The sequence below is a fragment of the Nipponia nippon genome, unplaced genomic scaffold, assembly GCF_047370975.1.
Source record: "Nipponia nippon isolate SJK-2023a ecotype South Korea unplaced genomic scaffold, ASM4737097v1 scaffold_4, whole genome shotgun sequence".
Classification (NCBI taxonomy): domain Eukaryota; kingdom Metazoa; phylum Chordata; class Aves; order Pelecaniformes; family Threskiornithidae; genus Nipponia; species Nipponia nippon.
In genome coordinates, this window is record NW_028262358.1 from 46,463,380 (window position 1) to 46,533,683 (window position 70,304).

The window sequence follows — 70,304 nt, forward strand, 5'->3', positions numbered from 1 at the left end:
TGAGGTTTCGGGCTGGAGGTAGCCCAAACACACCGTCAGCCTAGAAACTCTCAATCTCGGCACAGAGGTCACATAAAGGAAAAAGATACCTAGGCAGAAGGCAGGCAGGTTTATGTGGGTCAGGACTGTTTCTTTTATGCACCGGAGGACAAACCTGCCCCTTTCCACCTTGAACTGGGGAACTACAAAGCTTTAAACCCCTCAGGACTTTTTTCCCCTCAGCTTGTCATGAGAGCAGCTAAGCAAAATACAAGAAGGAAACTGCAGAGGGGAAAGACTGAAAAAACTGGAAGCTTTAATATATTCCTACTCTCTGTCCCCATTCTTCCTTTTCCACCGTCAACAGTTTTAATCATCCGGCAAAAGCAAAACCTGAAACTAGAAAATCCTTCCTACCCAGTGTCACAAAATGCTCATGTACTAAGAAACATTATGATGAGAGGCGACACATTTGATACGTTCTCCCTTTTCTTTTTTCCATTTGACACCGGTTAGTTCTGCATTTTTTAAATAGCTGCTCTGAAACAACCAGCTCGCATTTTAAAACCAACAAAAAATTAGGATCTGCTTGTGGAACTGAAGTTAATACAGAAGTGGCTTTTAAACAAGATAGACCAATAAAAAAAGAAAAAGCAGTGAAATCACTCTTATGTATAATCTCTTCGCTATGAAAATAAACCACTGCTACGTCCACGCTTAGCATATGTAGAGTAAATAAAGCAGATGGGGGATTTCCCGCTGCTGGTTTCTTTCTTCTAAGGCTGGTTATTCTCAGTTCATCAACTCTCGGCTGTCATCCCTGATTTATCTTCGCGGCGCACGGCTGCGGGGGTTGCACCGGCAGAGCTGGGGCGAGGCGGCACGTCCCCCTCCTCCCTACGCTCTTCCGCCCCTTCCAGCCACGGCGCTGGTACCCGGGGTTCGCGCGCCTCTTTTAACCCCTTTCCCGCTCTCCCCTCGCGCGCTGCCTGACACAGGGAGCGTCTCGGCTGCGCTCCCGCACGGTGAGACCTGTACGCAGGAGAAGCGCGCTCCGAGTTTGCTGGAGAGCGAGCGTCCTCCTGTCCTCGGGGAGGGGAGAAAGGGCTACTGCGATAACGAAACCCCGTTCGACCCGCTACCCCAGCAGTGGCTTTATTTAAGCATATAAAGACGTCGCTGTAGAGAGATCCTTCAGAAAATGTTTTCGCCGTCCCCAGCCGTAGAGAGAGCGATCACTTATTTGCTGGAAAGGGCTCCTCCCGCCCCTTCCTACTCCTGCCCGCCCCCCGCCCCCCGCCTCCCCTCCCCATATATTATTACTCTATGCCACCAACGTTAAAACAGCCCCGCCGCGCTGCCTGCCCAGCCGCGGCCGTGAGCCAGCCTCTCCCTCGCCCCCGGCAGCCGCCGCCCGCCGCCCGGCTCCCCCGGCCCCGGCCCCGGCCCCGGCCCCGCCGGCCCCGGCCGGGCCCCGCGGCGCGGAGCTGTCTACCGCCGGCGGGTGCTGAACCGCCCGGCGCGGCGGCGGCGGCCGGAGCCCGGCCGGGCTCGCCCCGGCGGCCGGCGGGGAGGGAGGCGGCGAAGGGCGCCGCGGGGGATGGGGGGAGCCGGCGGCGGCGACCCCGCGCCGCCCGCCTGAGCCCGCCGCGCCCCGCACACAAAGCGGCGCCGCGGCCATGGAAGAGGAGCTGAAGTGCCCGGTGTGCGGCTCGCTCTTCCGGGAGCCCATCATCCTGCCCTGCTCGCACAACGTCTGCCTGCCCTGCGCCCGCACCATCGCCGTGCAGACCCCGGAGAGCGAGCAGCACCTGCCGCCCCTGCTCCACCCCCGGGGCCCCCCGCCGCCCGCCGCCGGGGCCGCGCCGGGGCCGGCAGCGGCCGCGGGCTCCGCCGCCTGCCTGGACTCGGAGTGCGCGGCGGGCGGCGGCGGCGGCGGCGGCGGCGGCGGGGACCACGCGGACAAGCTGAGCCTGCACAGCGAGACCGACAGCGGCTACGGCTCCTACACCCCCAGCCTGAAGTCCCCCAACGGCGTGCGGGTGCTGCCGCTGGTGCCGGCGCCCCCGGGAGCGGCGGCGGCGGCTCCGCGGGGCGCCGGTGCCGCCAGCTCCTCCCTCACCTGCCCGCAGTGCCACCGGAGCGCCTCCCTGGACCAGCGCGGCCTCCGCGGCTTCCAGCGCAACCGGCTGCTGGAGGCCATCGTGCAGCGCTACCAGCAGGGCCGCGCCGCCGCCGCCGCCGCCGCCAAGTGCCAGCTCTGCGACCGCAGCCCGCCCGAGCCGGCCGCCGTGCTCTGCGAGCAGTGCGAGGTGCTGTACTGCGCCGCCTGCCAGCTCCGCTGCCACCCGGCCCGCGGGCCCTTCGCCAAGCACCGCCTGGCCCCGCCGCCCGGGCAGCCGGGCGCCCCCGGCGGCGGCGGCGGCGGCGAGGGCGGCGGGAAGGGGGCGGGCGGCGGCCGCAAGCCGCCGACGTGCGCCGAGCACGACCTGGAGAACTACAGCATGTACTGCGTGAGCTGCCGCGGCCCCGTCTGCTACCGGTGCCTGGAGGAGGGCAAGCACGGCAAGCACGACCTGAAGGCCCTGGGCGCCGTGTGGAAGCAGCACAAGGTGAGTCCCGGTGGCTGACCGGGCGGCAGCGCTCGGCGCTGGGACTTGCTCGTCCCGGCGCCCTGACTCCATCGGGTTGGAGTTTGTGGGACACGAGGACGTTTCACGTCCGTCATGCTGCCAGACTTTTTTCCCCTTGGCACGGTGCGCTTAGGTCTCCGGTCCGTCCTGACTGCCCAGCGACTCCGCAGCCTCTGATCAGGGTTAGAAAACCCACAGACTCCCTCCCATATTGGCCTCGCCTTATCTCAGCCAGCAAATCTCAGGCTAAACTGGGCCCCCAGAGACAGCTGGGATTAGCGAGTCTGCCTCACTAACTTGTTTGCCTTTCAGACAAGGTCTTTGGCCATCCCGTCCTCTTGCGGGCAGCAGCAGCCGCCTGTGAGGAGCAGGAGCAGAGAGGTTGGCCATTCCTCCCTTTCACCTGGGGCTCGGTGGGAGCTGCCGCAACCGTTTCCCGCCAGGCCTTCCTCCCTGCCATTGTGTCAATGGGGGAGAGTGGCCCGGAGCCACCCAAATGTTTTAGGGAGGAAAGTGTGATAGGGAGGATCACGGGACATCATGTTGTCTCCTGGGCCTCAAAGAGGCCTCCCCTCCCTCTCAGTTCCCAAAAAGGCCAGAAGGAATGGCTGGAGGGACCTTCATGACACAAAAACGAGTAGGGAAGAGTAGGATGGATGGGGTCTGGGGACAAGTAAAGCTTTTTCTCAGTCACATAATGTCGCGGTCTGATTCATGCTTCCCTGCAAGCGATGCTCTTCGCCCCTCCCTGGAGCCCCCACGGGAAGAGTTCAGAGCCAGGCACTTTGCAGCACAGGCAGTCTGCCGAGCTCTAGTAGAGCTGCTGGGTCACTTGGCTACGCTCTCCTTGTTAAAAATAAGACTTTGCATCCATTTGAATAAAGAGCATGACATGACCTTAGAAGTTGAAAAAGTGTGTGACATTACTTCATTCTTGCTAAGAACGGTGGACTCTGGAAAAACGATCAGTAAATACATGTGAATGTACAGAGAGGACTTCAATGCCCGAGTGCTGAGAGCAGTCCTTCGGAGCTTCCCGCCGCACTGGGGGGAAAGGACTTCTCCCACAGGGGTGCAAAGGGCACTCGGCCAGCTCTGCTGGCTGCAGGATTCCCTTCTCGCTCTCTGCTGCAGTTAGCAGTAAAGGAAGCACAGGGAGATCCTTTCAGGCACTGCAGGAGAGAACAAAATCAGGACTGGTCTCACCATCGCTCAGCCATGGAGGGGTTGAGTACAAGCTAGGCTAAGACATTTGGCAAGGAAAAAAATTGACTTTCGATGTTAAGACTCAAAAAAGATGCTCCTTGGGGTGGTCTGCATAGTTCGTCCATCTGAGAAAGACAAACTTCTTTAGTACGTGTTTCAGCATGAATACTCTCTGCCAAGGGCTCAGCCATCTCCTCCCTGATGTGGCGGGTGTTTGGGCAGAGGAGACGTTCTCTTGGCTCAGAAGGAGCAGATTACAAATTAGCGGCTATTGCTACTTGTGCTGATGGCAGGATCCACTTCTGAGCAGAATTATTTTAATGAGCAGGGACTGAGTTCACTGTGCAAGTGTGGCTGATGTTTTAGAGTGTGAGAGACCAGCTTGTGCTGTATTATGGTCTGCCTTGAGTTACAACTGTTTGATGCCTTTTGAACAATGTGATAAACTCCAGTGTAATCGAAGTGCACAGTCAGTCATTTTCTTTCCTTCCTGCTGTCAAATATTGTCAAAAGAAAGAACGGTACCCTGGTGGTTTGTATTTTTACAGCATTTTTTTCTGGGATTCAGGTATCACAGAATGTGATTTTCTCTTGATTTACAGACTCAATCAATGTGAAAATTCTAGCAAAAGAAAAAAATACTCAAAATTAACTAATTTGTGGACTCTAAAATTGTGCTCTTGTGAATATTATTTTTCCCAGAACAATGCGCTTGGCAGAAGATAAATATAATGGAACAGTATAGCCAGACAGCCTAAATCATCAGCTCACATTAATTCAGATAAATTGTTTTGGAATTAGATACTTCTGCTTAGAAGTAGTTCTCAGATACAGCAATTTCTGCAAGTTTATTACCTGTAGTTACTTTGGCCAAACCATAAATTACTTACATTGAGTGGTATGCCAAATGTAATTCAAGTTTTATGTGTTCTCTCCAGATGCTCTGGGCGTAGCTGGTAGAGGCAGCTGGAAGGGCTTGTCTGTAAGCGTTCTTAGCCCAGTAAATTTGACAGACTGACAGTTGTTCGCCATCAGCTGATAAGCACCTGCTTATCTCCTTCTAAGGCCACTGGCTGGTATTCTTCACCTACGAAGGGCTGCCAGAGCCATTTCCCCACTTCTCACAGTTTCATCCCACGCCAGCAGACTTGAACCAGTTTTCCTACTGACTTCTTGAACTGCTTTTCCGAAGGCCCTCCCTGCCTTCAGCTTCAGAATCCGTTCCCATTCCGCTTCTGTATCAGCCTTCTGTTCATCCTGTTTGACTACTCCTTTGTCTCGGCCTTACATAGCAATTTAGTGGCAAACAGAGTGTGTAACCTTGTCTGTACAGTGCTTCAGACCGTGCAATGAAATGTGCATTTACCCTCAGCTGTACTGCTGGCATGAAAGCTGTACAAGACTGGTTGGCCCCTCTTAATGCTGCGGGTTTCCCCTTTACACGGCTGTAAGTAACTTCTTCAGAGAAATTACAAATTATGTACAATAAAACCAAGGGCCCAATGGCACAAATCAGTGTAAATCCACTGACTTAACTGGGCTTTATTGTATTCACTTGCATGAACTGTGCATCTAGATCAACAGTTTAAGTTCATGAAGTAAAACTGTATAAGCCTACTGCCAAAGTGAAGTCCTTTTCGATCTTCATAACAAGAACAGTGACACTGTTGTCAGATTTAAGTTGGTAAGCTTTTTGACTTACTAATATGAGGAATGATGGTGGACACATTTCATCTCTGCCCATTCTGAATGGTTATATATATATGTATATATATACACACACACCCCCCACCCCAAAACGCTGAAAAAAACCAGCCACAGCTGGATGGGTCTGTGACAGGCAAGCAGGCAGGCGGTCGAAGGCAAGTATCAGAGCCTGAATGCCTGCTTTTATTTGCCAGCCTAAAGAGTTGTGTTCCCAAAAACACGAGGGCTGTTTCAGAATTGAGCACCAGGGTAAGCTTATCTAATCAATAGTTAATCTGCTGCTAAGGAGAGATGGAGGGAAAACAAATTAAATGAGCATGAACCGCTTGGTTGAAAAAGGGTGTTGGCATTATCTGGTTCGTTTTCTAAAATCAAAGGAAGCATCGGTCTTCCATGCCCATCTGGGTTTAATTACTCACCCTCATTATCTCTCTGTTCCAGTATTTGATAGAAGTAGAAACTTGGTATCCATCTCCAGCATCCACATTTTTGGTTGCAAGACCAGGTATTCAAGTAAAGGTAACGCCAGGTAGAATACCGTTTCTCAGGAGTTATTAATAGTCGCAGTCAATGGAGCTTGTAACATTTCAGTTTGGCTTCCAGTAAATATTTCTGCAGCACAAAAGATTGCTCTGAGCGTACAGGGCCTTTTTTTATGGCTTAGTTGGTTTACTGAGAGCTTAGTCATGTAGCTCCATTTGATCTGAATGGGAAGTGCATGACTAAATTCCACTGCTTTGTAAGGTATCTTTTACAAATGCTTGGAAAAACAAGGCTATTATCTCTAAGTGGGTCTCACAAATGGAGATCTGGTCTCCTCCTTGGTTTCATGCTGCAGTTGCATTAATGCAACCACAGGTTTTAATGAACACGGCAATTCGCTTATGAGCCCTTTGAACAGTGACGTTGTTGAGTTTCTATTGCAGCTCTTTGCAATGGGAGCGTGCTGGGAGCCAGGAGTGACTGTGCTAATTGCCATCGTACATATGCTGGTTACAATTCGTCTGCAGTGATTCAGTTTTCTATGGCTGCTGTGATGCCCACACAGCATCAAAGCACAGGAGCTTTTGGCTCCTCTTATCCAGTGAAATGCACTTAGAGATGATTTGAGAGCAAGGGCAGATGTTGGAAAAGTGAAAGTTTTATTCCTATTGAAACCAACCAGTAGTTTTCATTTGAAAGAAAGGAGCCCTTGCCTCCCTGGGACACTTTGGTCAAGCCAGTCAATGGCAGAGCATATCGTGCTTTTGCCACCTATTTCTTTCTTGCCTCCTCCCCAGCCACCTGATCATATGCCGCTGCCACCTTGTCCTGCATCAGCTGGACAAACCAAATGCTCAAGTGTGCCTCGTGGACGGAGCGGAAAGCGCAATCAAAAAGGGTGGGCTTTAAACTGGCAACCACAGTCAGCCTGTGGAAAGCTGATCCAAAGTCCTGATCAGCTGATCTGGCAGAAAATAGGGACCCTTTCAAGGACTTAGAGTTTGGTTCTGTGACCTCAGGTACTGTTCATATCAAACATCATTGCTATACATTTTTGTGAAGTGACAGGAGTTTGTGTAAGAGAGTATTAAATATTCAAATATTGAGAAACATACACAGTAATGTGTCTTCCCATTGCATTTGCTACAAATGAGTTGTGGTAAAGCATAGTTTATTTTCAAATTTAGCACTAATGTAATACCTACAACTGGGATAAAAGGAAAAAGTTTGTGTGAATATGAGGAAAAAAACCTAGGATGGCTTCTTTCTCTATAATTCAGTCCCAGCTCCCAGTCGGGGTTTGTGCCCACTTCCCGCAGAGCTGTGTGGGGTTAGGCGGGTGCCCCTGCCTGCGTTAGGCTGCCTGCCTCAGAGCGGGCTGTGAAGGGCCCAGGTGGAGCTGCCAGGGTCTGCTCTTTGCTGTCCTGTGCGAATGAGCGAGCGCAAGGGGAGGATGAGTAGGAGACATTCGGGCAGGAGGTAGGCTCAGAACTTTGGCAGCCCGAAGAAGTGAGCTGTGCCCTTTTCAGGGATGGAGTGATTTTCTTCCCTCCAGGAGCAAGAGGGAAGCAGAGAACGAGTGGTGACCTTCTGAATTTCAATTAGCTCTCCTCTTAGAGGCTCATAACCTTTGTGCCTTCCTACATACAAGGCACTGTCTCAAGGCACACTCCAGTACTAAGGAATCAAGAAGAGGAATTAACCTTCTGAAAGCCCGACGTTAGCAAAGATACTTCATTTTCCATTTCCTAATGTCAGTTGTCATATCCGTTTGGCAAGGATAATGAACTGGGCATTGGCAATCTGGTTGCCTGAGGCATAGACCCATGAAGAGGGTGTCTAACCTGCAGGACGCTCACGATGGGACCTATCTGGTCACTCTGTGTTATGTCTGCACAGAGAAGTAGTGCTGGATCCAGGCTTGCCATGAACTGACAAGCAGAGCAATATGGTTTCTGTAATCCAGGGAAGCTGCGCCCGGGCTGCTTTGCTCAGACCGCGGCACTTCGGTGTCTGTCCGGGGGCAGAACCGCCGTTTCCTTCCCGTCTTGGAAGCCCATCAAGAACCTGGTTGCTCATTTTAGAGATCTCGGGTACCAGCTGAGCAAAGAGGATGCTGGGTCTTCAGTATGGACTTAAAATAGATAAAGTCCTTACCTCTCACCAGTCAAAAGTTAGAGGAAGGGGTTTTTTCCCAGCTTTTCCAGAGATATTCACCCTTTTGTTGAGTTGGACCATGGGAAACTGGAGCCCCAAAGGGATACTACTATGAAGTCTGAAAATGCAGATTTGTCTTTGAAGTCCTAGTGTATCTCAGGTTTGGTAGAGTCAACCACATTTATAAAAAATTCAGGCTTTGATGCAAAAAAAGTGCCATCTTGGAAAGCACTTGGGGATTTTTCAGCACGACAGATGCTACTGTGTAAGTAAGTGTAAGACTATTATTTCCTTATATATGTGGGTAGCTGTCTTATAAAAAGGTATTTTGACTTACCGAGTCACTGCAATAAAGGGGAATGTGCAGACACAATACTCGACTGCCCCCACATGCATATTTCACCTTTATTAAATCTTATTGCAATTAAAATCTTAACTATTCTTTTCTAGCACAAACACTCTGTTCGTGTAAGAATACATGTGAGAGCAAGTAAGCCTTTTAGCACATTATTAATCATCAAAACCAAGGATTAGTAAGCAACACATTTGCATTTTATCTCTTAATTTTTCCTTTTTTCCCCCACTTTTTTTTCTTGCAGGCACAGCTGTCTCAGGCTTTAAATGGTGTTTCAGATAAAGCAAAGGAAGCTAAAGAATTTCTGGTTCAGCTGAAAAATCTATTGCAGCAGATCCAGGTAACTGTAGAATATTAGCTGTTTTGATAATACAGTAATCAATAGAACTGAGTGAATAATTTATTTGATGACTTTGTCTCCTGTGCTGTTCTCATCTTTCCTGGAATCATCTAACCTTTCTTGAATGGATTTGCTAGGCAAAATTATTCATCAAATAATGCCTGCAAGCCCCTCTTAGCTTCTAGATTGTTTGCTGTTTATTGCAAGAAGCTGATACTCAGTACTGGACATCTGAGCCGTGTTGATTAGTATTTGATTGAATCCATCGGTCATGCTTCTGGGCTCCTTCCTGACTGTAATCACTTCAGTTGGGCATTTAGGATAAGTTCTCATTTTAACACATTCAAAATTTACTACTTGTTTTTCATCTTACATTTTCTAAAAAACATACTCATTTCTGGACAAAATCCAGTCAACCTGCTTATCAGAGTATTTGTAGGAAGTCAAAAAAAAAAGAAGAAGAAACAAAGGCTGCTAAATCAATGTGGTCGTTTATTGAAGCAGAAGATATTTCAATGCCTATAATTGCCCAGCTTTAATAGTCAGAAGAGGGCTTGTGGTGAGTGCAATAATTGAGGGCACTAACCGAAAACGAAACAAGTCTTGTTTTCAACCAAATTTAGACCCGTCAGTGCTGGAGGTCAGATGCTCCTCAAGGTCCTTCTCACCCAGCAGAGCGTGGCTGGAAAGGTACTGCCGTAGTTTGAGCTTCACAGCACCCAGGAGGGGACACTTGTCATCCGCAGCAGCAGTGCTCTGCCGCGGTGGGTTTTCTGTGGGCTATACATCATCTGCTCTGCGATATGCCCGCTCTGCTGCTTGCTCATCTTTCATCAACAGGCAAGTCCTGTGCCTGTTACTAACAGAAAGCCAAATCAGAAGTTCCAAAATCTGTATTTAGTTTAGAATTTAATCATTAAAATATTCCACTGGACACTCCAGGTGATGAATTCATACCACAAATGCTGCCCAAGCCCTCAGGTTGCCACAGGGCAGTGTAGCTGCCCACCCTCACAGTCTTCTGTGGCCACGTGGGGAAGGGAAGAAACCAAATCTGGGAAACTGGTAAAAGATAGCACACCTAACTGAAAGAAACCAGTGCGAAGCCACCGACTGGCACCTGTCACACGCCGTGTTTTGGTCACAGTGTGAGGTTTCTCTCAGCTGATTTTACCTATCTAAAAGTTAAGTAGCTCATCTAACCTAGTCATTAGGGCTTCTTTCATTGTCCAAGGAGAAGGACAGGCACCTCTAGAGAGCAGTTCTTCCTATAGGTGTGAACAGCTATTTTAGGATGGGATAGCTCATCCAAAAGAGTAGTCTACCAACCGTCTTTTCTTGAGTCACCTAGCTCCATTAAAAATGTATTTTTCCCTTCTGAAACCTTAAGGTGGCCTATTATGACTATTTATGACTGTGCTGTAAAATCCTTTAATGTATTTCAATAAAATCACTGCCAAATTGCTCTGCATAAGGGAGCTGCTGCTACAATTAGATCAAAAGACCACACCATTTCTTTGATGCTGCTCATTGCTTAAAATGCTAGAGGAGAACTCAGAAGAGGAAATTGTATCCAGCAATCCCCCTCTAACGTTTAGGTACGTCTGAGCACAAAGCCGGACCTGAACCTGAAGTGTTGAGCTAGTCTCCAGCATGAGTCTGAGTGAGGACATCAAATTTCAGCAAACCAAAACAGCAGGACTAATCAGCTGCATATGTATTCAGAAGTAAAACAAGGCTAGGGCATATCTCTAAAGATGATCACCCACAGAATTTAACTCTTAATGAGCTCCCTGGCATGATTTTGTCCCGTGACAAATTGCACTCTTCCCAGGTGATGCTCAAGCAGCATTTGATGATAGCACATACCAGGGAATACTCTGGGTAGGCAGGTTTGGTACAGCCACGCTATTGCAGGGGAAAGGCTTTAGGTGTGTCATGAGGTGATCTGTGCCTTTTGGCATCTGGACCAAAAAAACAGTTCTTGGACTGTTATTTGGGGGGGGACTAGATGTAGCCTTTGTGCGTAGATTTATACCCAGAACCATGTATCTCAGAGCAGGTTATTTCTAACAGAAGTCTTGTGATGGTTGCCACACACACACATACAGACATTTACCCCTCAGCAAAAATGTCTTTAAAATGTATGTTTACACAAAGGAGCGAGCAATATGTACATTTTATTATCCTGTCTCAATGCACAGCAGACCAGACAGCCATCTGCCCTCTTTATCTCCTCTCTGAGTTTGCCAGAGCTACCAGGAGCTGTGCTTTTATCTTGCCTGGGTCCGTTTGCAAATTCATATTCTACTTTTCATTTCCCTGCTCTGCAGGTCTCTTGTTTCCCTCTTTTTTCCTTCCCTTCTCTTTCTGAGGTCACTTTTAAATCTTTTGGTCTCTTCTTTCAGAAAGTGCCTGTTCCTCATTGCCCCTGTTGTTTCCTTGCTCCTCCTTGTTGCTGTCATTATCTCATTTTCACATTTTCCTAGCTGGTGTAACAATTTCATCCTTTCTCACTTGAAAGTGGCATAGCGCCAAACACCCCGTTAGATGTGTGAACAGAAGATGAGGAGAGAAATGATGCACTACAGCCATCGGCTGATTCAGGCTTTGTACACAAACCAGCTCTTCAAGAGTAGCTGGATGGAAATGGGCTTAAGAGGGAGGCGGGTGTGATATAAGCCGAGGAGGGAGAGATGCAAACAGGAAGAGTCTAAGACAAGCCTGTGAACAGGAACTGAGCCGTCTGGTGTCTCTCCCCGCCCCCCCCCCCATCTTGCTGGCAGGTGGAGGATTGCAGCGGGGGCCTCTCAGGGAAGAGTGACCCTGTGTCCCTCAGCTGGAGAACGGGACACGTGGATCGCAGTGAGGGAAGGGAATACAGTGCTGAAAGTTTTGCTCTCAAAAGAATGAAGACAAAGCAATGAACAGAAAAGAAGAGAAAAGCATAATCAGAAGAGCTAAGAGATAGTAATGCGTTAGGGGTGTGTGATGGCTTTCCCATGGAGATGCTTCTCCTTCAGCACATGTTTAAAATCTTCTCACATTTAATGCTGCTTTTTTTTTTTTTTTTTTTTTTTTTTGTAACTTGGGGGATTGGGAGGAAAGCTGATAGGACAACTGAACATCTCCTGGAAAGAGGAGCTTGAAGAGAAGGCTGCGGGGAGACCTTATTGCAGCCTTCCAGTACTGAAAGGGGGCCTACAAGAAAGATGGGGATAGTCTTTTTAGCATTACCACGCAATAAGCCTCTAGACAAGATTCTGGTCCATAATTCTCTTCTAATTGCCACGGTGTAGAGCCAGTGATTTCAAAGTTTCTAGAGTGGGATAATTAAAACAGAATGGGGCAGAACCCTCTTATGTATATGTATGCACTGTGTATGTCAGGTTTAGATTTTACATTATGTTGTACTACATCTGTTGTCCGGGAAGTGCCAGTAAATCAGGGTTTTAAATAAGCCCATTTTGTGGCATAGCATCTTACTGTTTTGTATTATAGCACACAGCTATTACTGGTACAGCTATAATGAAATCAGAAAGGCAACAGAAATGCCAAAGTCTTGAAAGGAAATCTTTTCAGAATGGAAAACCAGGTAAGAACAAACAATAGCTTAAGGTGTAAAATATGCTTTCTTTGATGAGGATGACTCTCGCCTTCTTCTAGGAGAACGGGTTGGATTATGAGGCCTGTCTTGTCGCTCAATGTGATGCCTTGGTTGATGCGTTAACACGACAAAAGGCAAAACTGCTCACAAAGGTGACCAAAGAACGTGAGCACAAGCTGAAGGTGAGCACAACTCTCATCAGCTGAGCACGGCTGTTGATACTTGGCGTTACTGTGCATTTTGTGAAGTCCTTTACACCATGAAAACTCCTAACAACCAAATCTTAAAGTCCTTCAGCAGGTTCCAGTTCAGCAGTTTGGTGGAACTGTGCTTATACAATTAAAATGAGGCATATACTTCAGCAGTTTGTTAAATCAGGCCATCAGTCTTTATTTATCTGATGGTTTTGGGCTGTCTTGTGAGAGGTGCTTGTGAGTGAAACCTGTGTGGTTTGGATTCTGGGACCTTACAAATGCAAGAAAGCCCTTCTGCCCAAGTAAAATGTGGGGATTTTGGTGTCTCTCCAAACCTTCGAAATTCAGGCAAGCCACCCCCAAAAATCCATGTGCTTACTCAAAAGATATTAAAGAAATGCAGTGAAGAGGGATGGGAGAGGAAAGCTATAAATGGTTGAACAAAGTGGCAGTCAAGAAATGTTTAAATAGACACATCTCTTGAAATGTCGAACTGCATATGTGATTCCGAGGTATTATAGTGCCAGTAACATGAATAGTTTCTAAGACAGAAGGAAAAACTGAAATGAAAAATCTAACATTACAAACAATGAATAAAATCTACCTGAGATCGGCATTTAAAAAAACCCCGTGCTTAACAAGAACCAACACTTAGGACATACTGCTAACAGCACAGCTCATCCTGCAGTTTATTCCTGTTAGGCTGCTGTACCTCAGGAGCTGTGCTATCGAACACAGTGCTATTAGGCCTAGTCTACAGCCATGTGGCAGCAGAATCAAGTCCAAAATCTGGAAAAATGAGATGCAGCTTTTCTATTTCTTAACCCCAGCAGTGTGTTCTTAAGCAGAGCAGGATCAATGGTGAGTTGTGAAGAGAATGGTAGAGTATAATCTGCAAGAAACCACTCCTGCAGTTATCCCCTATAATATTTGCCTTTTAAGTGAAGGATTTTTTAAAAGCTTGGATTTTAGTGAAAGTGTGATTGTAAATGTGAATAGTGTAAATGCAGAAGCATGTTATGTGCTCTTTCTGCCTCGAGCAAGCCTGATCTTTGAGCAATTAATCTGCTCTGAAAATTGAGATTCCCTGTGCACAACATTTTGCCAAGCTAATTACCGGTATTTACAATACAGAGCAAGTGAGTGTAGCTGATGGAGATATGGCAATGGCCATATGGCAGCTAAATTAAGCATAGCTTTAACACACTCTTCCATTCGTTGTCTCTTCTGAAATACTCTTACACAATTCACTGTAAGCTGAGGCAGTCATCAGAACTGTACTGATGCTTGTTTTCCAGGTTGTTTGGGACCAGATAAATCACTGTACACTGAAGCTACGCCAGTCAACAGGGCTTATGGAGTACTGCCTAGAAGTTATCAAAGAAAATGATCCCTCTGGGTTTTTACAGGTATTTTTTGTTCAGATGTTCTGGGGAAAAAAAAGAGACGACCTGAAAGTTAAATCTAAAAATGGAAGGCTTTGCTAATTAGCCTCTTCCACCTCCAAGGCAGGTTCACCTTAACTCCTGTTAGTACTGTCTAAAAGCTCAGATAGCCTGGTGACTGCATGAATGTCCCAGCAAAGGGATGGCTTTGCACAGCCGCACTCTGACCGAGGTGTGGAGTTAGCAGTCACACCACTTCCCTGACTGCTGACATCTCTCCTCTTGCCAGCCTTTCCTTCTGGGCCAAAAGAGAGATGCTAATGATAGTTAATGATAACTTTCTGCAGAATATTATTTTATTCTCATCTGAGAAACCCAACACGGGGCCTCACAGAGCTCTCTGATCAATTTGGAAAGCTCTATGACTCAGCCGAGTAGTGCTTCTCCCCTTTTTGCTTCTTCCCTTTGCATTACTCTCTCCCCAAGAGTCCTTTCAACATCTCCCCTTAAGGGCTTGCGTGTAGGTTTGCTTCACTGGGGTTGTTGCACCTCACAGGCATACAAGACCTGTCTTGTAACTGGAGGCTCCAGGTACCCCCTCTTTGCAAAATATGGCCTAGCCAACAATTGCCTTGATTTGCAGGACATTGTTTCTTAGGTGCAAGCAGTGAAAGTGTCTATTGATGAGATAAACCATAACAGTTTTATTATCCAATTAATTATTTTGCCTATTATTTTTATTAATTATTTTCTTTTGCCCTGTTAGTTTTGTTGCCTTATTAATTGCCTAAGAAGAAAGGCATATCAAACAAAATGATCTGCACGTGGCTGTCAGCTGAACAAGGCACGCTGCACACATGAATGCATGGGTGTCAGGGGGCTGTCACAGCATCCCTAAAAAACAGGATGAGAATTAGCCAACTTAAACCTATTAGCACTCCAGATTGATTGTTACTGTCACGTCTGGTCTCAAGCAAGAGTGGGGAAATGTGTGGTGTATATTAATCTCAACACTACACAGATTTTAGCAGGCTGTCTGTTGGATACTACAGGACAAATGAAACCTTTAGGTCTTATCTACATGCTAGCTAGATACATGCTTCGTTTTCATTTCAGCTTACTTTTCCTGTAACCTTTGTGGCTTCATTCTTTGCAGTCACCTTTTGTAAAAAAATACTTTTGTTTTTAGCTTTTCCTGGTTTATCTAAGGATGCTTTCAAGGCAACCAGCAAACACTGAGACACTGCATTACTTAGAGCAACTACTGCAGCCAGGACATTGAAACACAGCCAAGGGATCCAGCATCCCAGTAAGTGACTCCAAGGTTGTAGGAAGGCTATAAGATGCTTCTCCACTTACTGCACAGACTGATTAGGAGCTGTTGGTGCAGGGGCTCAGACAGGAGTATCTTCCAGTAACAGTAACGAGGAAAGGTATCTGAACCCCTGCAATAAAGAAAAACACTTTCTGACCTACCAGAAGAAAATTCTGCTCCCTGTGATTTACAGGAAGCTCACTGGGGGGGCTCCAGATATCCAAATGGCAGCTTCACTGCACTCAAGGACAGTTGAGTTCACTGATTTCTGCGGAGCCAGGATTTTACTTCCAGACGAGCCTATTGCAATCATCTTAGTCTGACTTTTGGCCTAATTGTCGGTGGGCTGAGCTGGAGCAAAGCTTTAAAAATGTAATTTGGTTTTGATATAATGATAGAAAATCCGTCATATTCTTTGGAAATCTATCTGACAACTTACCACCCTCACTGTGAGAAGTATACACCTTCCTTCCCATTTGATTTTTTTATTCCTTTCAGCTTTCATCCACTGAATCATCTCTGCTGAATGGAGAGACCCTCTAACATTTAAGCCTGTCTTTGTGCAACTGCTTTTTAAACAGGCGAGCAAAACTGGACTATGCATATCAGAGAACAGAGTGCAGAAGTATACGTGGCATTCAGAGACATGATACGTAACATAATCTTAACAGGCTTTCTAAATGAGGTTTTTACTTTCCTACTCTAAGATGAGATTTGTTTTGAAAAGACGAGACGAAAGGAGGCAACATAAATGGAACTCACCCCAAAATGACCAGATCCTGTCTCAGCTGTTGTGCTGTCATATTCCCGGTTTCATTGTGCTGTAGCTATCTCACAGGCATTCTGTCACTTTTAATGTGTTATAATTTGTTATAAGCCTGATACTCTCTTTCAGATTTCGGATGCTTTAATCAAGCGTGTTCAGGTATCTCAGGAACAGTGGGTCAAAGGAGCCTTGGAGCCAAAAGTGTCTGCTGAGTTTGACTTGACTCTGGATAGCGAACCTTTACTGCAGTCGATTCACCAGCTGGATTTTATTCAGATGAAATGTAGGGGTGAGCTTTTATGATTATCTTTTTTCTGTTTTTCATGCATGTGTTGAAACAGTGCTGGGAAGAACAGGGACATGGAGGGAGGAAAGAGGAATGACTTGAAATTACTAGATAGTTTTAAAAGGTTTTCAAGCAAATTCAGATTACTGGGTGTTTCCTGGAAAGGTGTGCGCGCCTCACATGCAGTGACCTGAACAAGCTCAGACAGAGATACCAGGTGCAGTTAAAGACTTGAAAAGAGAAATTCTTCAGAGTAGGGCTATCTATCAGCTTTGAAGATTAAAAAGACATTAGCTGCATGAAAATTTATGCCATTTTACAGCATTCCTAGATTTAACATGGTTAATTCAGAATACCAATTACCTGTATCTTGTCAGGAACAGCTGAAGTAGCAAATAAATATTCACCCCCACACACATGTGCTTGAATAGGGGAAGAAAAACCAACCTTTGACTTATATCTGGACTGTGCTGCGAACAGTGCCCAGCTTAAAAAAAAATCTTGAGGCAGAGATTCACAAGGGGAAAGTAGCTCCATGGCTATACCCTTTCTTGATTCCAGGTATCTGAATGATCCTCAGGGACACACTAAAGGGAGAGGAGGTTAAAAAAAGCATTTAAAAGCAGAAGCTGATGAACAGTAGATGCCATTGGCAAAAAAAAAAATATTAACATCCTGTGCTTGTAATGAGCTTGGTTTATATGGAGCAGGATGAGAACTGCATCAGAATTAGACAGATCCATAGACCGGCTAGATTTGAAGGCCATTGTGGTCCCTGGGAATGATGCCATTAGCTTCCCTCAGTGGTGATTCAAGCCTTAATTATACATGTGGGTGACAGGGTAGAGGCTGCCAGAAGTCAGTGAATGAGTTAAGGATAATAGTGTCGTGATGCCGGGTGTGCTTTTTTTTTTTGACTCCAAGCAAGCATAAAGATTTCTGTTCAATTTATCTGTCCTCTCTGGGCCTAATTCTGAACCTAAGAGACCCAAGATGAAGTAATTAGGGTGGATAATTTGGCAGATAAATATGTGGAGAAACAAGGATAAACATTTAAAGGCCAAAGTCTGCTCACCAAGAATGGTTTGCATCTTGGCATAAATGGGCTGCATTAAAGTTACTCAAAAAACACCTGTGAACCACTCCTTTGAAATGTTAACAGCCAGGAAGGAGTCAAGAGAGAAAGGGTATCACTGATAAAACTTCTCCGAATGCTGTCTGCACTTGTCTGTTTAAATCAGTTCATATTTAATGCTGGCCATACTTATGGTTCAGTATATTTAATGCTAATCTTCTGCCACTCTCCTTCCAAAACATAGAAAAAAACTAGTTAAACTGTCCACTTAGATTGTTAATTAACCACAGGTCACCTGAAGTGAGAGCAGCTTAGGTATTTGGCTTTTGGACATTCATCTGGCTTTAAGCTTGAAGACTTAGAGACTTTAATTGAGCCAGATTCACTGGAGCTTTATGAAAGATAGTGCTGTCTGCTGATGCTCTCATTTAGTATATGATAGCAATGAAGCTCTGGTACTGAGCTAGACACGGTGTGAGGAGCAGAGAAGAGGACAGGACTACTTCTGCCCAATCCTGCACAGAGCTTACAAACACCCTTGGGCTTTGCTCCCCAGGGCATCTTAACAGTTAGACCTCAGGAGGGGCTTTTCCTTGAGCTGTTTTGGCCTTGACTAGGGAGTACCTGCTGCATGTCCCATCAGGTTGGTCAGCACAACTGGTGTGACCATGTGCACGCCATGCAAAGGATGGTGGAAATGGCATTTATCCTGGCCACCGTTCCGTCATAAGGGACGGCATTTTTCCTCCTCACACCTCTGTGTGCCCAAGCAGTACAAGCCGCTGACTGGTCCCAAGCCAATGTTCATAGGTATTGAGGATTGTTTAGTATATAGGGGTGTATTTATATTTTTCAGTTTATGACTGCAAATCTATTTGCATTTGAACTGCTCAGTCTGACACTTTGACATTTTTTTTCTCAAATTTACCTTCATCACCTCAACCAGTTCTGCATTATCTTCTCATGCAGAGTGGTGTTGCATCTAGAAATACAGGTACCGCAGAGTAAGCAACTCAACATTTCAGCAGTGAGCACCCAGACTCACTGGGAACATCACGTTGCTGACTGTGAGGAGAAGCTGGTGTTGCAGGGTGATGTTTTGCTATTTATCACCATCAGGATGTGTAAATTTCTGAGCCTCCAATTTTGCAAAGAAAAATCTATGTTTCTCCTCACATCTGGTCCTCTTTCTTCAATCCTACCTACCCCCCAGCACACCAACAAGTCATCAATCTTTGCCAAATGTTGGTGTTGAGGGGAGTGTTATTAAGTCACTATACTGGTTGATCTGACGAGAGCAGATGCATTAAGAACATCAGAGACAATCTGGAAAGGGAGTTTTGCGGAAACCTAGGAGAACAGGGCCAGCGTGGCTTTTCCAACTGCAAGTTGTTTTGTTCCAAAAGCTTTGCAGTGTAAGGTCTGTACTATTGTTATCGATGTTTAGTGCATGACTGAACTTCTGTATTTTTTTTTTCAAACTCTGGCCTCATTCAACCTCAGTGAGCTTGCAAGGGTCATTTAGAGTGAAAGCATGCTTGTAAGTAAACATTGATTCACTGTGTTCGACAAAGAAGAATGAAAATGAGAACAAATCACATTACATTTGCTTTGATGACTTGTTCATGTACCTTACTGGTGGACTCTGTGTAAGCCCATATCTAAAGCTAATCTCAATAAATAAAGATCAGGGGGAGTTTTTTCTTTTTACAGAAAGAAAAAGCAATTTGGTAACAAATTAAATGTGCAGAAATGTGATAGGTGCAGAAGTAAAGCTTACACAGTCATGTTGACCAAAGGGTCTCACTGATAGCCCTTTGGCAAGAGTCCCATGCTCCCCAGAGTAGCTGACCTGCTGAGACACACGTGCAGCTCTAGTAATTGCTGGCATTTTGAGCTTTCCCAGCTCCCTTTCCTCTGTCCCTGTTTTCTTCTCTCTATTGCTTTTTCTGAGTGCCTCGGCACAAAATTCCTGTCCTCTTTGATGACTGGCTCAATGTGTACATCACATTTCCTCAGTTCAAGCTATGGGAATAGGCAAATATGTGTTCCAGGTTTGCTTTGTTCAAACAGCTGGAACTGTCATGCAATCTTGGTTTGTTGTAAAATGGAGACTAGGTAGAAAATAGGAAAAAATATAGCGACTCTCTACTTTCCTGTACCACCTCTGAACACTCACTCATATGCCCCTGCTCCTTGTCAGGAGTGACCCTTCCCTCTTCTGCAAACCAGTCCATGAAGATTCCCCAGACACATCTCCTGCCGCAAATCTTCTCTGCTTCTCCAGCCGTGAGCTGCACAGCCCTGAAAATGAAAGATTAACTGTTTCATCGTGGGCTTTATCCCTGGTTCTGTCTGCTCTGTGTCATGGACCCAGGTCTTTGCCTGTGGTCTTTCCTTCTCTCTTGATAACACTGTTTTTAGGGCACTTGCTACAGCAGTGACTCAGGCTATTACAGGGCTGTAGTGCAGTTTCGGAGGAGGTCAAAGTTTTCATGTTTCTGAGGGTCCCCTTCTTTCACTGCATTTAGTCCTTTAAAAATTAATCTGGGAAGGTGGAGGGCATCATTGCACAACTTTCTTGTCCAGAGGACAAATAACAGACAACGTCTTAGAGCAGCCCTACTCTACCCTGAGAGGAGATCAGCTGGCAGATACATTGAGCAATGTGTTTTTGAAACTGCTGAGTTGACATGAGATATCAGTATCACATTTTTTAGCTAAGTGTGACCTGCATGAAGCACTTCTGAAATAGCAGGGCATCATTCAGCCTCATTAATGGGTCTTGCTGTGCCAATGCAGTATCATTTCTCCCTTTATATTTTTAATCTTTTCCTTCAAAAACTCTCTAGAGGACTTTAAGTTGAACAAGAAGTGGGACAGCACTGTAATTTAATGTCTGAGTATTCTTTTTTTTTCTGACACTTAGCCTATATTTTTCTTTTCTTGGTCCTGTCCCATTGCTCTTCACTATGAAGTATATCCCAGGGTCCTGATTATTCAACTCGCTTCGCACCTTCCTATGACTTTTACAAGTGCTCATCTTTTCTTCTCCCAGAGGGGATCTGAGATCAAGGCATGTCTCTGCCCATCTGTGTCCAGGGGAGGAGGCAGGAAGGCAGGCGCAGCGAGCATCATCCAGCAAAGCTGCACAGCTGCTTGGTGGGAGCTTCTTACTTCTCCTTCAGTTATTGTAGGTTGTGCAGTTCAGGCCACAGGCTGGCCCAAAGGGAGTAGGAGGCTGGTAAGGATTACTCACAAAAATTTAAATGTCCAGTGACACGGTAAAGAAGCCCAGGCACTTCCCCACAGTATGTGTGACTCTCACACATAGGGCCAAAATTCACATTGCCCCTGGGAAGTGGGAGCAACAACACTTTACCATATGAAAACATATTCTAATCCTAGACAGCATTCCTGTTTCCGTAATTTAAAGGGACTCGTAAAACGCTTACCCTCCCCAAAAAATTCTGCTCTTTTTTTTCAGTGTTGTGCATTACGTGAACAGTCCCTGAAAGCCTCCCATCAGTGTTCCTAGGAGATTTTTGCAGGGGGTTGGAGAGGTTAGTGTTTTTTTCAGAGGTGAGGGGGCACTTTATAAACTTCAGGAATTAGGTTTTCATCCAGTTTTGCCAGAGGGAGTCTCAGAAGTGGGGAGAGCCCAGTAAATGCCTCCCGAGAGGGTTAACCGGTCAGCTGAAGTGGCAGGAGTGTGGATGGCTGGTACAGCCCTATCTTCTCCCAGGCTCATCAATCACTGGAAATACACAGGATAACAAACACAGACAAAACCCTAAACTTAAAATGGCTCACTTAAAAAATCCCATTACCTCTGAATTGCTTGTTTTCAGGTTTTTGACTCTTGTAATGTCACATTTATGTTACTTCTTCAGACACAGTGTCTCCTAGAGAAAAGCCTGAACTTTCCATGTGAAAAAACAAGCAGGTTTTTATTTATGACACCCTCTGAATCCTTAAATATCAAGGAATAGGAATAAGGATTTTTTTTTTCTCTTTTCACAGAAAAACCTTCAAGAGCTAATTTATAAAGCTCTTTTGTTTCAGACCACCGTCATTCTTCTGGGCTACCAACCATCCGCGTTCACTGTGGTGATGGATAATGCCAGCGGAAGGCCACGGTAGCTTCTGCACTGTTTATCACCAGTGTGATGTTGACTTTCGTGTCACTTCCAAAGTAGGGGGTGAAGCCTTAGCCCCGTCACACAGTAGCGTGCATTTTCCCACAGACTGCTTGGTACACAAAACGTGAACAGTCATCTTTTATCCGGAGAGGTAAAATAAGACGAAAGGAACAGCTCAAGGGCTTAGCTCTCCCGCAGACAGAGGGAAGAAAATAAACTAGAGGCTGAAAGCAGAGTAGATAAAAGAAGAGCAAACTGACATTGTTAAGAGCTAAGTCAATGAATGCTCAGAGCACTCAGCTCCTTGTAAGACACGGTCGAGCTCTGCAGAAATGATCCTGAACGGTGAAATTCAGCCTCGGGCAGAAGACCAGGCAGGGTCTATGCATCACTTACCTCCCACTTAACCTGTGCAACTTCAACAGTGCGTAAGATACATACCAGATCTCTCCAGAAGACCGAATTTTCACTTTATAATTTCCAGTGAAGACTGAACGATGAGAGTTGAGTTGTGTTTAGCAGAGAAAGTGTGGTGGAGGCCTCTTTCCCACAAAGGCATGGCTGAATGTTTTACTCTGTTTATTTTTATTTTTAAGATGCTGGTCTGGTCAACAGTCTCTTGGTGTTTCTCCTGAGTGAGTCACTAAACAGCCATGTTGGTAGATAACGTCACATCTGTAATTTCTGAGAGGAGAGAGCCACAAGCAGTCTCCTGTGGTGCAGAAGTTCCTTTTGCTACCTGAACCAAGGGATTTAGATAAAATTGGCAAATGGAACAATTTTCTTGAACAGTTTCTTTTAATATGGCTGCCATAACGATAACATATCCAAGGTGGTTTTGATGAAAAACTGTGTGTGTGTATGGGTGTGCTAGATCAGATTTAAAAAAAAAAAAACAAACCCTGTTGTGAAGAACTGTTATCCTGCTGTGGGTGGAGTTCAGGCTCTATCTCACTGCCATGCTGGGAGGAGTAGCTGCTCTGCTGGTTAATAACCCAATTCCTTGTTAATGAGCTGGGATTCCTGGCAGCACTGTGTCTCCCATGCCGCCCCATGGCCCAGGACGGGAAGGACCCCTGGGAAGGAAACCAGACGTGAGGTCGCCAGACTGTAGTTCTTATGAGGAACCAAAAGCATATCCAGATATGTTTCTGTTTACATATTTCAGCCAAATGATTTGTCTAACCGAGTAATGACATTTCGTTATATCATTTTTACTGCCTTTTGTTTCAAGGAAGGGAACGGACCCTCTTCCTAGTGAATATTGACTCCGCTGCGCAGGGAGGGAGGTGGGCGGTCGCCGTACTGCTCGCAGCACAGACTGATGGGGTAGGGCAGAGTTACACTAATCTGTGCCCAGTTCCTGTTACAGTGCCACCTGTCCCATTGCTGCAGCTGGAGAAGTGTTGCACCAGAAACAACAGCGTGACATTGGCCTGGAGGATGCCACCTTTGAGCCACAACCCGGTGGAGGGTTATATCTTGGAACTTGATGATGGAGATGGTGGACAATTCCGAGTGAGAATTTCATTCAGCATTTATTTGTGTTTCTTTGTATGTGAGTTTCCTCAGGATATGTATTTGTGTCTGCCCGACAGACATGGGAGAGGGAAGACACAGGTTGTCAGAACATCCCTGCTTCCATCGTGTGGATGTAGAAAGCAGTGCAGGTGCTGCTTATTAGAAGGACCCCCAGCTTGGGTAGGAAGTTTTGTTGAGGTTATTCTCAGGGCTTTGGCAAAGAGGGCCTTGAGGTCCCCCTGGAGTGTATCAGAGCAGAAAATCCCATACTAGCCTACAGGAGCTGAAAGTGGTTCATTCCACAAAACAGAGGTTTCTTTGAAGTCCCTACTCTCGTCTGTCCATAGCACCGTGTTTCAACAGCTGAGATTCTTGGGCCAGAAATGCAACTCAGTTTTTCCTGGTTTTCTGAGTAAACATGGGATCCTGCATAAAAATATAGGGTTTCTAAGTCTTTTCTGTGGGAGTGGATGAGACCAGGCTGGTGGAAGCTTTCCGCAGGCATGCTGCGGTGCAGTTGGTAAGCATGGGAAGGCATCCCGAGTGCTGTCCTTCCAGACCCTCAGGGTGATGCCACAACTGCTTGCTCCTGGCTGCAGGTGCAGGGTGCTGACAGGCTCCCATCCCTTCTTGCCACATCCCAATAAACAAACGGCAGAAATAATTCAATCAGCTTTCTGCAAGCCATGTCCTGCTGGAAGCTGTGGCCCTTCCTCCTCAGGCAGGCTTCATGCTCCTGTTGCTCCAGGACTAGACTGGCCCAGTGCATTCCCTAGAGGCAAGTGCCTTGAAAGCATCCATCTGGAGATCATTGTGGAGTACAGCTGCTCTCTTCACAAATGGGAAATTTTGCCAAAAACATGTGATGGCATTTCTTCGGGAGCTGCAAACTGGCTTCTCACTGGAAACCTAAAGGTTTCTCAAGCTGAAAATGGCCTGGCATGGGTCCACCTAAGGAACTGCCTCCCTGTGCCAAACCGCTACATCCATAGCCAGCAAAGGTACCTGATTTGGATGCCCCTCATTAGAAGAGGCAGCGATATTGGTAGGGCATTTTGAAGAAGGCACTTTGTTTCTGGAAGGTCTCCTCAGTTGTTTGGTCCGAGTATCATTTCACATGCGTTTGAAGAGGCTGATCTCCACTACTGGAAGTGTGAAAAGGTGAACAGCTGCTGGGAGCTGCCGGTATAGTTAATATTAGTAGGTAAGAGTGTTATCAGTGCGTGATGAATGAAGAGTTAGGAACAAGGTGTTAGGAATTCCAGTCTCTTGGATAAACCTTTTCAAGTGCTATTCACATCTAAATAAATACTTCTCAATAAACAAGATTTCAGGCTGGTGCGTATCCAAGCCCATTTGTGTGTGTGGGGGTTTGTAACTGGCAAAGGTTTTAGGACTGCCAGTGGTGCCATGTCAAGATTTTGGATTGAAAAAGATAGAAAACCGTCTCAGTTCTTAAAAAGGTGACAGTTTCTCAGGGGAACACTTCGCTTGCTGTGGTAGAAACACCCGCAGTTTTTCCCATTGAAAGATAAACTGCAGCCTTCTCAGCAATGCCATTTCAGTAAGAGTTTGCTGACCCTTTTCATGAAGGATTATATATCTGAAAGCAATGACACTACACTTTATCAGTATTCAATGGGTGGATTTAAAGAACAGTTTTTGTCTCCTGTCGTAGCAGAGAGCATCAGTCTGAATAAACACAAGCAGTGAACAGTGGTAAAAATATGAAATGGATTAGAAAATGTCAGAGTTGTCCTACAAATACAACTTTTTGCACAGACAGCATATGCTATAACATGGAGATAAATTAAGCTATTCCATTAAAACTCTTATTTCTCTCCATGGAAGATCATCAGCTAACTCAGGACCCGAGAGATTTTGTTATTTGTAGCAGCCACCGTGGTAGCAAAGTGGACAAACACATGGCCCGCTGTGAACTTAAAAGTAATCCCTTTCTTGTTCATCACATACGTAATTCACTTTAGGTTCATATCAAAGAGCCTTAATCAACAGGACTACTCTTAGGCATATACTTAAGTGTTTTAACTGAGCTCGGGCCTGAGTGGTCTGTTTAGTCACAGCCTTAAGCTCTTTAGGGCCTTTGCTACCATAAATCTGTGGATTTCACAGAATCTGAGAAATTGGAAGTGGAAAGGAATTGTGGCTTTCAACCCACTGCCAAGACAGGATTTTTTCCTTTTCTGTCCATTTCTGTTCAGTTTTCCAACAAACATGAGGTTTCTAGGCTTCTTTCAGTTCTTCCGTATGATCTGACTGATCATCTTCATTCGTCTGCCTAGATGTTCCTCCTGAAATATTTCACATTACACAAGTGCTTGCTGTTTGATAAATCTTTGCAGACTTTTATGATGTCTCTGTTGTCTAGTTGCTGTTTCATCATGTGATGCATGTGAGCCTAACCTTCAGGAGATCAGTTTCTTCAGGCTCTGTTTGCAGGTTTCAAAATTATATTTTAACACAGGTGTGAGGCAACCTTTCCAACAGAATAAAACTGTGCTCACTTGATTTTTTTATTCTTCCACACCCCCTTTTTTGGTCCTACATAAATATAAGAATGACTGCAGTGAGTCAGACACTGGGACTACTATCCAAAATAGTATTTTGGAGTAGATGTTTAGGAAAAGAGGATAAAAATTAAGATCTTTCTTTGATGCCCTTTATTGCTGTACCCTTCCAGCTTCATCTTCACGTTAGTGTCTCCACTGCTAGCCATCCTTGATGTCTCCACTGCTGTGGCTGTCCGTGTTATAACAGCATAACTTCTACATCCTGGGAAGCAATGAGAAGCTGTTCACTTGTGGCTTATATTTAGAAGTCTTAATATGTGACCACAAGGCACAGAGAAACAGTTAAACTATGTTCTTCTTTCTCTTGCTCCCTGTTTTTTTTGGGAATGTTTAGGAAGTGTATGTTGGCAAGGAGACTCTCTGCACCATCGATGGCCTTCATTTCAACAGTACCTATAATGCAAGGGTCAAAGCTTTCAACTCATCGGGAGTTGGTCCTTACAGCAAGACAGTTATTTTACAGACGTCGGATGGTGAGTTGGGTTTTTGCCAGTTTCTAAGTGAAAAGCTGCAGGTCTCAGTGGCAGGACACTTGCATCCCCTTATACCCACTAATATCTTCGGCACTTACTGGCAGGGAGATTGTGGATCTTCTGAGCGGAGAGGCCAGGAACTCAGTGTGCACAGGGACTGAGCTCTCCTCCTAGTACTTTTGGTGATTTTCCATTATCAGTAACACTTCAGGTTTCAAATCATGCAATTTTATTTGGCTGTAGAAGTCTGGGGTCTAACTAAGCTTTTTATTTGCTTTAGCATACAGAAGCAGTTATGCAACACATGGGATATTTGTGTGCCACTCTGTCTCCACTTCTCCATGTATCTTTGGAATTTGCCTTTTTCTTAACTACTGCTTCAATTTCACAGCAAGGTTTGATAATACAGAGATGGGAATTCATGCTTGTTCCTCTGTAATTACGCTTGACATCCATATGGGCATTACAAGAAGTTCATCTTCATTAATGATATCGTAATGAATCAAGAAGTGCATGCTATTATCACTTCCACTTTTATGCTGTGTTGCCAAAATAGGCCAGTATAAAAAATTTATACTTTAAGAGCTTTTGCTGTTTTTTCTTTTTTCTCCCACCTTTCAAAAACTAGTGAAGTCGGTTCTAACCAGCACAGACACAGTGGAACTCCATTTCCATTAAAGGCAATCCTGAACCAATTCACCTATATGTGAGCAGTTTCCATATTGTGGAGAAGCCTTTGTCTCCTCAATGACTTCCTTGTTACTGTGTGAGAACAGAAAGTCACTGCCCTTAGCCGTTTACATTCAGAGGAACAAGCACTGATAATATAAAGCACTTCTGAGCTGCAAACCAGCAGGGTACCGGCTCTAAGCAATCTTGTGTAGCTGCCTACAGTAACGAGGAAAGATGGTCTTTATTACCTGAAAGTGCAGTGGGGTCTTTAGGAAGGCAGAATCTCATTCTCCTAATTGAAGTAAAGCAGATGACACTTGAACACAGCCCATTCTGCCATAATCCTGCCTTTCCTTTTCCCCTTGCACAGTGGCGTGGTTCACCTTCGACCCCTCCTCAGCTCACAGAGACATAGTGCTGTCTAATGACAACCAGACTGCCACCTGCAACAGCTACGATGACCGGGTTGTTCTTGGCACAGCAGCCTTCTCCAAGGGCGTGCATTACTGGGAACTGCATGTGGACCGGTATGACAACCATCCGGATCCAGCCTTCGGTATTGCCAGGATTAACGTCGTCAAGGACATGATGCTAGGCAAGGACGACAAGGCATGGGCCATGTATGTTGACAACAACCGCAGCTGGTTCATGCATTGCAATTCTCACACCAATCGGTAAGTGCCACTTGCATGCTTTTCTCATTACTGATCGTTTTTTCTGCTTTGCATCGGAGGAAGGGGTCTCAGCAAGCCATCTAGTCCATCTCCCTGCTAAACGTAGTTATTTTATTCCTTCTTAAAAATCACTAGTGACAGCAATTGCACCTTAGCAATCTGTGTTGGTGTTTGTTATCCTCACTGTTAGCAGTTTTTTCCCGAGATCTAGCCTAAATGCCCTCTGCTGTGATTTAAGCTGGTTATTGCACGTCCCACCCACAGTGTCAGCAGACAGGAGCACAGCGCACTGGGATGCAGGATTTCTCTCTCATTGCTGGAGGAGCACAGAGAAAGGCGGTTGATTGTCTTCCTTAGGAGGAATCTTGGCTGCAGGGCTACACAATAATTCAGCAAAGCGCTGGTGATTGCCTGTCCAAAATGCAGGTGTTTATCGCCAGTCCTGAAAGCTGATTAAAGGTAATGCTGTAGGTCACACTTAGGGTGATCTGGACACAAGGAACTGTTTGGCAGTGAGGGCTAAGTGACAGCTTCTGTCCAACTGAGCTGTTGTACTGAAGAGCTTTGAAAAATGTCTCAACTAGTACAACCAGCTTAGACAGAGGAGGATTTCAGAATGCCCCTGAGCCATGGTTACCAAACCCTTCTTTCTCCCACCTCTCGGAGGCTCTGTGTGCTCTACACAGCAGAGCTGTGGGGAGACGTGTTCTAACAGAAGCTACCTCCAGGGACGGATCACACAGAGACACCATGTATCAACATAGATCCAGCGTTGTGCTGACATGGTTGCACGGCTTTTGGTGCTCATGGGAGTTACCGCTGCCTAGTGCTGGCTGTGTTTCCTTGACGTGATGCTGGACTGTGTAGGGGAGACAGGGTCAACTTCGCCTGAAGCTCCCTGGGGTATCACCAGAGCAGAACTGTGCTGCTCTCTCTCCGTGTCCCAGGAGAGGGTCAGCCCTAGCTGAAGGTCAGCTGCGTACTAGGGGAACTGAGACCCAAGAGAAGATCTCCTCTGAAGGGTGTGATTCAGGATCCTAAGTCCCTTGCTTGTTTTGGAAAATGGTGTATTTGTATACCTACTCTATCACGATGGGAGATTGATGTACAAATAAAGTGACCAATCAAGGACACGTAGCACATCTGTGGCAGAGCGGGAATCAATTTTGATTTAGTTTTCTACTGACTGTCCCAGCAGGTCTTCCACACTTACTAGCTCAGGTGTTTTTTCTGTTATACCAAATGGTTAAAAGAAAGGCTTGCAGTGATTTTTAAAATGCTGAAATGGAGGTATTATTTCCTTAAAGACGTAAGTTCATGCCAACATGCACTGTATGCTAAAGCTGGTTGTAATGTCTCCTGTTGAATAGTCATTTATGCTCTAAAGCATTCTTGTATTTTAAGTAAGTATACTGCAATTGCTGGGAATTTTTGTTTGAAGCACAGTTTGATTTTGCAGTTCATTACAGACAGGTGGAAGAACCTGTGGCTGGATCAAAAACTATTTGAAGTCAATTGGAATATTTTCCATGGCTCCAAAGACCTTGGATCTTGTCCTAAGACAATACAGAGTACAATAACATCAGTATAGCAAATATATCAAAAGGTTCTCTGTCCCTTTAACATCTTGATTCGATTTAGGGCGGAAGTAATGTTAAGCTGTATTAATTTTAATGCTCTGTGGAACAGCTTATGTTTTCTGGAAAAAAGCTGGCAACCATTCTGTGTACTACTGTCCCAGAAACCTATTTTATGGATTTGGTCCTCGGCATGCTCCTCCTGGCAAGCAACGCACGAGCTAAGCAAAAGCTTTTTCTCCGGGAAGCACAAACAATGGAAACACTTTGGATTTCCAATCATTCTGCTTAAACAGGAGAACAAAGTGCTTTCTGTTGATGATAGTTTCCCAGTTTTTGCTAGATAAAACACAAAGACTTTGCAGGCACATCCAAGGCATGGATAGACCCATGGCATATCTGTTCAAGTGAAGTATGCTCGTAAAGGGCATGTACTCTTATGAAATCACATGCACTTCAATGAAATTAGGTCTAGGCATTATATTTTTAACCGTGACAGCCAAGTAGGTCAGTTTTTTAACTCATTAGCTGTAACAGTCTTGTGGAAACAGTTATTGCTGCCTAGTTGTTTTTCCCCACTGGAGACAAGTGCATGAGAGCACAGTATCACAGTCCAAAGGAAATTTATTGTCAGCTTTTAGCCTCACGGATGTTACTGTGATGGAGGTTACATCTTAGTAATCATTTCATGCTTCCTAATCTTCATGAGAATGAATTAGGGCAATAAATAAATGACTAGCTTCAAGGATAAGCTGAGGTGGACCTTGAAAGACCTATTCATGGGACCTGTCACGTTTAGTGTACTTTCCTGTTCCTTTCACTCACAGCGTGCAAAATTGAACCTGCCAGCATCCTTAAACACTAGCATGACTTCTGTAATGCTAGAAGAAGAGGCATGCACAGAAGACTCTAATGCTATCAAGAACAGAGGGAACCTTTGAGAATAGCTTGAGCAAACTGGTTAAGAAAACACTTTAGGGCAGGGATGTAGCTTTGTGAGGTACCTTTCAGCCTCATTCCTGGAAATAATCAGTTCACACCAGAGATGATGTATGCCCATTGCTAAGAGGCACTGGCATTCATTGCAATAGATCTCTTCCTTGGCAAAGTTCCCAAGAGCAGGAGTACCTGGTGCTATAAACGCTACTCTAGACACTGCGTGGCTATGTAAAGAAAGAGATGGAAATCGCACTGCAATGTTTGATACTGAAAGACAGTGGGAAGTCAAAATCTAGAGAATTTGGAGTGTAGTCTTAAAGCCCCCTGCGATCGGGAGAGTCTCTTCACTGACTTCAGAGATCTCAAGACCAGGTTTTCATCACAGAAAAATGTTATAATTGACTGAAGAATACTGTCCTTGACAATAGACATGGTAAAGTTGTTAAATTACTGTAGAGCCCATGATTAAAATACTGTTAACAGAGAATTAAAGTAATTCTTCAGTTTATTAAAGTATTCATAAATTGTTAAGCTTTATTTTTCAATAATAGTGATACTACTGCTCTTAATTCCTCAAGCCAGTCCATGCAGTCCTACTCTGCACATTGTGCAAGCTGCTGCTGAAAGTGTCTTGGAATAGCAGCCTCCACTGCCACAGGCAATGGCATTTTTTAAGGTAGCCAAATTCCCCTATCTGCACTCCGACCTTCCAGGCTTCTGCACAGCACTTCCACACTCAGGACTTATTATTGCACACAGAAATAAAAATGTGCAGGACTGTGAGAAAAGAGGTGTGAGAAGTGAGATTTACTTGAAATAATGAAAGAGTGGTGCATATCTTCAAAACTGGATTATCATTGAATGAATGCTAAGTATTTATTGAAGAAGTATTGTAACAAACGGTTTGTTATTTTCCTTTTACCTGGCCTGCAGATTACTGGGGGCCTATGGTATAACTGCCATTAAGTAGTTTAAAAAACGCATTACAGTAAAGCAGCAGCTTTTTTACATGCTGCCACAGAAGCGTACCAGGAGAGAGCAACGTCAGTTTGAGTCTCTTGAGCTACCTGGCTTCTTTTATTGCAACTAAGGCATTTATTAATAAAATGATCCTGTAATACTGTCTAAATGATGTACAGAAGAGTGAGGAAACGCCTTGCGTAAGTTTGCTCACGGAACTTGGACTCTCCCACCTCTCCTCCTAAAGGAAGTGACCATGACAGTAGCCCAAAAGGCCCTGGAGTCCTCAAAGTACTGTTCCCAAGGAAATCACGGGATGCTCGGGAAGAGCAGCTGTTCAGCCTCAGAGAAAGTCCAGCCTCCCTGGTAGCAGCTCGGCAAAGTGCCCCTGCTTGCCTTTGCCCTGGCCTCATCCTGCCAGAGCTGGTTGCTCACTGTGGGGAGGTGGCAGCTGAGGAATGGGCCATCTACCTGCTGAATTCCTGCAAGACTTGGGGCAGCAAGGAAGGGAAAGGGTCCCCACCCCTCTGCTCTGCCCCTGCGGCTCCTGGAGGGGCCCCAGCTGGGTCCTGCACTCGCCTCGGATGGGCTCTGGAGCCAGCATCTATCTCCTCTTCAGTGGGGCTGTCCCCGGGGGCTGCAGAGGAGACACTCAGTGTCACTATGCAGCATGCAGCTAATTAGCCCACAAGAAGCAAATTAGCTTATCATATAGGAAAGAGCATAATAATCTCAAAAAGGCAAAGTTGCTGTTTCTGTTTCCCTGAGAGAATCAATGTCATTGAAAAGGATGTCATAAAATCTGTTTTAAAACACTGCAGGATATAAAGCGTGGTGCCCTACAATCAAAACTGCTCCTAAACGGAGAAAAAAAATAATGTAATCTATTTGTAAATAGCTCTAGACCATAGTACTGCTGTTTCCCACAATCTCATCATGAGTTTTATGATTGAGTGCTTTTAATAAAAACAGTCTGGATACTGAGATACTGAGGGTAGGTAAGCATCTTAACTTTTGTTGGAAAATAATTTACTTTATGGTTTTGGAGAAGAGCTCAAAGGGAAACCTATTAATGCTTATAGGACCAGAAAGCAAATAAAAGGAACCTGAGAACAGTAAAGTTTGAAATCTAACACATCTCAGAGCCAATTTGTGATTCTCAGCTATACTACTATTGTTTGAAGAGCTTTAAATGGAGAAGTTGAATAGTATTCTTTACTATTATGCCACAGATAAAACTCCCTTTTTCTTCAGGGGAAATGCTATGGGTCACATTTAGTTTAAAGGAAACCAGTTTATGACACCTAGTGGACAAGATGAAAATTTCTTACCCTGCGCTATATTTTTCCTACTCATATTTTGATCCCTCCCCCCACCCCCCCTTTTTTTGATGTTTTGCCTACCTATTGTGATAAATTTTATGTTAAAATTGCATTAATCTTGTGAATGTTGTGTGCCTGAGAGGAGTGCGTGGGACAGAAGACAGCTGCTTCCTTTCCTACTGCAAATTATTTGAAATCTGATTTACCCTGAACAAATTGTGTCAGGCTGTAAATCCATCGCAGAGCCCCCATGATATTAGCAGAGTAGCAGTGCCTGTGGCCAATCTGCGTATCTAGTAGATTTTTTTGCTCAGTGCTCTTTAAAGTAATACTGGGTTTGACTAACCCCCAAATCAAAGTGCATTAATGTCAAATCGCTCAAGCGTGTAATGGCTGGCTGAGTCTGTCCTGGCAAGCTCTGGTACCACAGTAGCTCTCAGCAGCTGCTCCTGACACAACCAATTATCACTGGTATTAATAACCATGCCTGCACATTTGAAACAGCTTCCAGTCCTATAACTGAGCACCTTGTCAGTCAGGGAGCTACGCTTATCCCTAACCAGCCCCGCTTTCCCTTCCTCCCCAAAACCACTGCCTGTTGTACCTGTGCTGGCTCCCCAGTCCAGCTGGGTCCTCTTAGAGGATGCCAAGGTGAGTACTCGAACTGGAAGTCTGAGTCTCAAGCTGTTAGCAGGCGTAATGATTAGAAACGAACGCCCAGGACACCAGCTTTCTGCTTTTTCATTCCCTGCTGTGCATCAGTTCACTATAGCAGGGATGCTCTGAGGAGCTGTGTCTCCAGGACTCCTGTCCTGCACCCTCAGTACTCCCTGTCTTTCATCAGCCGAGGGGACCTGTTAGCTCTGGACCCCATTTTCAGCTCTTAGGTTGCAGTTGGAGGAGAGATGGACCTAATTTCTCTTTAGGATCCCCCATTAAGCTCCCATGAATGTGGTACATATGCTTCAGATAAAGGCGTGGATCAGTCATTGCCAAAGGCCGCGGGAATAATCATTTCACTGTACTGCTCCACTCTGCCTTTGCTTAGTAAGACTGCCTTCTCCTAGAGAGAGCAGTGGTAGTGTAGCACTCTGCCTTCACCAACAGAGTGGTCCCTTTGTACCTTAGGACTGAAGGAGGAGTTTCTAAAGGTGCCACTGTCGGTGTTCTCCTGGATCTGAACAAGCACAACCTGACCTTTTACATAAACGGGCAGCAGCAAGGGCCTCCAGCGTTTGAAAACGTCGAGGGTGTCTTCATGCCTGCATTGAGCCTCAATCGAAACGTCCAGGTAAGTCTTCTGCAGTTCAGTCCCACTTACCCTTCTCATCTAAAGGAGAGTGTATGCTACCGGCCATTGCTGCTGGGGCTGATAACATCATCTGTAAGTAGTCAGTATGGACAGGGGCTCTTTCCTTCTCAGACTGACACCTAGGCTACTAACACTTTTTGGAAAACTGCATTTGACCTTCTGCCTTGCCTCACAGATGTGAGGAGTAATGCTGTAAAAACAAGTAAAAGTACCTGCACACACTAATTCCTACACTTACTTTGCTGCAATGCTCCACTTGGAAAGCAGTGGTGCTAAGGCTTCCTCTGCCAGTTTGACTTAAAACCATGAGTATCCTAATTCCTCTTAGATCTTATGTTTGGAGGTTATTAACATTGGCAAGAGACAGAAATGTGAGCAGCACAGTGATAAGGAGAGCAAAGACAACGCATTTCAGAGAATTAGTGCAACAGAGAAGACCCAGTCAGCGCACCATTCCTGCTCTTTCTGAACTTTGGAAACGGCTCTCTGTTCTCAAGAGGATCTCCTCGTGGAGGAACCTTCTTTAAATATAATGCATTTTTACTTCAAGACCACTGCATATGCCTAGAAACAGGACGTAGTGTAAGGGAGAATATATAGAAACACCCAGGAGCCTGAGGACTGAAGGAGGTCAGCTTAGGTCAGGCAGGACCAATGCATCCAGGGTGGAACACTCATCATTTAAAACACCCCAACTTGAAAACAGAAACCTCGCATGGCCTCATTAGTACATGAACATTTAGCATTCGTTACTGGTAGCATCCAAATCTTTGAAGAAGGTTTCATAGCTTTATTGTATTTGATGCACCAATGTGGAAGACACAGGCACTTCCCTGGGCACCTCACTGCTGTATACAACACAGATTTTTACTCACAACCTAACTTCAGTTTTAGCTGTCTACACCATTTAAGTACCTGGCTTACACTTCTACCACAACTGAGTTAAGGTAGAGCATGGCCGACAAGGGGGCAGGGGGAAACGGAGACTAAGCTTGTGTTTGCTGTTGAATGGTGCTCTTGTACGTCTGTGTGGGAACCCTGACCTTGTAGAGATGTCAGATTATAGAAAGAGCACTAAAATGTCCTGTGCTCTGTCCTGCCAGGACAGAAAAGATAAAAATTTTCTTGTATTTAGTACATGGGCTCCACTCTGTGATCCCTGTCCTGAAGTACTTGGGGTCCCGCACACAAAGATGCTATCCACCTTGCATCTAGCAGGCAGCACTGCTGGAGACCTACAACTGGTGGCTGGATTTGGACACCTGGTTTCTAGACCCCACGGTGTTCAGGAGGGAAGGGGGAAGGAGACTTGTCTATTTCAGGGGCTCAATATCATCTCCATTAATATTCTTGATGACTTAAACCTGGACCTGAAGTCCCACAGCCCTTCCCCTGTCATTTACTTGCTCTTGGCCTTCACGAATGCTTTCTGCTGAGGATGTCCCAGTTTTGGATCTACGTCTTATTTCTTCTTTACGCAGGTGACCCTGCACACGGGACTGGAGGTGCCACAATGTGTAAAACAGCCCAAGTTGCCCAACAACTAATGAAGCTCCTGCCCGACCCTGTGCTGGATTCTGTAAGCTTTCTCAGTGTGATTTGGCACTTTTCAGTAAGTCAGTAAAAAAGCATTCTCTTCCCTGACTTAAAACATTGTACAGCATGTTGCTCACCGAATAATCCGCTGGTTACAGCTAGCCCACTCCTTTCTTAATTTAACAGCCATAGCAAGCATACCCACTGAACTGGCACTCGATTGCAGATGGGTACTTGAACACATCTACACTGCATTGCATACATACGTACACACATGTGCACACACACACGTACATTTATAAAGCAAAAGGTTAAATGAGTGTATTTTCTCTCTCATGGCTGGATTTGTGCTTAAAAGATATTAGGGATGCTGGAAAAAATGGTTAAGACTAAGACTGAGGGACAACGGCTGTTGGAGCAATTTATCAGGAGGTGAACTGGATTCCCTTGCCACCTGAAGTCCGTAAATCAAGAAAGCATATGTTTTGACAGCTGAAGGGGAGGCTGTGTGCTCAGGAATTCCTGGGTGTCCATTACATTCAGGGGCTCAAATGACCATTAATTGTTTCTTCTGGCTCTAGATTGCAGTAAGCTATGGGATAACGTTCCCCTAGAATTCAGTGGCAGAAATTATCTCGTTATCTTCAATGAGAGTAAGATTGGTTTCCAAACACTGCCACGTAATAGTTGCGCTCATTTTAGCTAACACCATGATACATGCAGAATTCAGATACAAAAAGTAGAGAGAAAAATATCCTTGATACATTTTAGTGTTTGTTACTTAGGTGTGATTGTGGAGACTATCACATACAGAAGATCTGATTGTGGTTATCAGCACAACTCTTGAAAAACAGTGCGGGGGAGATCCCTTTGAATTTAATTGATAAGAGATCTATTTAAATACAGCACATGCAAAGTATCCCATGTAGAGAAATGCTGCTTTCCAGCCTTGATCCCGATAAGCCCTGGGCAGCTGTAGTTCCAATGTAGCTTTGAGATCAGGAGCCTTAATTTTCTGTTAGATTAGTGCGAGCTAATTAATGTCTTGATCCTAATGAAGCACTTGAGCGAGAGAGATTCATAGTGTTAATGTGAAATTCATCCCTACAAATTTTTCTGGATTGGGTCATAAATCTTTTGCACGACTTACCCGTGTCTGGCATCTCCCATGAAAACAAGCAGCCGTTTCAGGTGCTGCCCGTGACAACTGGAGTCTGACTGACAGGGAAATTTTCCCACAGCCATGGCACTGTCACCTGCGCGCTGTTGTCAGAAAACACATGGATTTGCCTGTGTGCTTCTCTTCCTCTGATCTCAGTTAACACATGCAAGTGTGCGTGTGTATGGCGGCAATGCGTAAGGACAAGATGCAGCAGACTGCGTGAGCCCATGACATCTTGGACTTTCTCACTCTAATCCTGCATAAGTGTGGTGCTATCAAACAAGAAAAGCATATATTCTTAAATCCCATCGATGTACTATTTCCTTTTTTTTAAATCCTGCTGCTTATACAAATTTTCCTCTCCAAGCATATGTATACGCACATGCATATTGTTATCAGACATGTAATTATTAAACCTGAAAACGAATTATTCTAACCAAAATCCAGCTTACTGCCTTGCATTGAACGACAGCCACAGGACAAACAGCCCAGGCCTGCCTTCGGGCCGCCTGCCAGCCCCCAGGCGTCCTGCTGCAGGGACACTTCTGGTCTCTGGCTGGAGCACATCACTCAGGCAGTGCTGAGCGATGGCGAGGCTTCCCTGCGGCAGAGCGGCCAGGATCCTCCCTGGGGTTGTCCCACCTTGCACCCGTTGTGGGGAGGGGGAGGCAGCCCAGAACGAAACAGTCCCGGGCTATTGCACAGACGAAGAGCAGTCTGCCATCATGCTGCCTGTAACCAACCCAGCATCCTATAGCCCTCCTCTCTTGCAGAACAGCAGTGCACCTTCAGCGATGTCAAGACCAAAACAGGAAATAAAACCAACGACGGGAAAAAATAACATAGATTGGGAAAGCAACGGTACTTTTTTTGAAGTCTGAAATGGATTGTATTAGTAAACTTGTAGACATTGGAATAACTGTGCTACGGTCATCTTGGTTTCTTAAGGAAGAGCAGAGACCAACTGTGTTACAATTTTCAGTTTCGTTTAATGCTATATGAACTCATGCAGGATTTTCTAATTAGCGGGTCTGCTTTAACCTACCTCAGCTAGAACGCTACCGGACCCTGAATTTCCTCCTGAGTGTGCTCTTCTACGAACCTAACAGTTGTAATCATAGCATTGGCTTTGAGTATTGCCAGTCAGAGCAGTGTATGGGAATACTGTACATAAGTTGCACATAGTTTTTTATATTGGGAAACATCCCGTGATAATTTTAATACAGAAGGCACTCCACTTTCACTTGTATTAAAAACAAAAGGGCGTTGTTTGTTTTGGGACTGAACCTTTGTCTTTACTCCCAACTTCTGTGAAGGAAACTCAAATGAATTTACATCTTTCTAATCTTCAACCATTGCCAGATGTTTAAAATTGATTCTGAATGGGTTTTAGAAGTGTTTGCAGTACTCGGTTTTGGTTTCCATAGTTGCTTTGGTGTCGGTTCCTGGTGTGTTATACCTTGGGGAGAACACAGTGAGTGATACAGGTTACTAATTTCTAATGGAAATACGGACAGTAGGTAGGGACATGCTTCAGAGCTATAGAGAAGCTCATTTGTTATCCTCTACACATTCTAAAATTCATAAAAGTAGGGTACAGACTAGCTACCATTACAGTCTCCTTTTAGCCTAGCAGAAATGCAAATAAAATAAAAGGAATACAGTTAGAAGTAGGTAACCTGCATTAGTAAGACTAATTTAGCCTGGATCAAAAACTAAACAAAGTGGTTCTATGTGTTGGTTGTGTACACATTCAAGGACTTGGGTTTGGCACGGCCCATAGCAATAAACCAATTACCACAATAGAGCGTAGTCTCATGGCTTCAGCTGGATACATTTTGGTAGTTTGATTAACAGAAATAATGCTTCAGTAGTTAGAATTACACTAGGAAACTAATTACCCCATCCGTGAATATTTATGCAGAGCACCCAGATGGCAGTGGCCATCTGAACATAGGCAGAGCAGAATTTTCCCTTTGCAGAACAGCATCAGGTGGGGAGAAGTGGGGCGCTTCCATTTCTCTGCTCAGGCTGGAGGTAGTTTGCTTCTCTGCAGGTAACTTCCCCGAGGTCTGTCTCATTATAAACCCAGCAGTTCGCATGTTCTTCATCTACAGGATCTCTTACGCCAGTTTTTGTTTCCTCCAAATCCCTCCTTTAGGAGGGAGTCAGCCTTTAGTACTACGGTCCTCGCAGAAACTGTGTTGCTGGGTGTCTAGGGAGAACCCAGGGGACTGAAGAGTAGCATAGATACCCAAGGGGACCACTTTGGATGCTCTTGCTTCCTTTTGATTCCTTGGGGTATTTGTGCAGCTCTCTGGGACTCCAAGCTCCTCTGGCACCTGGACCCGCACAGAGCTGCCTTGCGTGGGACTCTTCTGCTCCTAGAGGCCAGGCTGCTCCTTACAAGCAGCAGAGCAGAGCCTTTTGCACTGGGATGAATCCCAGCTGCTATGGTACAGAGCCCACACAAGGTAGCTGTAAATTGACTTAAAGTTAAAAAAAACCAAACAAGCCACAAACAAACAAGCCCTCCTCTAATAAACATAACAAAGCTTGACTTCTGCATAGGCCGATTGGAACCTCTGCACAGCTGCTAAATAAATACAGCAGGCAAACTTTCTGTCCTGCAGGGCAACAAGGGACTCTTAGTTTTCATCTACCCCTGTGAACCCCAACCTTAGCCTTTGTGAACCTTCTTCCTGGCTCTTTCCTCTGCAAATTTCCCTGTTAAGTTTAGCGGGAACAAACAGGAGTGTGCCATCAGGAGCGTTGTTGGCCTTCCCAAGGCGTGCAATGCTACACAATTTCCACTCCCTTCTTTCCCCTCATCAACTCAAAAAGAGCTCACAAGAAGATCTCTTATTAATACTTAATGTCAATACGAGCACAAGCCTAGCTGACAATCCCTTACTACTACTGCTGTGGGAAGGTATGCGCTATAAAATAAATGTCAGTGAGGACAGTAGCATACTGTGATGTATCATGATTTGGAAAGCAATTTGGCTTCTAAAAAACATAGAAGAGATAGGCAAACAGCATTGTCACCTCCTATACTTGCCTATTCAGTTAAGATACATAGAGGAAAATATATTGGACTGAATGAAATAAATAAAATTTTAAAAGCATGAGCTTACATATATCAGAGTTTAAGAGGAAAAGTGTTAAATGTAATTTATTATATGCATAATGTTACATCGTGTTGTAAATAATGCCATGATAGTGTATTGCCGTAGTTTGTTCTTGGCTGGTGATAGAGTTCTGTCATAGTGCTGTGTAAGCTTTTTTTTCCCCCCCCAAAGTGTAGTTAGTAAAGATGGCAGAGAGCACCAAATACTCTGGTTTCCGAGTTGTTCTAGAGCAAGAAGAAATGTGAGATGCAGCTTTTTTTTTTTTTTCTTTCTTACATAATAATATTTCTTAAACAAGGTAAGAGAGAGAGGAGATCAAGACTAAGCTGCCACTACCACCCTATGAAAAACACCCATGTTTGCAACTGCCGACAAGAGGCGGTGTGGGCGTTTTTGGCCCACAATTCAGATCACCTGTTCCTGTGAGAAGGGATGCAAAGTACCAACAACCTGGTAGCAGCAGCTTTCTGGTGCCATCTAGTACATCCTTTGCTCACAAACAGGAAGATGAGGAAAGAGAGTTGTTAGACCTAATCTCAGGCCTTACCAGCTTTGCAGCATTCTGCTTTAATAGCAAAGTCAAGAATTCAAATTTGAACCAGGCAAGATGATATGAAAACCCCAAGCATCTTGGCTAGATCAACTTTGGAAAGGAGATTACAGTTTCAAGTCCTTCAACAGGTTATGGTAACAAATGAACCACATTGCAAGTGTAAAGGGCACTTGTCACTGAAAACTACCAAACAAAGATGGAGAGTCTGCTTTTTTTAATTATTATTATTTTTTTAAAAAAGTGAGCTGCTTCTAGTTTTTACTGACAACATTTCTGGTGATTCCTCTGCCCAGCACTGCTGAACGCTGCACACACACAACTGGCTGGGGCGGCAGCCTGAAGCACAAATCCATCATAAATGAGACGCACTTGGTCTTCTTACGTGCAGAAGCCCATACACAAGCCACAGAGGCTAGATGTGCGGGGCTCCTGCATCTTTGCACAATACAGGAGACAGACGTGCGCTTTACTGACAGAGGCACTCAGCAGCATTTTCCCCTTCTGTTAAGCGACCTTTTTGTTACATTTGTTGCTGCAAACAGATCCAAGCAGAATTAATGACAACAGTATTTTTTATGCTAATTGGAGGATTTCTAACATTTCCTTGTGAAGCAGTAGACAGAAATATTCCTGGATCCCAACTGCATTCCTTCATCCTCCACCTCCCTTAAATGTTGTCAGTAAAAACACTAACCTTTCTAGGTAGCATGGTGAGAAGACATTATGTGATGAATATTAAAAATAAATGCATGAGGTAAACCTGCTGTTATTTCTGATTGTTATATGAAGCATGAATAACACTAATTTAAATGTTGGCAACCAAAAAAGTGCAAAGGAATAAGAGAATGGTATTCACTTCTGGTTAAATGAAAGACGAGAAGTTGTTTCTGTGTTTTCTTCTTAACCACGACATTTTTTTCTTTATCGTCATTTCCCATAGCTTATATGAATTTGGAGCTGGTGAAATATACAACTCTGCTGTATGTGTCTGTCACCAGATCAAGAGGAAAATACAAACTTTTTATAATTTTGTACCTGTAGCAAATGTTTGTATTTTTTGAATTAGAAACAAACTGCTTTTTGTCTTTTGGTCCGACTAAAACTTTGTGTATTATTATTATTATTACCCTTTTGGAAAACCTGATGTATGAGTTTATGCTGTTTTACAGTTTCTAAATAAATTCTTACAACATTGCCAACAAATCCAGCATCAGTACCCTATTTATTATTACAAATTATTACAAAAAAATACGATATCATAATGTAGATGAGGCACTTGCGCAGGATGCACGCCTAACTCTAATTGTTGATACCTGCTTTGTTACCACAGTGAAGAATAATCCAGTAGCTGGGGAAAGCCAAGAGTCCTCCCTCAGAGCAACCATCTGTGCCTCAGCTTCAGACATACCCTGGATTCAGTGGCATGAAACACCTCTCCTTCTCAGCACCACTCCGTTCGCTCTGGCTCACGTTGGTTAGAGAGTACCTAGGGATGTGTTGTTTAGCTCTGACCCATCTTAGACACTTTGGGTGATTTCCCAGTCTCCAGAAATTTCTGATGCTGGAGTAAGCAGAGCCTGGAAGTAACTGTGACAGCAGTAGGGTCCAATTGGAAAGGCCTTTCTGCCAGACTGAGCAGAAAAGACAAAACTTTGTGAGGTGGTTTAAAATAACATACCATCTTGGAGCTGCACACCTCTATCAAGCAGATGCCTCGTGAGGGACCGAGCAGTGCTCCAGAGGCAGCACACTCAGCCCCTGCAAAAAGGCACTCATCGAAGCTATGCGACCCTCATAAACGTCTGTTAATAAAGCAGAATAAAGCATGCCGACACACTAACAGCAGCGCCAGGGTAAGGAACAGAAACCCGGCCAAAACAATCAGAAGTACAGACAGGAGTGTGGAGGCACCATCCTTCATGGCCCTTTTTTTTTTTCCTGCGGGAGACAACAACTTGGCATCATCTCCTTCATGGCAAAGGGTTTGACTGGGAGGAAGGATAATCACAATGGTTTTAGCATATGGTGAAATGGGAATAAAGCTAACTGTCACAGGGCAAGTCATGCGAAAGAGAGCAGATAAGGAGAAATCCTCGTATTCTTCCTTTATCTCTCATTCCTCTATTCAGCTGCAGGTAGAGGGCAAAATAAGATGGTCCCTGCTCTCCCTTGCCCATCATCAATCGCTTAGTCAACACTGGCTTTCGTGCATCAGTACATGCTCCAAAAGCAACACAGCTTGCTGCCTGAACATACACTTACATACTCTGTTAACTACTTCGTTAATTAATAACACATGCCAGTCCAGAGAAACACTAAGTGCATAACAGGTTCTCAACAGTTTTGTTTGCCAAATGTCGGTTGTTACCATTTTTGTTAATGCACCTAGTAACAAAATAGGACTGAAGGTACCATGTTTACCTGAGAACAGCATCCTGCAAGGATGTAGCATGGCCAGTTCAAATCACCTTGGGGATTTGATATAAAGCAGGAACCTATCACCATGTAACAGAAACCTTTCATAATGCATACCCACCAACGTTAAACGAGTGAGAAAATGCAAAATTTTTAATAAGATTTCCCCGCCCCAAGCTTTTACGTTCCACTGTCAGCTTGGCATTTCAGTTTACAACTTTTTATTTTAAGAACTGAATTTTTTTCAGCTTTTCTTTAACAGAACTTACAAGCTTGAGATCAGGACTGCAGAAATTAGACACTCCATTCTGACCAAGCTTCACTCCTAAACAGCTCTTGGCAGCTGTGGAGGTGGAAAGCGAACCCTTTAAATTACCAAAGCTGATTGAGGACATGAACTCCCACAACACATTATACCCAAAGCCAGCTGAACAAAACTTTTATCTGGAAGTGAGCTGTGAAAAACTGAGCTCAAAGACTAACGAGCAATTAAAAAAAACACAGGTTATCCCACAACATCCAAAGCCTATCTGTTGCCTCAACAAGTCTCGATGCTCTGTACTGTTATGCTTAGTGATTACATCTTCACACGCAATCGTGATTTGACATTTCTCTAAGTCTGTAACCAGATAGGATTGTCAATTCCAGTTTGAATCTGCAACCCACAGTGAATAAGAGGAAATCAAATGACACAATTATGAAATGTGTTAACAGCACTCGGCACCCCAACTCTGCACCCCCTCCTCTTCCCACATGGCTCCAGAAACGCTCCCTTCCGCTTTTTACCTGGCTCTCATCCCCTCCAGGCTCTCTCCCTCCTCTTAGTCCTCTCTGTGCTGGCGGGGCACTTCTCCAGGACCTGAAAGTAAGGTGGAAGGTGTGGGGGAAGGAGTGTGCCAGAAAGCATCCCTTTCTGTGGTGTGGCTCTCCCTGCCCCAGAATACTTTCCTATCCTGTGAAGGGGGTAGCCTCTGATGCTGCTGTTTGGGGAGAGGACCACACTGCTGTTCTCAAGCTGACGCAGACCTCGTGGCTCACTTAGGGTTAGACACCACCTCACTCAGGCTCCCAGGTGGCAGCAAGGAAGCGTGCCTTCCTTCCCCAGCCCGCAGGGGGGTATGCTGAATTTCACCAATATGCCTAAAAGTTTCTCCAGTAAGGGCTGTTTTCCTTCTCATGTACACCTGCTTCACTGCCAGAGCTGTTCAAACAAGCTCCAGATAATCTTACATCTAAACAACAGAGCATGAACTTTTTCCTCTGTCATTTAACAGTTAACCGTATTTTTGCCTCCCCCTAAAATATTTTTTCAGTTTCTTTAGCTTGAGGTAGAATGGAGAGGACATTTTGGAAGGTTACTAAACACTGCCATTTCTAACGGAAACACAACTTTAAAAACAAAAAAAATATTTAGCTACAGAGGACAAAACTGGTCTTTCAAAACACCAAATTGCTGAAATCCAAATAGCACTAAAACTTCAGTTTTGAAAAAGATTTCATAGAAAAGCCTTATGAGACACCGGAACACTGATCAAAACAAACACAAGTTAACCATGAATAACCAGTAGCTGTTGAGTGTCTATGCCTCATTTGGCTCAGTCTTACATGTTTTTTGTTTTTATAAACAAATCAGCCAAGCCACCAAACCACCATTTGAAACAGTGCTTATTTGGAGATCTCTGCAGAGATATACAAGTTGAGTCTGTAACTCTTACCTGGGACAAAATTTCAGAAAATCTCATTTTCATCCCAAAGCAGATAATTTTGAAACCTTAAGAGGTTTTGCTGGACAGGAAAACTGTTTGTTGTGCAGCTCCACTATCCACTAACAATTCACATAGATACAGAAACAGATGTATGCCTGATAAGTGTTTCAGAATACCTACTTCAAGTTCAGAGCAAATAAGGTATTGCTTTTTCCATATTCCTTCCAGATGAAAGCAAAGAGCTATATATTTTAATCCATCAATGGATGAAATGAATATTTTACTTATAGCCAGTAAGTTAATTCTGGCAAGCGAAATGCTTTCTTTAGCACATACTGATGAAGAAAAATAGCCTGTGTAACCTTCTTAATAAAAAGTCTTTATTTTTACTTATAAAATAGTAAATTCTCATATTCTCCCCAAGGCAGAACAGAAGATAAAAAAACCTGCAACAAAAAATAAGGTAAAAGAATTAGGACATGGCAGGACAGCGAGAGGCTCTGTAAGTCCATGTTTGTGACAATGTGAATTCTATCTTATGTGTATTGTCCATTTCACTCTGTATCATAAGTTCATTTGATAACTTTAGATGATTTAATTTTCTTTATGTCACAGCTTTGCAGAAGCAAGGTCCCATCTCTGAATTTTCCAACTTGTCCTGCAGGCCAAATGCTAGGCACCGATTTCTTCCTTTTGGCCTTCCTGAAATAGGAAGAGGGGAAAAAAATGAATTAAGAAAAACACCAGAAACTCACAAAAATGCTCAATATGGTGAAAAATGTCACGTATTTATGCAATCAGTGTTTGGTATTATAGAATATCAAATCATAGCAGGTAATGACCCTAGAACATATATTACCTGCACAGCCATTCAAAATTTGCAGCACATGACAGAACGAATTACATTTTAAAAGAAGTTTAAAAACAAAGACTTTCAGAGAGAGAAAGAAGATAAAGAGTACATTTCAGTGGACCTGCTACACTATAATTAAGAATGCCACTTCACCTTTCAAACCTCTATATACTGTAGCTTGTGTTTTGCAAAAATTCTTTCTCGGGACTCTGCGCGAGTGGCATACCCTGCGTCCGCACACAGGGATTTCCATCCATCTCGGCTCCAGCTGCAGTCTTAGGCACGTCAGGGCAGAACTGACACATTTTCAGTTAAGCTGCGTAACTAAGGCCTCTGAAACTGCTAGACACAGAGCAAGGTTACCATTTTGTGACTAACAGTTCTTCTGCAGTTGGAGAAGCTCCTTCCACTGTGATTTGCATGACTTCTAGTATAAGACTGTGCACAATTACGTAGGGGCAATACACTGGGGAGGCTATATAAAAGCAAGTTAATTTTAACCATGTTAAAAACAGCTCACCTCTCCTTCTGTTCTTTCTTCTTTTTCTTAAGAGAATCACCTTTATGTTCCTGTTTTTAAAGATACATATTTTAAACGGAAAAGGAACAGAGCATCTTGGCTAAACAACCATCTGCACACAAAACACACAGTAGCCTTTGCTTCACAGAGCAGCAGGCGTTTAAAGCAGGGTGGGAGACCTTCTGGCAGGCCAAGTGACGCAACGCATGATGGAGGCACTGCTAGGAGTGCCCAGAGCCCTTCCTGTCACCTCATGGAAAGTACAGCCCTCTCATGACCAACACGCTGCCTCTGCCACGTGAGGAGGCACAAATCCAGGAACACAAGGGGAGAGAGGCTTGCTTCTTGGGCATGCGACAGATCCTTGGGTCAAAAGATGGACTTGCTACCAGGCAGGTGTGCCTAGTCGCCTGACTGAGCGTACCTGTCAAACGACAGGGTGCAATTGTGTTTGGTCATGCACTGGATGCGCTTTGAGCCGCGTGACAGAGGAGGAGAAGCAGGTCCCCTGGGAAAGAGGGCAGCAGAGCAATTACCCGCCCCGCAGCCTGCTCCCACTGACATGAGAGGACACCGTGGAGTAGGCTTGGAGCCAGATGGGCCGTGCTAAAGGATGGATGCAACAGGAACCTCACCCTTGCTTTAAGTAATGATTAAGATCCTAGATGGAATTGTGCTGATATAAAACCAGCTGAAGATCCGGCTCTCTGTGATTAGACAACATGCAACAAACTTTAATTGAACGCCATTTTTTTTTTTCCCTTAAGAGGCAAGGAAAAAAAACCCTGCTGATTTTGTGTCATCAGTCTATCAGCCTCAAAGGATGAGGCAGTGAAACCCACCACAATGTAAGCCTAACTCTGTGCCCTTCATACTGCACGCAACCAGCTTTTACTGACGAAATTAGCCCTGCTGGAGCCAGGAACCCACTCCATGGGGAGCAGTGGGTGTCAGGCTCGGGCACTCCTCCTGCGCCTGAGGCGCTATCTGTCAGGTTTTTGGGCTAGCTTTCACATGCTGCCTTTTTACACAGAACATTTCACACAAACCTTTCCCTTATCATCATCCTTTGCTGTTTTTTTCTCTTTCATTTTCTCTTGGTAGGTCTTGTAGTTCACGTGTTCCTTTTTGGGGGGCTGCAATAAAGATTGGGAGGGATACCACTGATGAAATTTTCAAATAGGTTCAAAACATATTCACATACTTGCATGGAAAATATTTTTCAGGTGGTGGTGGTGAAACATTAGAAATGGTTTATTTCCTTTTGGGTGAGAGGAAGGGACTTAAGGGATGCAAGGTAGACACATAGAAACCGTATCTTTCTTGGTGGAGACAGTAGAGAGGGATGTTTATGCTCTATATCAGTCCTACAAGGTTTCCACATACACTCTGAGCTAGAAAGAAAACCTGTACCCCTCCCCACTCCCCAAAAAAGACCTAGAAAATTATTTTTTTTCTTTTACACTACTGATGACAAATAAAACTGAAAAGTTTTCTCCATCTTTAACTCACTGGGGGAGCGAAGCTTTAAAAAGTAAGCCCCTCCCTCCAACAATTTACTTCTGAATGGTCTGATTAAAAATTAGGAAATGTTGTTTTCTATCCCAATCAGTCTCATCTCATGTAAACAACATCCCCGATAACACAACCATACTAATTTTGCAAATGTCTACAGAAAATAGACAAGACAGAATAGACAATGTAAAAGTAAGAATGAAGTGGGAGAAGGATCAGGGTAGTGTTTTAAAGAAGTAGTGCCAACCCCCCCCCGAGTGTTTTTTACCACTTTCCTGCACTGTAACAGCTGGGTGAGCATCCAGCACAAACCAAGCGGCAATTACCTTGGCTCCCAGCATGATAGCACGCTCCTGTTCCCATATGCGTTGATCCTGCTTCTTGTAGCCAGTGATTCCAAACTTGTGCACTTCCAAACGAGCCTGAAACATTACAGAAAATTGCAAGCATTTCATAATTTGTCCAACCTGTTGTAAAAGAACGCTCGACAGACGACAACGAAGTCATACTCCCAAAGAAACCTGGGCTAATACCTGAAATCAGCGTGCTATACAATAAAACTAACTGACTTTGGAGCTACACTGCAGAACAGTTAACCACTGTCCATCTAATCTCTGAATGGTGAGGACTGTCATGGGGACAATTTCTGATTCTCCTCATTTCACATAAAACAACACATGGAATGGATCTCCTCTATATGAAAATGAATCACGTTGTGCTGCACAAAGAACAACAACGAAATGTGCTACGCACAGTGCCCAACATTTCCAGAGCATCCTCATTCCTTGGCTGAGGAGCACTTAACCAGTGAGAAACGCAGATGGGCAGATGGTGAAGTAGTTTGACAACCTACACACGTATAGTCGACACTACACAAGAACACCCTGGCAAAACCAGTGCTGAATTTATAGTCTTTTTAAAGGCAGTGGTTAAATCCCCACTGTCCTCAGCAGTATGGAGCTTCACACAGCGTCTCCAGTGAGAGATTTCACTGGATCACAGCACATCTCTGAGCAAAGATCAGGCACATAAAACAACTTGCAGAGATCTGTAAACGAACCAGTATCTCAGAAGGCCAATGCTACTCATGCTCATATAAGAACAGATGAGAACAAAAAGATAAATGGAAAAAAGTCATCTGCTGTTTCAAAAACAGATGCCAATATGCTTTTTTTTCCCCCTTCCACATGAGGTCAGAAAGTCAAGATTAACACCGTGGGCCTGAAAGAGCTATGCTATACATTACGGGTACCCACGTAGCTTTACACAGCTAACATACAGTGATCCTCCTCAAATTCTCATTAAAAGATCAGAAAGAAAGGCCACAGAGTTGTAACACACCTCTCTTCCCACAGAGCAGCTGACAACAGCCAGCATGCTCCTCCTTTGGCACGGCACACAGCCAAAATTACCTATTAGGAAACCCTCACCTACAAGAAAGAACCTTTTCTGGAAGCGTTTCTCATCACTCCCATCGTAGCTTTCCCAAGCATATAAATACACACACCTGCACACTAAAATATTGAGATTCGATAGGTCCCACTGACTTACTTTTTCAAAGTTAAATTCTTGTTCGTTCGCATTTTTCTCTTTGTCCACTATTTTGGTCTATAAACAAAATAAAACATTTTGAATTAATATAACAAGTAACACCAGTTTAAATGGTCATTGTGATGGGTTTTTTGGAAAGCAATAAAATGTAAAATGGGTTGTAGGGAAGAGTATACAGCTTTCCAGCAGTATCTTTTTCTAGTTTTATTACCTGGATTCATTAAAAGAGACTGTCTCAATGGCATTTTTAATATGTAGATATTATAGGGTCTTACTGGAACAACCTTGCACAATTTATAGGGTACCATTCTAGCACAGAGCATATAGCTTTGTCCGGCATTTTCTTGCCTGGATCATCTGCTACACCTTACAAAAAAATTCATAATTCAGAAAGATATTAATAGCTGCAATTAATTTTTATACTTTCAAGTATAAATTACATTTTATAGGAGAAAAACTGCCACACGTGAGCTACTTGTCATGCCTATTTCCATTTCCAAATCCATACCAAATTGCTAATGCAGGACAGGACGTGAACTTTAAGTCATTTTGTTTGAGACAGAGAGTGCAGTGATAATGGTGCACGTACCGATAGCTGGCAGCAACATACAGAACAAGCTTAATTCGTAACTGCATGGACATATATTAGTATACATATCCAGCTTAACTAATGCAAGAGAAACAACTCTGAAGGAAGCACTGTCAGCAAACGGCAGACCCCACTTCACGCTGTTTAAAGAAACTACTTGCTCAAAATGAGATCAGCGAAAACGACATCTTTTCTGCTCCATGATTTACACGGAGACTTTCCATCAGCAGTTCTCAGTTTGGAGGGGAACTCTCCAGGGGGGACAGATTGTATCCTAGGAAGAAAAAGAAGTGCAAAATCCCCAGGGAGAGCTCCATACCTGTTTGCTACGGGAGTGTCCCACATGGGACACTTCAGAGCAGTAACAAATCTCCCAGGGTTATTTTGATTTGTGTCCGACTCCAGATTTCAGGGAGGACGTGCTGAATCACCTCTCTGAGCGGATGCTCTGCCCGCTCCCACACGTGCTGATGCAGGCAGGCAGCACTGGCAGGGAAACTGCGCTCTGTTCAAGAGTAGCATCCCCTTTTCTTTCCCTGTTTACTCTCAAGGGCGCTCTATCCCCTCTGAGGAAGCAGGAGTAATACGTGTGTATTTAAACCGAAACGGAATACGTTTAACACATTTCTTTTTCGCATCTCCAGGATGTTAGGTTACGCTGAGTCACAGGTTCGGGTCCCAGGGTTACGTCAGGGCTTCCTTCTGCATCTGCAAACCCAAACTTGTCTCAACTCTGCAAAAGCTTCGATATAAAATTGTCCATTTCAACCACAAATAAACCTGGTTATTTTCAGAGCGTTTTACTAACAAGCCTAACACCAGTCTTTTCAGAAAAAAAAATTAAATTGTAAAAAACATAAGAAAATAAATATCTAGGGCAATTTTTAGAGGAAAACATGCTGGAAAAAGCACAAAAGTTTATGGATTCAACAAACGACTTGGTCAGTCTCTTGAACTTCCCGATTCCAAGCAATCAAACCCCAGATGCTACTAAGTCTCCCTGAATTCAAGACAGCCACGTGTTGGCCCATCAGAGCTTATTTTAGAACTGGGCTTCTGATGTTATGGACATAAACACAACTCAAAGAAAACAACCAGAGAACCTCCAAGATCTAGAGACCAAGCAGCAAGCAAGGGACTCTCTGCTCGGCGTGGAAAGCAGCTCTGCTCCCAGCCAAGCCTAACCCGGGCCTCTCTGTCGAAGCAACCCAGCTACAGTTTTGGGCAGCACAAGGCAATTTAGCACCCACAAACCAAACCAGAGGACCGAGATCTAACGCTGTCACGCCTTCCCCCACCGACCTCCCCCACCGGCCCTCCAAGACGCAGGCTGCACCCTACCTGGCCGCTGCCGGCGGGCGCCACCGGGGGGCTGGGCCGCTCCTTCTTCTTCCTCCCGCGGAACACGACCACCTCCACGGCCGGCGGCGCGGCGCTGGGGGGCGGCGGGGCGGCGGCAGCAGCGTCCAGCTCGGCCCGCAGCTCCCCGAAGAAGTCGCGGGCTCCGCGCCGCCCACTCGCCGCCCCGCCGGTACTGCCCGCCGGCTGCGGTCCTCGGGGCTCCGCCGCCGCCCCTGCGCTCTCCTCGTCGTCCTCCGCAGCGCCCCGAGCGCCAGGCTTCTCACCTGCGGGCCGGAACACGGGCCCCGGATCAGCTGTACGCGGCCGCCATCGCTCCGCTTAAGAGTGAACGCCCAGCCCCCTCCCTACCCCGGCCCCCAGGAAAGGCCGCGGTGCCGCCGGCCTCGGCGCAGCGCCCAGCCCGGCCGCGCTCCCCGCCGCCGGCAGCCCGCGGCACGGCCGCGCTCACCCACCCAGGTCGTAGAGAGCGTCGAGCACCGCCTCCAGCCGGCGGCGTGGCTCCCGCGACCCCATGGCGGCCGCGGGGCGGCGGGAGGAAGGACGTTTGATCCCCAGCGGCTCCCGTCGCCCCCAAGATGGCGCCGCCCATCGCGCGGTGCCCCCGCCCTCCCCCGCGCCCGCCGCAGCGCACCGGGCAGCCGAGCCGGGGCGGCGCGGGGCCATGGCCGCCGCGGGAGGCGGCGGCGGGCGTGAGGCCACCGCGACGGGGTAGGGCGGGCGAGCGGGGCGCGGGGCGGCGCGGCGGAGCTCGCAGGACCATGGCGGCGGCGGCAGCGGCAGCAGCAGCGGCGCCCGGGCGGGCGCGGCGAGGGGCGCCCATGTACTCGGTAGGTGGCGGGGGAAGGGGGCTGCCCGCCTCAGCCCCGCGCCGCGTCGGTGCCGTTCGCTCTGAAGCGGAGTGACGGCGCTTGGCGCAACCCCCCCGGTTTGGGGCCCGGGGGAAGCGGGGGCCGCGCTCCGGGGGAGGTTTCCGGGGCCTCCGCAGGGCGCGGGTGTGCCGCGCTCGGCTTCCCCCGCTCTACCCGCTTCGCCGGGCGGGGGCTGGCGGCGGCGCGGCCCGGGCGCGGGGGCTCGGGAGGGGACGAGGCCTCTCCCGGGCCCCGGCGGGGGCAGGTCGCGGCCAAGCGGGAACCGGACGTTTCCCCGCACCAGATCACCTTCCCCAGCCGCTGCGGGCCCGGAGCCCGCTTTTCCTACCCGCCTGCTTCCCTGGCACCTGTCGTGTCGGTCGCGACAGTCAAAGCTCCCGATGCCGAGCACCGCTTCTCCCCTCAGATATGCTGTGAAACGGCAGCCGGCTTCAGAAAGGTCGGAGGGGGCTGGGGCTCTTCTCTAGAGAGGTTCTGACCGACAGCCCCGCAAGCAGGCCGGGGGGAGAGGCTGGCCGGGGCCGCAGGCGTCCGAGCACGGGGCCGTCGTGCAGGACAGAAACCTGCCAGCCACGACAGATCCAGCGCTAGTAAATTGTCATGGAGGTGGGGTGGCCAAAGCAGGTTTTCCCGTGTTACGTGGTGGAAATGACTTCGTTGACCTTGTTTTTTCCCTGCAGCTCCTACGCCAGCCTCGGACAAGGAGGTTTGGGTGTGAAGTGCCAAACCTCTCCCCCTACTGGGATTTAGAGGAGGGGGCTGGGGAGAGAGGGAAACAGCTCCTGGTTTCGGCAGGGATTCCCAAACTTCTCTTCTGTGTTTCTTTGGCTGTACGCTGGTATCCCAAGCGCATCATGAGCACTCCCGTTTTACTGCTTTCTGAGGTTATGTAGGAATAGAGAAGTTCCAGGCTCCCGCTGTTTCACTTGTGTACTTCACCAATGTCGCAGTGACTGTGCACATAACTGAATTGTCTGATGTCAAGGTTTCCAACAGCGTATTTTCTATGTGTGTTCTCTACCAGTCAGCAGCTGAAGCTGGAACAACAGCTTGGCTGTAACGTGCAAAAGCGGTGTTTCTCTTCTTTAGTGGTTGGTAAAGTGTGTGTGTTTTGGCTCCCTCATTGCTACTTCGGGACAGGGCTGAAAATACCTGTTGCCATGGAGAGAAATCAGTTGTGCTTCAAATCTGGAAACGTGAAATGAGGAGCAGTTGGCAGAGAGGTGACTTTTGAATTGGGCTGTGGCCTTTGCAAAACTCCGCTCACCAGGGCCGTGTTGGGGAATGGCCGTAGCAGCGCGGTGACTGCTGGTGTGGCTGGTGATACCCGAGTTGAGTGCTGGGTTTCTTTGTTTGGGTTTCGTGTAGTTGCACATTGCAGGATTTAAACTTTGGTAATTGAAATAAAAGTTGCTTAGATTCTCTGAGCAATGACTTGCCACATACTGATCTAAGTAGGTGTATACTTAGAGCCAACTGATATTTTCTGATGCTATTCTGAGCTATCTTTTTTGCTATTACAGGGTATAAGGTTTTTTTTTTCCTGTTATATTTTAATCAAGGGGGTTGATATAAGGTGTCAATGGCAAAAAATGGCTAATACAAACTACTTCCAGTTGTCTTAACAGTTCTTAGCTTATTTGGCTCTTGCAAAACACCAACTGGTTGAAAGCTGTGGAAGAAGAAAGATTGAAAACTGTAATGGTAAACCATACAGGCAAAAAAATCCTGAAAGTTTTATATTAATATGGGTCTGAGTTTAACACCTTGTATAGGATTGTTTTAAAAGCCCCTGGGGAGCCAGTTCTGCAGTTACTGTGGGACAATTCTCTAAACTAAAATAGTGGAGAGACAAGTTTAGAGAATTGCACTAAAGCACTACATCTATCCTTCTTTTAAATACCGGGCAGCCTGTTCCAGTGCCTGACTACCCTTTCGGTGAAGGAGTTTTTCCTAATATCCAACCTAAACTTCCCCTGGCGCAGCTTGAGGCTGTTTCCTCTTGTCCTGTCTGTTGTTACTAGGGAGAAGAGACTGACCCCCACCTCGCTACAACCTCCTTTCAGGTAGTTGTAGAGAGCAATAAGGTCTCCCCTCAGCCTCCTTTTCTCCAGACTAAACAACCCCAGTTCCCTCAGCCGCTCCTCATAAGACTTGTGCTCTAGACCCTTCACCAGCTTCGTTGCCCTTCTCTGGACACGCTCCAGTGCCTCGATGTCCTTCTTGTAGTGAGGGGCCCAAAACTGAACACAGTACTCGAGGTGTGGCCTCACCAGTGCCAAGTACAGGGGCACTATCACCTCCCTGGTCCTGCTGGCCACACTATTCCTGATACAAGCCAGGATGCCATTGGCCCTCTTGGCCACCTGGGCATGCTGCTGGCTCATATACAGCTGGATGTCGACCAACACCCCCAGGTCCTTTTCTGCGAGGCAGCTCTCCAGCCACTCCTCCCCCAGCCTGTAGCATTGCATGGGGTTGTTGTGACCAAAGTGCAGGACCCGGCACTGAGCCTTGTTGAAACTCATAGAATTGGCCTTGGCCCATCGATCCAGCCTGTCCAGGTCCCTCTGCAGGGCCTTCCTACCCTCCAGCAGATTGACACTTCCACCCAACTTGGTGTCATCTGCAAACTTACTGAGGGTGCACTCAATCCCCTCATCCAGATCACTGATAAAGGTATTAAACAGGACCAGCCCCAACACTGAGCCCTGGGGAACACCACTTGTGACCGGCTGCCAACTGGATTTAACTCCATTCACCACTGCTCCTTGGGCCCGGCCATCCAGCCAGTTTTTTACTCAGCGAAGAGTGTGCCTGTCCAAGCCATGAGCAGCCATTTGCTCCAGGAGAATGATCTACTAAATGCTACTGTAGTAGAAGGATGGTATCTGAATTTGACTGTACTGTGTGGGGAAAGGAATGAGAAGGTCAAACATTATGTAGGATTTGTGTTCTCTGACAAAATGAAATTGGCTTTTGATACAGTTGAGGCTTTGAAGGATTTTTTTTGTGGTTCTTAAGTGCAGCTATTCCTGATTTTCCTTTTTTATGTTTTGTTTTGCCAAATTTTATCTTGTGTTGATGAGTGGATAGGAACTAAATGTTTGCTCTTTAAACGTCAGCTGTTTTTGATAGTGTTGCTGATGTGGCTGTGGTCAGCTGGCAGTGAAAACTGACTCCCTCTCCCAAGGTTGAAAACCCAGCCACCGCTGCTTGGCATTTTGCTTATCTGTTCCTGGTGTACTCCCGTGTGTTTGCTGGCCGGGCGTTCTTCTCAACAGCAGAAAAGGTCACTGTAAGAGCCATGAAACAACATGTTTTGTCCTTCATTGTCAGACTGGTTCTGCAGAGGTTGCATATAGGGAGAGGAGGCAGAATGAATGAAAGGGATGCCTGTGCTACCCTTCAAGTGGTGCTGTAAGGGAATACATAAGCATTTTTATTTTATCATCTTCTAATAAATATGCTGATCGTAACCAATACTTTTTTATTTGTGTTTCACAGAGGCTTGTTCCAGTTGCCTTGCTTGTCTGGTGGCTATTGCTGTTGTTTTGAAGTTTAGAGAAATACAATTTCAGTTTTGGAAAGACTGAAGGGTCATTCATACAAGCTGCGGTGTTATAGGAGATAATAGGAGACATCTCTCTCCAGTGCAGGGGATGCCTAGTGACTCAAGAGGAAGAGTTTTGTCACCGAGATTCCTGCAGTGGGATGGATCCACAATTAGTTCTTCACGTGCTGTTTGTTTTCCTGCTTAGCAGTGGTGTTGGTTACTCAGAGGCCGTGCTCTCTTTTTACCTATGTGTGCACCGTACTGCATTTTGGTCTGATAATGATTTTCTTTTTTTGGTTTGTTCCTGCGTGGCTGTGTTTTGCGTACCCTGTGTCCAAGCTTGATGAAAGCAAACACAAATCACCAGGGTCCCAGATGCAACTTAAAGTAGCGGGGATTATTTTTTTGTGTTGATGATTGCGTTTTTATAAAGTCATTCACGGCATTGTCTTCATGTAGCTGTGGGAGTTGGAATTAAAGGTGTTTTAGTTAATACCTATTAATCATGGAGAGGCTGGAGGCAAGACACTTTAGCTTTCAAAGCCCAGGTGTTCTCTTAGCTTCTTCCTGTTAGGCAGAATGAAGTAATGTGGCATAGAGTGATTGGGGATCTTTGCAGCTGGAAATGGTTGAGGTTTTTCGTTGTTTGTTTGTTTGTTTGTTTGTTTTCTTTTTAGGTTCTTTCTATTTGCGGCATTGTTCCAAGCAGGTAACATTTGTTCATGCGCTCAGAATGTGGAATGCAGACATTATAGAAAGCTAAAAAAACCCCCAAAACATTGCAAAAGTATTGCACACGGTTATTTTGGTACTGTAGCCAAGCAGACCACTGAATGGCTCGACACAGTGTCTCATTCTTTATTTGTATGTTCCCAGCAGAAAGAGCTTACGTCAAAGAAAAGAGATGAGTTTGAAGATATCTTGGAGGAAAGACGATTGTCCAGTGACTTGAGATATGCGATGAAATGTTATACTCCTGTGATCTACAAGGGACTTTCACCTTGCAAGCCAAATGCTATTAAAAATGCTGTTCTCCAGTCAGAGCAAGTTCAATATGTTATCAAGCAGGTGAGGCTGGACACTGAGCTGTAAGATGAGGTAGATTGAACACAGCCAAAGTTTGTGTAGCAGGAGGGAAAAAAAGATTATTGCTGACCTTGTCAAACATGATAGCTGTAGTTTGAAAGATGGTCCAATAAATCAGTAACTTGAGTTGTTTTGGCGGGAAAAACAAATACTGATTTACCACGGAGTTGCCACTAAAGCTGTTAGATAGCTTGTTCATGAAATAGTGTTTTGATTTTGCATATATGGCACTTTACCATCTTTACCGTCTAACTTATCCAATGTGCTTGAATTCCTTCCCCCCCGCCCATCCTCGCCACAGAGCAGCATTGTGAAAGACATAAGCATGCTCCTTCTTAGTAGACATTTTTGTACTTTGTGGATGTCTTGTAGGAATTTTATAGGCTAGTGATGTATTTATGAATCAGTCATAAATGCTATATTCCCTAAAATGAGAGTTCTATTTCACAGAGAACTCTTTGAATTAGAAACTGTCTAAGATGTAACCATATTTTTGTTTTAAGATGAAGAGCAGCTACAATTTTGTAATGAATGAAATATTTTATATTCAAACTGGCTCATATTTAACAGTCTTGAAATGACTGAAATAAGAGCGTGTGTTAGTTAGCAGAGTACCGATTTTCAGTATTCATGAAAAATAATTCCAGGCCAACAGAAGTATATAAGATGTTTTGGGTAGTCCTGAGTGAGTGGCTACCATAATATTTTTCTATTTTTTTTTTTAATGTTCAATGTTACCTATGATACATCAAAACTCGTTACGATATCACAAACTAAACCATGTCCTACAAAGTAGTCCTGTTGCCATCAAATTGCGAAGTAATATGAAATAAAAAAGATTGAATCTTCCAACTTCAGAAACAGTAAAACATTTACTGAAAAAATATTTTACGGAGGATTTGACGGAAAGACATTTGTGTGATGTTTTCTTCTGAAGTGCTGCTTTTTTGATGGAAAATTGTTTTGGTGGATATTTTCCCGGCTAGCGTCAAGCAGTTGAAGGGGGTTAGCGGTCCTGCCATTGCGACCTAGTTATCAGCTTTGTGCTAGAGCTTACTGAGTATCTAACTGGGACTATCTTGGGCGATATGCCCAATGATCTACAATTAGTGTGCCTCCTGTCTGGGCAGAGTTTACACAGCTTTACACAGGCATACTACAGTTTGTTCTTGTGACAGATTGCTAGGGTTACTAATGTTCAGTATGTGAAATTAAGTGCATTTGTTTGTTTTAGCTTGCTATATGTGACTGGCCTGTTTTTTTGATTCCTGATTTTTGGAGAGTGAGTGCTTAGCTCTATAGTGGATGTGCACTTAATTTGCACAGGATCAACTGTGTGATAAGCCTTCTGACTTACTGGTGAATGAGAACAGTATCTCTTCCCCTAGTGAATAACGAGAATAATTTTTTGGCTTCCTAAGAGACATTGACTTTCTCAGGCTCAAGTGGAAGCAGTTTTTGGCTTCTTTAAGTGGTTAAAATAATGTTATAGCTACACGTGGAAATATGCAGGATGGATAATGCATTTATTAAAACACAATTGAACGCGTAGATATGATAGTAAGGTGGTATATGGAGGTAGATTGGAGGAGATGGATTTACTCGTATGTCACAAAATAGAAGTAATAGGTAAGCAGTGCTGGCCTCGAAACAGAGGTGTGCTTTTTTGGAGGCTTTTTCTTCTGCCATTCCTCTTCTTTCGTTTTCTGTATTCAATAAAAGGCATGTTCCTCATTCCATAACAATAAAAGACTAACTTTTCAATTAAGTATTTCTAGATTCAAAGTATCAAATAGGAGGGATGACCATTATTTAAGTCCGTTTTAAGCAACTTCAAAAGGGAATGTGCATAGTAACAGAAAAAAGATCATTGATATGCAAAGTTGGTAGAGACAGTGCTTTGTATGCGTTTCAGCTAGCCATTGCCAAAGTAATACATTACAAAGAAATTCAAGCATGATAGGACTGAGGTTCTTCAGCCAAGTGTTAAAATCTAACCCAAATGTACTTCGAAGGCTTACATTGCTAGTATCCCTGCAAACATAGGTTTCATTTTACTAGTCAAAGAAAATTGTACACGGTCTTCTTCAGACCAATAATATAGGAAATGTTCTTTGAACTTAAATCTCCTCTGAAGATGTTACAGGTTAAAACATTCAGATGGTGTGTTTTGGGGGGGAAACTGTTGCACATCCTCCCTCCCCACCATTGACATCTAACCTCATTCTTGATTTTGAACAGCTTTAACTTGGTTTTCTCTTGTTGGCTGACACCAAACAGATTCTATATGCTTAGATGCATGCCTATCACATAAAATAAAATCTTGCTGACTATTGCAGTAGTTCTGTCATAATTGTTGTGGCACACAGAACGGTGTGCATGGGCCAGGAGAAGGGAACAACATCTAACTGCCATTTTTGTTTGTTTCGTTTCTCTTTAGTTAGCAAAAGAGATGGGAGAATCACCTGATATTATTCAAGAAGAAGCCACAGAAATCCTGGATGAGATGGGCCACAGTATGCAGTTAGGAGCTGTCAGATTTTTTGCCTTTACGCTGAGCAAAATATTTAAACGGCTTTTCCAGAGAGTTTGTGTGAATGAAGAAGGAATGCAGAGAGTAAGTAGTGGGGTGGGGTGGGGGAAGTTACAATATTTTCATACCAATCACTTGGACAAAGATTCTAATCTTTGCTCCAAGTAACAAATATGAAAAATACCTTTTTTTAAAAAAAAAGACTGCACTTGTGTTTATTACTGCATTTCTTAATAAGTGTGTGTGTGGGGGGGAGACAGATGATACGTAAGTATTTTAGAGGCAAACTGTCCGCAGGACTTTTTGTACATTTTCCAAGTGCTTCCTATGGTAAGGAATACTTGCAGTCATGTGTCAGTGATTCTGTTAGATCAGCCACTGAGAGAGTTTTTCTATCTGTTATTATAAATTTAATAATGCATTTAGCTGAATTGGGGGTGAAAACCTAACATAAGCCATGTAACAATGTGGCTGAGTGGGTTGTATGTTCTGCAAAACCTTCATACAGCGAAGAGTGGTGAAACATTGTGGACCTCTGAGACAGGAGATGCTTCAAGTTTGCCCCAGTTCCCTGGGAAGCTGTTGTCCCCCTGTTTCATTGCAGGATGCTGCTGTTCTGGAGGGTGCAATGTGTTCCCTGGAAGACAGCAATGTCAGCCCTTACAGCCCCTATTGGGTTTCCCATCCCCATCAAAAGGGATTTGAATTGGACTATCATGTAAGGAGATGGCCCTGACTTTTGAGTCCTGTGATGCTTGTGAACCACAGGTTGCTAGTCTGGAAACTACTGCTCCAAATTTCCTATGGTTCCATGCTGAAAAAGGTACAGAGTATGTGGACAGAGGAACCACCTTCAAACAAATCAGCTTCTCTTTGCCTTAAGCCCTGTGAAGGTCTGTATTTGTAAATTTCAACAGTCAGTCTGTAAATATTGGAACAATATTTTTTTTTTTTTTTTTTTTTTTTAGTTGCAACACGCCATTCAGGAGCATCCAGTTGTACTGCTGCCCAGTCACCGAAGCTACGTAGACTTTTTGATGCTGTCTTATTTGCTATATACGTATGACTTGGCTTTGCCTGTCATTGCTGCAGGAATAGGTAAGTATGTTCTTTTAACAATGTTTTCAGGATTCAGAGAATCGGTAGCAGGGAGTCTTGTAGCTGTTACTATAAGTAGTTGTGTTTAACTTCTGTTCCAAGTACGTCTGGTTAAAACCTCCTTGGGTGAGATGCTTACGGTGTCTGAAAGCTTCTCATAGGTGCAGAGTCCAATCAAAGGTGAATGTTTTCATAGCAAGTTTGCCCAGAAGTACCCCATCTATAGACGCAAGGCTGTGGCAAAGATAGGTGTTGTGAAGAAGACTTCTATAGCGCTTTTTTTTCTTTTTTTGCCTGGGAACAGGTGAAAACTTGCCAAAGAGCTACTGTCTATGCAGCAGCTTTTGTGATACCTTATACAGTTTTAAGTGCGGTCACTGTAGCCAGATATGAAGTGCCAGCCACCTCATGCTTGTTGCTGATGGGACTGATTCCCTTGGAGCATTGGCAGAACTCTGTTACGTGAAGTACTGAGAGCAGAGCTGGCTGGGAAATGAAATTTCACATCAGAGGTCATGATTTCAGGCATACTTAATTCTAAAGCAGATGAAGCCAGTATATTTGTGGGGAAACCGTTATTGAAGACTTAACTCAGAAGATATTTACTGTTAAATGTGTTTTTTGAAAATCCAGACTCTGGCAGCACTTAACTGAGAAACATGATCTTGGAAGTCTTGGGTATCAGCCAGGCCTTCTAAGCAGGCAGACGACAGCCTCAGGTCTGGTGCAGCACTGTACTGCGCACAGGCAAGCTAGCAAAGATCTGGGAACCTACTACTCTACTCTACTCTACTCTGCTTTTCCGATTTAGTGGTTAGTTAGTAGAAAATCAGCGGAAGCTGGGAGAATGTGCCTGCCAGGGAAGACGAGATTCTGCTGGTCTTTGGGTTAGTGGTATCTTGCCTCTGGGTGATGCAAGTTAGATTCTGGTGAATTCAGAAGTTGATAGGTCTCATAGCTGCCTTGACCAAGGTGTTGCAGCTGCTTACCTGTTGCGTATTGTTCAGAATCTGCTCACATGCTGCCATAGGTATTGGTGTAAACTTTTGCTGACTTTTGGATTAGAGCCCTTTCGAGTTTTGGGCCTCAAAACAGTATCTTAAGATACTATCAGTTTAGCTTAGAGGGATTTTTTTAGTGATTAACATTTTTTAAAGTGTTTTGGATGTTTTGGGGTCAAAGTTCTTCAGAATTAGGGGCTTGCAGCCTGATTATACTGCTGCATGTGTGTATTACTTTAAACTCCTCTGAAGAAAACACAGTTCTCTATGGTTGTAGTTGTATTTACTGCATATTGTGTTTAGAGGTTCACAAGATGCGGTTTACAAACTCACTCTTTTGTGACTTGTGCTGAGCGGAGAGGACACTGTCCTGTTATAGGTAGTAAGTGCCTCTGCTTTGTTAGTTATCTCTTGGCTTCAAGTAGGATATGGATAGATCTATGGGGATTAGCTAAGGGAAGGTAAACAGTTGCCAGTAACACCAGAGTACATGCTCATACAGAACGTTAGCAGGAATCTAGCTGGTGCCGGGATCATGTTTCTGTCTCAGGTCTTGGGAGCAAGTCAGAGGCACGGAGCCGGTGGGGCGGGCTTGAGGTACGTGAAAAGATGCGTTTCAGTCCCAGTTCGTGGGGCGGCAGTGTGTGGTGGGGAGAGGCGTTGGGCATGCAGCCAGCATCCTGGTTAGGGGATTGAGTACGCGGCAGGAGGATGGAAGTAAGGGAGGGGATAGAGTCTGTGTTGGGGTGAGAGAGGGAGGGCAGCAGGAAAGCAAGGGAAAAAGATGGACCTCTGCACACGGGAAGCTCTGACAGCTGCTATTGCTGCCCAGGGTCCTGTAGCCTATTTCCTTTTATCTATTTTTTTCCCTGATCTCTCTCTCTCTCTCTCTCTCTCTCTCGCTCACTCACACACGTGTGTGTGTGTGACATATTATATGACATTTTCAAAGCAGTCATTGTCAGCGTTGCAGCTGGAAATGTGAATTTATTTTACTGAGTGAATATCTGTTCTCAAGTGTTTCATGGATTGAGGTGGCAAGAAGGTTGAAGTGGCATATGGCCAGCTGCTGTGTAGACTTGTTTTAAATGCTTCCCTAAGAAATTTGTTAACACTAAGTGTTTCCTGGTTTTGACAAGTTAAGCGTTGACCATCATTGCTTACAACTAGAAAACTATAAAAAATTGTAGCTGGTTTGGTGTACACCTCCTGAAGTGATGAGTCAGGATCATAAATATTATAGTGTAATTGGTCAGTTAATTTCTGTGTCTTCTGGGACACATTCAGTGCTAACTGATCTTTCTGAAGATGAGCAACACAACGTACTTCAAAAACTTAGTCTTTATTATGGTTGAAATCTGGCCATCTAAATTATGAAAATAAATTGCTCTAAGTGAATGCTGCTTACAAAAAAGAATTGAAAGCATATTATAATATGCCATTCATGTCTACATAAGTCTTGCTAGACAATGTGAAAGCAAATAAAGGTATTTGCAACAACAGAATCCTTGAAAGAGATCTTCTTTATTCTGGTAATTGAATCAGTGTATTAGAGAAAGTGGTTGATTCTGCTGGCTGATATTAATAAGTTTTGTGTGTGTGGTTTTGGTTTTTTGTTTGTTTGTTTTTCAGATTTCCTAGGAATGAAAATAGTTGGTGAACTGCTGCGAAGGGCAGGTGCCTTTTTTATGCGACGTTCCTTTGGTGGGAACAGACTCTACTGGGCAGTGTTTGCTGAATATGTAAAAACGATGTTAAGGGTAAATAAATTACTGAACTCTCAAAATGTATGCTTAAGAAATACTCTGTTGGAACAATTCATGTGAAATATGCACGATGTTATAGCTATGTAATTGAAAGTCTTCACTGTGATCTGATTAATGCATTTTACCTCAGAATTGCTGTAGGTGAAGAGCATGCATGCACTCTGTTGTTATTACAGTTCAGCAGTAGGTGGTAAACAAATTGCTGCTCATCAGTTGCTTTGGATCATGTGCCCATATCTCATGACAGACACAATATTTTTGTTAATTTAACTCTATGGTGTGGCAAATACAACGGATGAATATAGGCTTAGAGATGACTGAAGTTAGACATGCATGGCTTCCATTAAAAAAAAAACTTACTTACGTTTTAAGTACTTAAAACTGTTTGTGGTCCGTAAAGAAGAAATGTTTTTATTTTTCTGACCAGCCTTTTTTTTTTGTTTTACTTTTGAAGAGTGGCTATGCCCCAATTGAATTTTTTCTTGAAGGGACTAGAAGCCGCACTGCCAAGACTCTGACTCCAAAGTTTGGTAGGTTTGTTGAAAACTTGGAACTTTTTAAGATTATTAGTGTTTTCATTAGTGGCTATGTGCTTCGTAAGTTCTTCAGACAGGAAGGGATGTTAAAATGGTGGGAAATCAGTGAAGTCTGTCAGAGTAGTGGAAAACACTATGCTTAGAGTTCCAAGGCCATACAAAGAACGGCAGTACACATCTCTTGCACTCTACTGCTTTCTCTCCCTTTGCTCCATTGTGTACTTAATTGCATAACTGTTCCCCGTTTTCTTTCTAGAAAATAGGCGTCCCCTAACCAGCAGAGAAATAGCGTAAGCTAACTATAAAAGTAATGGGGAGTCTTTAGAAGGAAGATGCTGTGTGAGTGCAGAACAGTGCTGCTGAAAAGAGTACAAACAGTTGTCCAAATGCATTGCATACGTTTACCTTCTGTTTTAAAGCTTGGGCAATGTCTTGTGCTTCTGCTTGCCTGAGGAGAGGACAAGCACAATGCACATGTATTAGCAGTTTCTAAAATTTGAAGATTCTTTTTTCAAAGTTAAATTGCAGTTGCTTTTCCCTCCTTGAAAAAGACAGGTGATTCACTTTTTTCTTTTTTTTGTCTTTTTTTTTTCCAATTTGCAGGTCTTCTCAGCATTGTGATGGAACCATTTTTTAAACGTGAAGTCTTTGACACATACCTTGTTCCCATCAGCATCAGCTACGAGAGAATATTAGAAGAATCTCTCTATGCATATGAACTCCTAGGAGTCCCAAAGCCCAAAGAATCTACATCTGTATGTAAAATTCCTTAAGAACAGAACATAGGTGGATATATACACACCCTGTAGCACCAAAATTTGAGTTTTGCTCTTCCCATTTTCTTAGGGGTTGTTAAAAGCCAGAAGAATCCTCAGTGACAATTTTGGTACCATACACATCTACGTTGGCCAGCCGGTATCACTTAGAACCTTGGCATCTGGGAGAATCAATCGGTGCCCATACAATTTGGTTCCCAGGTACCACATCTTTCCATGGCGTATGCACAGGAAAAGCATTTGTTTAGTCCTCACCTATGTGAAATAATTAAGATGTTCTCTCGTGCTTTGTTTTCAACTTCTCTCATCTCCCCTCTGTCTGACTATTTAGACCGCTGAACCAGTTTTGTCTGAGCAGAGGCTTATCATGCTTGTGATTGGGTGTTTTCTGCAACAGGTTGTTACTTGCGTAGCTTTGTACTGTGTTTGGAAGATGCCATTTTAAAAATTAATGATGATGCATGAGCCAGGCAAAGCTGGCGCTCTGTTTTCTGAGAATTCGGTGGTTTTGCTACTTAAAAATTCAGCCTTCCTCTCCCTTCTTACTTTATTACTGCAAACTGTTAATGTGATCATGTGCCAGGGAGCTGTAGCTATGACTGGATTGGGTGGCTTTGCAATTTGTTATACAAAACACAATGCTTTTGAATTTTTTTTTTAAGATAGCAAGTGTACAGCATCAATACAGAGATCTGTGTTTCAAATACTATTGTGAAGTTACTGATGTTTAGCTCTGTACTTCTGTTCTACGTAGCACATAAATAGAATTACCCTACAGATGTTAGGTGCTATAAAGTAGTTGTGGATCTGGGAGCAATACAGACGAAATAAGGAAGGGTGTGATATATATTCCAGTTTTTGGAGCTCTTTACCTTGAACTGCATTGTTCTTTTCAGGCATCTTCCCCAAAAACCATCTGAGGATATCCAAGAATTTGTCAGTGACGTAGCTTATAAAATGGAGCTCCTGCAAATAGAAAACATGGTTTTGAGCCCGTGGGTGCTAGTTGCTGCTGTCCTGCTCCAGAATTTGCCAGCCATGGATTTGGAACTTCTAATAGAAAAGACCCTGTGGCTTAAAGGCTTAACACAGACTTTTGGAGGATTCATTGAATGGCCTGGTATGCAGAGAAAGTGTTATTTTTATTCCTTTTGTTGCTTGTGAAGGATAAATTATATTTCTGTGAAAGCAGTGTATGGTGACAACTTTACAAAGTGTTTTCCTCAGAGTTGTAAATGGTTTTGGGGATATGCTTAAAAATGATGCTAAAACCTGATGGGTTTTGACTTTGCCTGCAGAAGATAATACTTTGAAAAACAGTTAGGTGGAAGCAGAACAGATACTGTTATATCCTGAAGTGTGGAATGAAGGGGAAATTATAAGGTGCTTGTATTAGAGTACTGAGTTTTGCCTAGCGTCTGTCTTTCTGAACCTTATGTAAGTCACAGGCAATTACCTGCTCTGCAGGTGTAATGCTATGTTTATGGGTTGATATTGACTGTAGTATAAGTTGTTACTGTTGCAAAGAACTAGTGGAAACAAATGGGTGAGAGAAAATCAAAACTGTAAGTTGTCTGTTTATTTTTAAATTTCACTTTATTCTCAGAAACAGTGATGACTTCTGGGGAGAAGGCTTCTTTGATGGTTTTATTTATACATTTATACACACAGACACTCTTTTTTATGTATATAATGTATATGTATATATTGGCTGCTGAAAGGTTGATTCTCCTTCCAAACTTTTTGAACAATTGTTTTAAACTTCTCTCTGTGAGGCAGGGTGACACAGGTTATTAATTTTAGAGCCTCAGGACATAAGTGGTGAAGCTAGCAAAGAAAAATAATGTGTAATGCAAGTACGTTTAACTTTTCACTGTAGGTAGACTTAAACCATGGATCTTTGCTTTTGTAGTCGTGTGTAATCAAGGATCCCTCTCTGTACTGCAATAAAGAAGTAGGAGCAGGCTACAGTTATAACAGAACTCCATCGTTTCTGGAAGGAAACCACTTCTCCTTTCAGGGATCTGTGCTGCAGCGAATGCAGACAAGGTCTGCTCCTGCCAGATGGGTAAAAGGAAGAATTTCATGGCAATATTTAAACATCATTTAGAATCTTACCGCACAGTGAACTGAAAAACATGCCACATTTGCATTTCCTTATTTATTTTGTTGATATTGTTAGCAACAACGAATAAGCTTTTGCTTTAATAGTTGTGATGTAGTCAGGGAATAGCAAATAGGCACAGTAATGAAATAGAGGAATGACAACAACTGAGCAGGTTTTGTTGGAGTGTGCTGGCCCCACTCTAGGCATGAGTTGCATAGAAACAGGGTTTGTTTTTTTGTTTTGGATTGTCAATCATTTGAAAGAATAAATATATTTTAAAGGCTAATTTGGTCACATCACCAAGTCAGCAACTCCATGTACCCTGTCCATTCTTCTGTCTCCAGGCAGCTAGTTGTTTCTGCCTTTGTCATGCTGGTTGGTTGTTACAGGCAGAACATTTGCTTGGCAAAAAAAAACAGGAACTGCAAAATTACTTCCTCAGACTTCTACTTCTTATTACATTAGAAACTTGGGAGCTTTAGCAAAACTGGAACAAAGTAGGCTGAAGGAGCAAATAAGATGCAAGGAGATTCTACGTGAAATCTATGTTAAGGGGAAAGAATATAATTTTTTTTTCTTTAAAGGCTATAATGATTTGATATGCTTGTGGTGCTGTGAACATGTAAGGTGTATTTTAGTGTTCAGTATGAAGTTTTTATTGTTTCCTTCCTTGCTTGCCAAAGAGTTCCCATTTGATGCAGGGAATGTTTTGGTAGTGTTTAAGGTATTCTAAAAAGGTGAGTGTATTTTCAAGATATGGTGCTCTTTACCCAAATAAAGTTTGTGGTGTGTCACACTGACAGAAAAGCTTGACCAAAGCCCACAGGTTTGTGAAGCTCATGCCTGCCTTCGAAGACCTTTGTTGTTTAAAAAAAAGAAAAAAACAACAAATCCAGGGACTTCCTTGCTTTAGGCATTTTAAAAGGATTATCTTACAAAACAAGAGGAGATTTGGGTTTAGGTACAGTCTGGCTTCTCTTTGAGCAGTTATATTACGTAATGATACTTACGTTAGGGTTTCTTTAAACTTAATTTGGGACGAGGCCTTCCTTGTATATGAGAGTTGAGGAAATACATTATAAAGACTTGTGCATCTGATTGAAAACTTGTAGTGTCAGAAATGCCTAAGCAGAAGTATGGTCTCCATTTCCTTACTGATGAATGTATCCATCAAACAGATCTATCCTCTTTTATTTGGAGGCTCAGAATACTTGTTCCAGAGACAAATATTTGTCACTGTTAGCAAGTGGAAGAATTGAAAGTGCTTCAATTACAGAAATGTTTGCGATTTGTTCTCTCCATCTCATACTACGCCTAGGCTGCCAATTCCTGGTATGGATTATTTTAGAACATCTCTCTAACTGAATGTTTGGTGTAATAATTGCTCTTCAGTAATAGAACTTAATTAAATACTGGTGCATTTTAGGCTGTTTCAACAGAGTTTTGTTCCCTCTTCCATCTTCCTGAGTGTTGTGTTTTCCTACTAGGTAACCTGTGTGCCAAAAAAGCAGTCGTGTCTGGCCTCACCCTGCATCCCAACATTGCTCGCCTTGTTGATGGCTGTGTGGTCCTAAATGACAAAGGAGTGGAAGATGGAGCTGTAGGGGAAATCGTCTTTAAGCGTGCTCTGGCTGTCCTCCTGTGTGCCACCTACAGAAACCAGCTGCTGAACGTGTTCGTGCGTCCATCTCTGGTGGCAGTTGCCTTGCAGATGACACGCAGCTTCAGAAAAGGTAGGTTTGGGTAGCTCTGCGAGCCTGCTGGCTTTGCTTCTTGCGCTGTCAGCTGTGAGAGGAGCACGAGGTTCCTGTGGCTGCTAGTGAGAGCTATCTGAGACAGTTACGCTCTGGATAGGGTCCCATGGCATAAGGTGGATGTGTTGGGAGGGGACGGGGGTATTTTGCTTGCCTTTTTTGTTTCTTTACCCTTGGATGCTTCTGAAAGTAGGTATATTCTGCCAAGAGGGCAGGGTTAAGATGAGCTGAGCCCTGTTACTAAGTGTCTTATTTTGTTGGCATTTAGCAGGCCAGCTTTTTAGGGTGCAAATTACACACAGCTCACACTTGGATACAGCGCAGCCAGTTCTGTCTTTCTTCCCACTACTGTTTCTGAAGTATTTCAGTGTCTTCCAATACTTGGCTTGTAGAGAAACTTTTCAGAATACGTATCTTAGTGTTATGCAGCTTCTGATTATGTGGTATTTAATGCACACTCTGAGAAGCTGCAACCCCCTGCTCTTTCCTTTTGGTAACAATTGAATCCAGTGCTTTGAGTACTTGCTGTTCTGTTGTGGTGGTTTCTGCTGTATATGTATGTATGCTTTTAATGTCAAGTCCAAATTTTATTTGAAGTAGGTACTCTCTCTAAAATCAGGAGTAAATGGCTTTTCACTTGCATGTTTTAAATTATGTTTTTAAACAACAGTACTTTACAATATTTTTTTTCAGAGGAAGTCTATAGCTGCTTCAGCTTCTTGAGAGATGTTTTTTCTGATGAGTTCATCTTCTTTCCTGGCATTTCATTGAAGGTAAAAACATCCTTTATACAAAAATACTGATAGTCAGTAATGCAGCCCACTAAAATAGCATCTTATTTCAGGGCTCTACCGAACAAGTGCTTTGTGATAAACACCTACAGTGGTATCAACCTGATCTGTAAGCAGGAGAGAGAACTTAAAAAGACATCATTTGGATAGTTGCAAAACGTTGTCCGAATCCACAAGGTTGCATATGTAATCTTCCCCCCCAGTAAAAAACTAAAAATTCTGAACTATTAAAATGAACTGTAGCAGAAGTTTGGCTTTTTTGCATAAAGCTACTAGTCTTCCAGCACAGATGTAAAAATATATGTAAAGCAGTCTTTCAAAAGAAGTGTAAATACTGTCCTCTTGCTCTGCAATTATGAAACAGACCTTAGGCTGTGAAGAAAAAAGTGTTAATGTAGATTTAATTGAATTCTATTCACAGAGTGGGTATGTTTTGTCAGCACAGAAAAAAAACAGGAATTCTCATTGAGGGTACACCAGGATAATTTTTCCTAAAACTCTTGCAGGCTGTGTAACAGAGGGGCACTGCTGCTCTTCCAGAAAGTTAAACTATAGGTATTATACCAACTAATGATCAACCATTGTATGCCCTTGTTATCTTTGACAAATAGAGTATGCAATTCTAAATTTAAGTACCTATTGTCCTCTGGTTGATTATACTCCTGCTCGTGCAGCTGTGATCGGCTGTTTTGTGTAGCTCCATGTGTGTGGTCTGTGATGGCAGGGCTACCAGAGGACTGTGCCAACACCCAGTGCCTATTAAAGCACGCCTCTGTGCCCACTTCTCCTTGACTGCACAGCGTGGCGGTAGCTACTCTGTAGTGTTTATACAATGGCTAATGTTCTTCTTATACCTTGAACTCTGAAGGTTTTGATGTTCCTGTGCATTAGTAAACTTTCTTAATATATATTTTGATGGTTCATGGTTGAGCTGTCTTAGCTTTTTGTTACTGGCATTTATCTCACGTAGATTCAGATAGTACATTGCGAGCACTATGAGAGAAGTGCTTATAGTACAGCCCGATTTAAATTTCTACAGCCAAAATCTTCTACCGAGTTGAGGCGATGCAGCCTGTGAAGGTTTTTGAAGTGAGAACTTTCCTAATGGAGTAACAGCGTCCCTCAGAGTCTTACGGAAGCTTTAGTTGCATCCTCTTCGCTTGAAAAGTTTCCCCTCGTTTCACCCCCCACGCCGTACAACCCTTACTCAGACAAAGCCAGTATTGTTCCTGCATACTGCCTTATCACGGGGCTCTGTGTGCTCTCCTAACGCAGCTGGAGACAGGCAAGCTGTGAAAACTGCAGGCAGCGCTTTGCTCTCTGCAGGACTTGCTGTGTCAGCTTGTACACATCCTGCTGGGTCGGGGCTGGCTCTAGTCCAGCCAGCTTAAAATGCAGGTGAGCATAGGTTTTATTAGTAAAAAACACTGGTTCAGCGTCATACCCGATATAAACTGGTACGTCCACGTGTAGTTTTTATCTGGATTTAAAGCTGATTAAATGTGATTTTTATCAATGCTAAGGCCAAATATCTGATGGTGATATTTGTGATCTTTCCTGCCTTAAAAAAAGAGATAAGTATAATTTTCATAATAATAGTTGAGACTTGCGGCTATATTAAAATCTCATAGATTTTTTTGTATAGAAAAGAATTGGGCCTTTTTCTAAAGGCTGATTGGCACTGTTAAGTTCTCATTGTTAGCAATTGTTGCCTCTTGCAGCTTTATGCACCAAAACCAAGCAGGGAATGGGAAGGTGACTGGCTGTGACTGGCTTTACTGGAGTCACATGAAAGAGTTGCTCTAACGTCAAGGGATCTCTTAGCAACCCACCCGTCTAGTTGTCCATGTGTCTCTCATGTCTGTGT

General features: G+C 44.3%; 3 protein-coding genes across 7 annotated transcripts in view; 2 read left to right on the forward strand and 1 right to left on the reverse strand.

The window, feature by feature from the left end:
- Nucleotides 1-1,658: 1,658 nt before the first annotated feature.
- On the forward strand, nt 1,659-36,224 carry TRIM67 (tripartite motif containing 67). Of its 3 annotated transcripts, XM_087774977.1 has the most exons (11): nt 1,659-1,774; nt 1,883-2,591; nt 8,765-8,860; nt 12,527-12,649; nt 13,960-14,070; nt 16,257-16,416; nt 23,003-23,148; nt 26,077-26,215; nt 27,258-27,561; nt 33,488-33,650; nt 35,153-36,224. In XM_087774977.1, exons 1-11 carry the CDS (start codon nt 1,659-1,661, stop codon nt 35,216-35,218), a joined length of 2,133 nt encoding a protein of 710 aa, XP_087631103.1. In that variant the 3' UTR covers nt 35,219-36,224. The 3 variants fall into 3 exon arrangements, with proteins under 3 accessions (XP_087631103.1, XP_009469642.2, XP_087631101.1); XM_009471367.2 differs by having other exon boundaries at nt 1,659-2,591; XM_087774975.1 differs by having other exon boundaries at nt 1,659-2,591; nt 16,257-16,410.
- A 9,319-nt stretch (nt 36,225-45,543) lies between these two features.
- Nucleotides 45,544-51,077, reverse strand: FSAF1 (40S small subunit processome assembly factor 1). The gene is made up of 6 exons (XM_087774557.1): nt 51,017-51,077; nt 50,544-50,827; nt 48,614-48,670; nt 47,389-47,484; nt 46,597-46,683; nt 45,544-45,597 (listed from the first exon to the last, which is right to left on the reverse strand). Exons 1-6 carry the CDS (start codon nt 51,075-51,077, stop codon nt 45,544-45,546), a joined length of 639 nt encoding a protein of 212 aa, XP_087630683.1.
- GNPAT (glyceronephosphate O-acyltransferase) overlaps nt 51,025-70,304 on the forward strand; it is a 23,258-nt gene continuing 3,978 nt past the window's right edge. The window contains exons 1-11 of one of the 3 annotated variants that reach the window (XM_087776152.1): nt 51,025-51,391; nt 55,866-56,057; nt 58,516-58,692; nt 59,577-59,706; nt 62,340-62,467; nt 62,928-63,003; nt 63,613-63,764; nt 63,856-63,986; nt 64,682-64,905; nt 67,380-67,625; nt 68,340-68,419. In XM_087776152.1, the coding sequence (XP_087632278.1) occupies nt 51,140-51,391; nt 55,866-56,057; nt 58,516-58,692; nt 59,577-59,706; nt 62,340-62,467; nt 62,928-63,003; nt 63,613-63,764; nt 63,856-63,986; nt 64,682-64,905; nt 67,380-67,625; nt 68,340-68,419 (1,788 nt within the window). In that variant the 5' untranslated portion in view covers nt 51,025-51,139. The remainder of the gene's footprint in view (nt 51,392-55,865; nt 56,058-58,515; nt 58,693-59,576; nt 59,707-62,339; nt 62,468-62,927; nt 63,004-63,612; nt 63,765-63,855; nt 63,987-64,681; nt 64,906-67,379; nt 67,626-68,339; nt 68,420-70,304) is intronic. The other 2 variants (XM_087776153.1, XM_087776154.1) reach the window with 2 other exon arrangements.

What these genes read in the sequence shown, in the direction of transcription:
- TRIM67 (XM_009471367.2), top strand. Translation starts at nt 1,659, where the DNA reads ATGGAAGAGGAGCTGAAGTGCCCGGTGTGCGGCTCGCTCTTCCGGGAG. An exon ending in TGCAATTCTCACACCAATCG is followed by an intron (nt 27,562 to 33,487) that starts GTAAGTGCCACT and finishes TTTGTACCTTAG; the next exon opens with GACTGAAGGAGGAGTTTCTA. An exon ending in GCCTCAATCGAAACGTCCAG is followed by an intron (nt 33,651 to 35,152) that starts GTAAGTCTTCTG and finishes TTCTTTACGCAG; the next exon opens with GTGACCCTGCACACGGGACT.
- FSAF1 (XM_087774557.1), bottom strand. Translation starts at nt 51,077, where the DNA reads ATGGGGTCGCGGGAGCCACGCCGCCGGCTGGAGGCGGTGCTCGACGCT. An exon ending in CGCCCGCCGGCAGCGGCCAG is followed by an intron (nt 48,671 to 50,543) that starts GTAGGGTGCAGC and finishes TTTTGTTTATAG; the next exon opens with ACCAAAATAGTGGACAAAGA. An exon ending in CTATCATGCTGGGAGCCAAG is followed by an intron (nt 46,684 to 47,388) that starts GTAATTGCCGCT and finishes TCTTTATTGCAG; the next exon opens with CCCCCCAAAAAGGAACACGT.